We start from the raw sequence: 72,089 nt of genomic DNA, 5'->3' as shown, positions 1-72,089 counted from the left end.
AGAGAGAATGAAATTATTGAAACAGATAATATTGATGAAAGTGATGATGAAGATTCTCCCCCTAGATATGAATTGCCTGATGTGCCTGAGGGCTATGTTATGGATGAAGAAATTGCTAGAGACCTTTTTGCTTGCAAAGATAGATATGATCTTAAGAAACTGTTAGCTAAGGTAAAATAAAAGTCTTTGAATGCTAGAATGAAATATCACCCTACTTTTGCTACTTCACCTATATGTATTCCTGATAAGGATTATGATTTCTCTGTCGACCCTGAGTTAATTACTTTGGTTGAATCTGATCCTTTTTATGGCTATGAATCCGAAACTGTTGTGGCACATCTTACTAAATTGAATGATATAGCCACCCTATTCACTCATGAGGAAAAAATTCGTTACTACTATATCCTTAAGTTATTTCCGTTCTCATTAAAGGGTGATGCTAAAACATGGTTTAATTCTCTCGCTCCTGGTTGTGTGCGTAGTTCCCAGAATATGATTTATTACTTCTTTGCTAAATATTTCCCCGCTCATAAGAAAGAAGTTGCCTTAAGGGGAATATATAATTTTGTGCAAATTGAAGAAGAGAGTCTCCTACAAGCTTGGGGGAGGCTTCTCCGATTACTTAATGCTTTGCCTGATCATCCTCTCAAGAAAAATGAAATACTTGATATCTTTTATAATGGACTAAACGATGCTTCCAGAGACCACCTGGATAGTTGTGCTGGTTGTGTTTTCGGGGAAAGAACTGTTGAGCAAGCTGAATTGCTATTGAATAATATATTGAGTAATGATAATGATTGGACACTTTCTGAACCAACTCCTTAGCCAACTCTGAAGAAAATGGGTATTCTATTTCTCAGTCCTGAAGATATGCAAGAGGCAAGAAATCTATAAAAGAAAAGGGTATTAAATCTGAAGATGTTAAGAATTTACCAGCTAGTGAAGAAATACATGGTCTTAATAACCCGACACAGGTAGTAAAGGTAAATTCTCTCTATAGATTTGATGAAGGTGATATTCCTCGTAATAAGTCTGCTAGCCAATGCTTGGATGAGTTTGATAATTTTATTGTTAAACAAGAAAACTTCAATGCTTATGTCGGTAGACAATTGAAACGTAATGCTTACATGGTTGAACACTTGAGTGATTATATGTCTAGAGTTAAAGGTGACCTTAAACTTATTAGTAAACATGCTTCTATGGTTACCACTCAAGTAGAACAAGTGCTTAAAGCACAAGATGATTTGCTCAATGAATTGAATAATAAGAAAAATGATAATGTTGTTAGAGTTGTGACTAGAGGGGGTAAAATGACTCAGGAACCTCTGTATCCTGAGGGCCACCCTAAGAGAGTTGAGCAAGATTCTCAGAGAACTAATCTTGATGCACCTATTTCTTCTAAGAAGAAGAAAACAAAAATGATAGGACTTTGCATGCTCCTAGTGAACCTGTTGTTGAAACACCTGAGAATCCTAATGATATTTCTATTTCTGATGCTGAAACACAATCTTGTAATGGACATGAACCTATTGATAATGTTAATGATGATGTTCATGTGGATGCTCAACCTAGCAATAACAATGATGTAGAGATTGAACCTGTTGTTGATCTTGATAGCCCACAATCAAAGGATCAACGTTATGATAAGAGAGACTTTGTTGCTACGAAGCATGGTAAAGAAAGAGAAGCATGGGTTGAGAAACCCATGCCTTTTCCTCCTAAACCATCCAAGAAAAAGGATGATGAGGATTTTGAGCGCTTTGCTGAAATGATTAGACCTATCTTTTTGCGTATGCGTTTGACTGATATGCTTAAAATGAATCCTTATGCTAAGTATATGAAAGATAATGTTACAAATAAAAGAAAGATATTGGAAGCTGAAATTTCCACCATGCTTGCCAATTATACTTTTAAAGGTGGAATACCTAAGAAACTAGGAGATCTAGGAGTACCAACTATACCATGCTCCATTAAAAGAAACTATGTTAAAACTGCTCTATGTGATCTTGGAGCCGGTGTTAGTGTTATGCCTCTCTTTTTATATCGTAGACTTGATTTGAATAAGTTGACACCTACTGAAATATCTTTGCAAATGGCCGATTAATCAACTGTTATACCTGTCGGTATTTTTGAGGATGTGCCTGTTATGGTTGCAAACGTTACTATTTTAATGGACTTTGTTATTCTTGATATTCCTGAGGACGATAGTATGTCTATTATCCTTGGTAGACCCTTTTTGAATACTACAGGGGCTGTTATTGATTGCAACAAAGGCAATGTCACTTTTCATGTTAATGGTAATGAGCATACGGTACACTTTCCGAGGAAACAACCTCAAGTCCACAGTATCAATTCTATTGGAAAATTTTCAACAATTACTATTGGAGGTTTTGAATTCCCTCTCCCTACTATCAAGAAGAAATATGATATTCTTATTGTTGGGGACATGCATATCCCCATTGAGGTAACCTAGAGTTATTTGAAAATTCTCCGGTTTCATGTTATTCGGAAAGAGTTTGTTAACAAGACTTGATCAACCTTGTTAGTGGATTCCTTTTGATGAGCATGAGATGGATGAATTTAGAAAGCACAACTCTCTGTACCCTCCTTTTACTTTCTGTAATTTAGATTAAATAAATAAAAAATAATAATATTTGTCTGTTTTCTGAATTATCCTTGCAATAAAAAAAGACCCCAAAAATAAAGTTCTCCAAATGTCCTGAAAATGAAATATGATTTTTTGTAGAATATTTAAGAATTACTGGCACTGAGAACACCAGGGGGTCCCACCATTTGGCCACGAGGGTGTAGGGTGCCCCCCTGGGGCGCACCCCCCTACCTCGTGGACCCCACGTGGACCCCCTCCACTTATTCCAGCACCCACTCACTTCGTCTTCCTCTAGAAAAAATCATCCCGTAGCTCAAACCCGTGTTCTAGCTCATCTTGCTGCCATTTTCGATCTCCTTGCTCAAACCTCCATTCACAAAACTGTTTGGGGAGATTGTTCTTCCATATGTGACTCCTCTAATGGTCCAATTAGTTTTTTGTTCTAGTGCTTTATTTATTGCAAATTTTTGCTGCTAAGGTGACCCTGTTCTTGAGCTTACATGTCAAATTTATATGGTCCAAAGTGGTTTTAATGCATGATATAGCCTCTAGGCACTTGTGGGAGTAGTTGCTATCAATCTTGTTGAGTTTGGTTCACTTTTATTTTGAGTCATTAAAATTTCAGAAATTTTTCGTAGAAAGAAAATGTTTAGGAAAATGTACCAAGGTGGTTCCTCAAGGAAGCAAGGACCAAGGCTCGCGATACGTGAGCCGGACGATGAACCAGCGAGGGAAGCTCAAGTGCAGCCTTGTGAATGGTCATCAGAGGAGTTTATGGTCCAGGCAGGCTTCAAGGATGAATTTGACGCGTATATGTGTAATGATGATCTTGAGGACTTCGTGTCAGATAAGTGCCCGCAGTACCACTACCTAACTGATTCCTTTCTGAGGAGGTTTAAATCATCCTCGTGCAATTCTCACACTGTTTTATTTGATCTTTATGATAAATCATATACCATGGACCTAGAAGATTTTCATACTACTTGTAAACTCCCGCAGTGGGGCAATGTCAGTGAACCTCGCAAATCTGAATATAAAGACTTTCTTGATAGTATCACTGTGGGGGAATCTAGGGAAATCACACAAGCCACCATAGGGAGCATTCATTTCCCTTCCATACATTATTTTGCTCTCTTTATTGGTAGATGCATTAATGGTAAAGATGAGGCTTGTCACATGTGCGTTCCAGATCTTTGTGTCCTCAAAAGTGCGGTATTAGGAGATAAACAATATAACTTGGGGGCCATTGTGGCACAAAGGTTGCATCTTAATGGTATAAGTGGAGATTTTTTTGGTGGAATTTATGCAACTCGTGTAGCTAATTATCTTAATGTACCCATACATGGAAATGATATAGAGCTACCTCCTGCTCACCTAGATTATAATGCTATGGTTCGCCATCAGTTTCTTGAGAGGAACGAACAATTCCTCCAGTATCGACTATTCTTTAACAGACAGCGCATTGTCCATGTTGCCCTCCCTGCTCCTACTTTCTTTAACTTTCAGGCAAAAAGGAGATATGTTATAACCAGGGAGGAGGTGAACGAGTACTAGAGGAGGACGAAGGCAGCTCGCCTCCAAGCTGCAGCTCTTCAGGCAATAGCTGCTGCATCTCAATATGACCCCAACTACAACTTTGGATATCCACCAGGCCATCAGTGGCCATAGACCAACTTAGGCCAAAAGACTAAGCTTGGGGGAGTACGTATTTCTCACCGACATTACATTCATGTTCACACACTCATTCTAGTTGTCGGTGCTCATACTTTTTCATTGTACCATCCATGCTAGTTTCTAAGACTTTTTCTTGTGTGTTTGAAAAATCTTAAGAAAAACAAAAAAATTAGTTGTAGCTTTCAGCTAGTTTACTTTCCATGCCTGTAGTAGTAATAATTAAAAGAAAACACAAAAAGATTTCTCATGTATATAGTTTTATTTCCTTTCTTATTCTTTGGGGTCGAGAGGAGAAGACCATGATGAAAATGTTGAGTGGCTCTCATATGCATTATTGTTGATTTAGCCACGAGCCCATATTACCTTGTCTTCTCCTTTGTATTAAATGCTTGCAGATTCCAGCTTAGTCCAATGCACGTGCACTATTATTATTATCCACACCGTTCGGTCATGCGAGTGAAAGGCAATAATGACGATATATGATGGACTGATTGAGGTGAGAGAAGCTGGTATGAACTCAACCTATCTTGTTTTTGTAAATATGATTAGTTCATCGTTCCTGATTCAGCCTATTATGAATGAGACATGTTTGCAATGACAATTAGAGATTATAGTTGCTCATCCCATGCTTAATTTGCTAGGAGTTTATAATAGTTTACCTTGCGTGCCAACATGCTATTAAAATGGTTGTAATGTGGTATGATAGGGTGGTATCCTCCTTTGAACGATTCGAGTGGCCTGACTTGGCACATGTTCATGCATGTACTTGAAACAAAATCAACATAGCCTCCATGATATTTATGTTCATGGTGATTTATATTTAATCATGCTTGTACTCATTGTTGATTAGTCTTAATGCATGTTCATGACTATTGTCGCTCTCTAGTTGGTCGCTTCCCAGTCTCTTTCTAATCTTCACTTGTACTAAGCGGGAATACTGCTTGTGCATCCACTTCCATAAACCCCAAAGTTCTTCCACATGAGTCCACCATACCTTCCTATAAGCGGTATCTACCTGCCGTTCCAAGTAAATTTGTATGTGCCAAACTCTAAACCTTCAAATGAAATTTTGTTTTGTATGCTCGAATAGCTCATGTATCAACTAGGGTTGTCTATATCTTACATGTTGGTGGGTTATTCTCACGATGAGTTGACTCCGCTCATCACTCACGAGAAAATGGCTGGTAACCAGGATGCCCAGTCCCATGCTCAAATCAAAATAATTGCAAACAAAACTCCCCCAGGATTGTTGTTAGTTGGCGGCATCCGTTGTTTCGGACACGCCATGGATTGATGTTTGTTGGTGGTGGGGGAGTATAAAATTTACCATTCTATTTGGGAACCGCCTACAATGCGTGTAGCATGGAAGATATCGAGATCTCTTGGTTGTTATGTTGACAATGAAAGTATACCACTCAAAATATTATTTATCTCTGTTTCGAAACTCGAGTTCTAGCACCTCCGCAAATCCCTACTTCCCTCTACGAAGGGCCTATCTATTTACTTTTATGTTGATTCATCATCCTCTTATTAAAAAGCACCAGTTGGAGAGCACCGCTGTCATTCGCATGCATTGCTATTAATTTACATTGAGTATGACTGTGACTGGATCTCTTTTACCATGAATTACAATGTCTAGTCGGTCCTTGGTCTTCAGGGGTGCTTTGCATTTATGTTTTGCGGTCTCAAAAAGGGCTAGCGAGATACCATCTTGTTATATCATGTTATGATTGTTTTGAGAAAGTGTTGTCATCCAAGATTTATTATTATTGCTCGCTAGCTGATTATGCCATTGATATGAGTAAACATGAAACCTAAATGTTATGGCTAGTTCATAATCTTTGCTGAAAACTTGAATGCTGGCTTTACATATTTACAACAACAAGATCAAACAGAGTTTGTAAAAGTTTTTCTTTATCACTTCCAGCTTGTCAACTCAATTGCTTGAGGACAAGCAAAGGTTTAAGCTTCGGGGAGTTGATATGTCTCCAACGTATCTACTTTTCCAAACACTTTTGCCCTTGTTTTGGACTCTAACTTGCATGATTTGAATGGAACTAACCCGGACTGACGATGTTGTCAGCAGAATTGCCATGGTGTTATTTTTGTGCAGAAATAAAAGTTCTCGGAATGACCTGAAAATCCACGGAGACACGTTTTGGAATTAATAAAAAATACTGGCGAAAGAATCAGCATCAAGGGGGGCCACACCCTGTCCACGAGGGTGCAGAGCGCCCCCCTAGGGCGCGCCTCCTACCTCATGAGGCCCCTGAGACTCCACCGACGTCAACTCCAACTCTATATATTCACTTTCGGGGAGAAAAAAATAGAAGAGAAGGACTCATCACGTTTTATGATATGGAGCCGCCACCAAGCCCTAATCTTCATCGGGAGGGTTGATCTGGAGTCCGTTCGGGGCTCCGGAGAGGGGAATCCGTCGCCATTGTCATCATCAACCTTCCTCCATCACCAATTTCATGATGCTCTCCGCCGTGCGTGAGTAATCCCATTGTAGGCTTGCTCGACGGTGATGGGTTGGATGAGATTTACCATGTAATCGAGTTAGTTTTGTTAGGGTTTGATCCCTAGTATCCATTATGTTCTAAGATTGATGTTGCTATGACTTTGCTATGTTTAATGCTTGTCACTAGGTCTCGAGTGCCATGATTTCAGATCTGAACCTATTATGTTTTCATGAATATATGTGAGTTCTTGATCCTATCTTGGAAGTCAATAGTCACCTACTATGTGTTACGATCCGGCAACCCCGAAGTGACAATAATCGGGACCACTTCCGATGATGACCGTAGTTTGAGGAGTTCATGTATTCACTAAGTGTTAATGCTTTGTTCCGGTACTCTTTTAAAAGGAGGCTATAATATCCCTTAGTTTCCAATAGGACCCCGCTACCACAGGAGTGTAGGACAAAAGATGTCTTGCAAGTTCTTTTCCATAAGCACGTATGACTATATTCGGAATACATGCCTACATTACATTGATGAACTGGAGCTAGTTCTGTGTCACCCTATGTTATAACTGTTGCATGAGAAATCGCATCCGACATAATTATCCATCATTGATCCATTGCCTATGAGCTTTTCACATATTGATCTTTGCTTAGTTACTTTTCCGTTGCCACTGTTACGATTGCTACAAAAAATGCTACTGTTACTTTTGCCACCGTTACCGTTTCTTCCATACTACTTTGCTACTGAATACTTTGTTGCAGATATTAAGTCTTTCAGGTGTGGTTGAATTGACAACTCAACTGCTAATACTTGAGAATATTCTTTGGCTCCCCTTGTGTCGAATCAATAAATTTGGGTTGAATACTCTACCCTCGAAAACTGTTGCGATCCCCTATACTTGTGGGTTATCATAGCAATACTAGTATACATCGGTCAAATTATTCATCATGTCCTCACATTGAATTGACGTGACAACACGCTACGTGTGAGGTGACATGCTACCTCTTGAGCACTGCGTTGGTTTTTCCCCGAAGAGGAAGGGATGATGAAGCAGAGTAGCATAAGTATTTCCCTCAGGTTTTGAGAACCAAGGTATCAATCTAGTAGGAGGCTATGCGTGAGTCCCTCGTACCTGCACAAAACAAATAAATCCTCGCAACCAACGCAATAAGGGGTTGTCAATCCCTACACGGCCACTTACGAGAGTGAGATCTGATAGATATGATAAGATAATATTTTTGATATTTTTATGATAAAGATGCAAAGTAAAATAAAAGCAAAGTAAATAGCAAAGTATTGGAAGATTAATATGATGAAGATAGACCCGGGGGCCATAGGTTTCACTAGTGGCTTCTCTCAATAGCATAAGTATTCTACGGTGGGTGAACGAATTACTGTTGAGCAATTGACAGAATTGAGCATAGTTATGAGAATATCTAGGTATGATCATGTATATAGGCATCACGTCCGAGACAAGTAGACCGACTCCTACCTACATCTACTACTATTACTCCACTCATCGACCGCTATCCAGCATGCATCTAGAGTATTAAGTTCATGAAAACAGAGTAATGCCTTAAGCAAGATGACATGATGTAGAGGGATAAACTCATGCAATATGATGAAAACCCCATCTTGTTATCCTCGATAGCAACAATACAATATGTGCCTTGCTGCCCCTACTGTCACTGGGAAAGGACACCGCAAGATTGAACCCAAAGCTAAGCACTTCTCCCATTGCAAGAAAGATCAATCTAGTAGGCCAAACCAAACCGATAATTCGAAGAGACTTGCAAAGATAACCAATCATACATAAAAGAATTCAGAGAAGAATCAAATATTGTTCATAGATAGACTTGATCATAAACCCACAATTCATTGGTCTCAACAAATACACCGCAAAAAGAAGATTACATCGAATAGTTCTCCACAAGAGAGGGGGATAACATTGTATTGAGATCCAAAAAGAGAGAAGAAGCCATCTAGTTAATAACTATGGACCCGTAGGTCTAAGGTAAACTACTCACACTTCATCGGAGGGGCTATGGTGATGATGTAGAAGCCCTCCGTGATCGATGCCCCCTCCGGCGGAGCTCCGAAACAGGCCCCAAGATGGGGTCTCGTGGATACAGACAGTTGCGGCGATGGAATTAGGGTTTTTGCTCCGTATCTGATCGTTTGGGGGTACATAGGTATATATAGGAGGAAGGAGTACGTCAATGGAGCAACAGGGGGCCCACGAGGGTGGAGGGCGTGCCTGGGGGGTAGGCGCGCCCCCTACCTCGTGGCATCCTCCCTTGTTTCTTGACGTAGGGTCCAAGTCCCCTAGATCATGTTCGGTGAGAAAATCACGTTCCCAAAGGTTTCATTCTGTTTGGAATCTGTTTGATATTCCTTTTCTTTGAAACCCTAAAATAGGCAAAAAAAACAATTCTGGGCTGGGCCTCCGGTTAGTAGGTTAGTCCCAAAAATAATATAAAAGTGGATAATAAAGCCCAATAATGTCCAAAACAGTAGATAATATCGCATGGAGCAATCAAAAATTATAGATACGTTGGAGACGTATCATGACACAAGAATCCCGGCGGCGTGTTCGGGTATTGTGGACTTCAGATTTGGAGTACGACCACTTATCTGTCGAAATCTTTCATCATTCACTTAAAATAGTCGATTGATCATACATTGAGTACCATATAACTGGAATTAACTGATGCAACTCCGAGAAGGATTGGCCGGTGCTGCCAGCTGGCGTCAAGTTCGATCCCACGGATCAGGAGCTGATCGAGCACCTTGAGGCCAAAGTGAGTGCTGACAGCGCGAGATCTCACCCTCTCATCGATTTGTTCATACCAACCATCGACAGCGAGCACGGCATATGCTACACCCATCCTGAGAAACCCCTAGGTAAGACACCGATCGACCATCTACTTGCACAAACATATTCCTTTGTTTATAGCTCTATTTTTCTTTTTATACGCAGACCTAGTGAAGAAATTACAATTTGACAGTTAATAAAAAGTGAAACAAGTGACTGCAACATGCCAAAGATGTTATGAAAATGCCAACTACATACACTAAAACCTGTATTTGACAATACTGCAGGTATCACACTGAGTGGTCTAAGCAAGCATTTCTTCCAGCGCAATTCTAGGGCGTTCAAAAGGGGCACGTGGATGTGTTACAAGATACAATCGGAGTGCGGCATGCACGCGATGTGGCACAAGACCGGAAATACCTTGCTGCTGATGGTCAATGGTCGGCAGACGGGTAGCAAAAAACTTCTGGTGCTGCACACCACCAAGAACTTCGACCATTCCCACAAAAAAAGGAACTTTGAACAGCAGAGGACCAATTGGGTGATGCACCAATACCACCTCGTGGACCTGGAGCAAGAGAAGGAGCGGGAGCTGGTCCTTTGCAAGATTTTCTACCAGGCGAACACTAGGGCCAGGACTAAAAAGATTATAAGTTAGTTTGGTATTAGTATTTGTACTACCTTATCGTCCGCAAGTTGGTATTGCTGTTAACAATCTTTCGGTATGAACTTGGCATTTGCTTCCAACCATCATGTCGAGGGTCGACGTGGATATAAAGATGAATCATTTGTTTCGAAACGAATTTCCAGGAACCTGATTTTTATTTAATGGGTAGCATAAGCACATGTCGTTCGAATTCCCAGTTCTCCAAATTTTTCGAAAAAAGTGCATGCATTTATTATCACGATGAAAAAACAATATACCTGTTGCATCCCAGATGTCGTGGAATTGTCATGACAGATGTCCTCGTAGAAGGACTTAGTTGTGGAGCCATTGCGACGAGGTTAGCTTAAAGGGGTTAAACGGGACAAAGTACACAGAGAGTTTATACTGGTTCGGCCCCTTGCGGTGAAGGTAAAAGCCTACTCCAGTTTGAGGTGGTATTGCTAGGGTTTCGATTACCAGGGAGCGAATATGCTTTGCCTGGCTTTCGATTTGTTGTTTCTTGCCCTAAGCCGTTGTTGGGTCGTCCCCGTATATACATGGGTTGACGCCCTGCGGCCTACAGAGTCCTGGCCAGCTCATACAAATGTGTCCGGCTCGGTGACTTATCTTACAAGCCTTATAACACAAGTTACATATACATGGCGGTATATACTCACGGGCCTTAAGCCGCCTCTCGGTTTGGGCCCCTTAACAAGCCTACTTCATGAACCGCCATCTTCACATACTCATGGGCTTCGTCTAGATGAACCTCCATTGGGATAACCCGGCCCCTCCTGGGCGAGTCATACCCAATAGTTATATCCCCAACACTGTACGTGGAGAAGCTGATAGCTGGGTCCACGGCCGCAGCAAGGAAGTGAAGGAAATATGCCCTAGAGGCAATAATAAAGTTATTATTTATTTCCTTATATCATGATAAATGTTTATTATTCATGCTAGAATTGTATTAACCGGAAACATAATACATGTGTGAATACATAGACAAACAGAGTGTCACTAGTATGCCTCTACTTGACTAGCTCGTTAATCAAAGATGGTTATGTTTCCTAACCATGGACAAAGAGTTGTTATTTGATTAACTGGATCACATCATTAGATGAATGATCTGATTGACATGATCCATTCCATTAGCTTAGCACCCGATCGTTTAGTATGTTGCTATTGCTTTCTTCATGACTTATACATGTTCCTATGACTATGAGATTATGCAACTCCCGTTTGCCGGAGGAACACTTTGTGTGCTACCAAACGTCACAACGTAACTGGGTGATTATAAAGGAGCTCTACAGGTGTCTCCAAAGGTACATGTTGGGTTGGCGTATTTCGAGATTAGGATTTGTCACTCCGATTGTCGGAGAGGGATCTTTGGGCCCTCTCGGTAATGCACATCACATAAGCCTTGCAAGCATTACAACTAATATGTGAGTTGTGAGATGATGTATTACGGAACGAGTAAACAGACTTGCCGGTAACGAGATAAGTAATGGCATTAAGTACATCTGGCTCATGTAATCTAGATAGTGGTGCATCAGCTGAACTAGGTACTGGATACCGACGATCGAATCTCGGGCAAGTAACATACCGATGACAAAGGGAACAACGTATGTTGTTATGCGGTCTGACCGATAAAGATCTTCATAGAATATGTAGGAGCCAATATGGTCATCCAGGTCCCGCTATTGGTTATTGACCGGAGACGTGTCTCGGTCATGTCTACATTGTTCTCGAACCGTAGGGTCCGCACGCTTAAAGTTACGGTGACAGTTATTATGAGTTTTATGCATTTTGATGTACCGAAGTTTGTTCGGAGTCCCGGATGTGATCACGGACATGACGAGGAGTCTCGAAATGGTCGAGACATAAAGATCGATATATTGGAAGCCTATATTTGGACATCGGAATCGTTCCGGGTGAAATCGGCATTTTTCCGGAGTACCGGGGGGTTACCGGAACCCCCCCCCCCCGGGGGGGTTTATTGGGCCTACATGGGCCTTGAGGGAGAAGAGAGAAGGAGGCAGGAGGTGGCCGCACGCCCCTCCCCTTCCTAGTCCGAACAGGACAAGGGAAGGGGGGCGGCGCCCCCCCCCCCTTTCCTTCCTCTCTTCCTCCTCTTTCCCCCCCCCCTCTCTCCTTGTCCAACTAGGAAAGAATGGAGTCCTACTCCCGGTGGGAGTAGGACTCCCCCTTGGCGCGCCACACCTGGCCGGCCGCCCCCTCCCCTTGGCTCCTTTATATACGGGGGCAGGGGGGCACCCCTAGACACATAAGTTGATCCCGGTGATCGCTCCTTAGCCGTGTGCGGTGCCCCCTGCCACCATATTCCACCTCGATCATATCGTTGTAGTGCTTAGGCGAAGCCCTGCGTCGGTAGAACATCATCATTGTCACCATGCCGTCGTGCTGACGGAACTCATCCCTGAAGCTTTGCTGGATCGGAGCCCGGGGAGCGTCATCGAGCTGTACGTGTGCTAAGAACTCGGAGGTGCCGGAGTAACGGTGCTTGGATCGGTCGGATCGGGAAGACGTACGACTACTTCCTCTACGTTGTGTCAATGCTTCTGTTTCGGTCTACGAGGGTACGTAGACAACACTCTCCCCTCTCGTTGCTATGCATCACCATGATCTTGCGTGTGCGTAGGAAATTTTTTGAAATTACTACGTTCCCCAGCAGTGGCATCCAAGCCTAGGTTTTATATGTTGATGTTATATGCACGAGTAGAACACAAGTGAGTTGTGGGCGATATAAGTCATACTGCTTACCAGCATGTCATACTTTGGTTCAGCGGTATTGTTGGACGAAGCGGCCCGGACCAACATTACGCGTACGCTTACGCGAGACCGGTTCTCCCGACGTGCTTTGCACAGAGGTGGCTTGCGGGTGACAGTTTCTCCAACTTTAGTTGAACCGAGTGTGGCTACTCCCGGTCCTTGCGAAGGTTAAAACAGCACCAACTTGACAAACTATCGTTGTGGTTTTGATGCGTAGGTAAGATTGGTTCTTGCTTAAGCCCGTAGCAGCCACGTAAAACTTGCAACAACAAAGTAGAGGACGTCTAACTTGTTTTTGCAGGGCATGTTGTGATGTGATATGGTCAAGACATGATGCTAAATTTTATTGTATGAGATGATCATGTTTTGTAACCGAGTTATCGGCAACTGGCAGGAGCCATATGGTTGTCGCTTTATTGTATGCAATGCAATCGCCCTGTAATGCTTTACTTTATCACTAAGCGGTAGCGATAGTCGTAGAAGTATAAGATTGGCGAGACGACAACGATGCTACGATGGAGATCAAGGTGTCGCGCCGGTGACGATGGTGATCATGACGGTGCTTCGGAGATGGAGATCACAGGCACAAGATGATGATGGCCATATCATATCACTTATATTGATTGCATGTGATGTTTATCTTTTATGCATCTTATCTTGCTTTGATTGACGGTAGCATTATAAGATGATCTCTCACTAAAATTATCAAGAAGTGCTCTCCCTGAGTATGCACCGTTGCAAAAGTTCTTCGTGCTGAGACACCACGTGATGATCGGGTGTGATAGGCTCTACGTTCAAATACAACGGGTGCAAAATAGTTGCACACGCGGAATACTCAGGTTATACTTGACGAGCCAAGCATATACAGATATGGCCTCAGAACACGGAGACCGAAAGGTCGAGCGTGAATCATATAGTAGATATGATCAACATAGTGATGTTCACCAATGAAACTACTCCATCTCACGTGATGATCGGACATGGTTTAGTTGATTTGGATCACATAATCACTTAGAAGATTAGAGGGATGTCTATCTAAGTGGGAGTTCTTAAGTAATATGATTAAATTGAACTTAAATTTATCATGAACTTAGTCCTGGTAGTATTTTGCAAATTAAGTTGTAGATCAATAGCTCGCATTGTTGCTTCCCTGTGTTTATTTTGATATGTTCCTAGAGAAAATTGTGTTGAAATATGTTAGTAGCAATGATGCGGATTGGATCCGTGATCTGAGGTTTATCCTCATTGCTGCACAGAAAAATTATGTCCTTGATGCAACGCTAGGTGACAAACCTATTGCAGGAGCAGATGCAGACGTTATGAACGTTTGGCTAGCTCAATATGATGACTACTTGATAGTTTAGTGCACCATGCTTAATGGCTTAGAATCGGGACTTCAAAGACGTTTTGAACGTCATGGACCATATGAGATGTTCCAGGAGTTGAAGTTAATATTTCAAGCAAATACCCGAGTTGAGAGATATGAAGTGTCTAACAAGTTCTATAGCTAAAAGATGGAGGAGAATCGCTCAACTAGTGCGCATGTGCTTAGATTGTCTGGGTACTACAATCGCTTGAATCAAGTGGGAGTTAATCTTCCAGATAAGATAGTGATTGACAGAATTCTCTAGTTACCATCACCAAGTTAGTAGAACTTCGTGATGAACTATAATATGCAAGGGATAATGGAAACAACTCCCAAGCTCTTCGTGATGCTGAAATCAATGAAGGTAGAAATAAAGAAAAACATCAAGTGTTGATGGTTGACAAGACCACTAGTTTCAAGAAAAGGGCAGAGGGAAGAAGGGGAACTTCAAGAAGAACAGCAAGCAAGTTGCTGCTCGAGTGAAGAAGCCCAAGTCTGGTCCTAAGCCTGAGACTAAGTGCTTCTACTGCAAAGGGACTGGTCACTGGAAGCGGAACTACCCCAAGTGATTGGCGGATAAGAAGGATGGCAAAGTGAACATAAGTATATTTGATATACATGTTATTGATGTGTACTTTACTAGTGTTTATAGCAAACCCTCAGTATTTGATACTAGTTCAGTATCTAAGATTAGTAACTCGAAACGGGAGTTGCAGTATAAACAGAGACTAGTTAAGGGTGAAGTGACGATGTGTGTTGGAAGTGGTTCCAAGATTGATATGATCATCATCGCACACTCCCTATAATTTCGGGATTAGTGTTGAACCTAAATAAGTGTTATTTGGTGTTTGCGTTGAGCATGAATATGATTTTATCATGTTTATTGTAATACGGTTATTCATTTAAGTAAGAGAATAAATTGTTGTTCTGTTTATATGAATAAAACCTTATATGGTTACACACCCAATGGAAATAGTTCATTGGATCTCGATCGTAGTGATACACATAATCATAATATTGAAACCAAAAGATGCAAAGTTAATAATGATAGTGCAACTTATTTGTAGCACTGCCGTTTAGGTCATATTGGTGTAAAGCGCATGAAGAAACTCCATGCTAATGGGCTTTTGGAATCACTTGATTATGAATCAGTTGATGCTTGCGAACCATGCCTCATGGGCAAGATGACTAAGACTCTGTTCTTCGGAACAATGGAGCGAGCAACAGATTTGTTGGAAATCATACATACTGATGTATGTGGTCCGATGAATATTGAGGCTCGCGACAGGTATCATTATTTTCTGATCTTCACAGATGATTTGAGCAGATATGAGTATATCTACTTGATGAAACATAATTCTGAAACATTTGAAAAGTTCAAAGAATTTCAGAGTGAAGTGAAAAATCATCGTAACAAGAAAATAAAGTTTCTACGATCTGATCGTAGAGAAGAGTATTTGAGTTATGAGTTTGGCCTTCAGTTAAAAACAATGTGAAATAGTTTCACTACTCATGCCACCTGGAACACCACAATGTAATGGTGTGTCCGAACGTCATAACCGTACTTTATTAGATATGGTGCGATCTATGATGTCTCTTACCGATCTACCACTATCGTTTTGGGGTTATGCATTAGAGACATCTGCATTCATGTTAAATAGGGCACCATCTAAATCCGTTGAGACGACACCACATGAACTATGGTTTGGCAAAGAAACCTAAGTTGTCATTTCTTAAAGCTTGAGGTTGCAATGCTTATGTGAAAAAGTTTCAACCTGATAAGCTCAAACCCAAATTGGAGAAGTGCGTCTTCATAGGATACCCAAAAGAAAATGTTGGGTACACCTTCTATCACAGATCCAAAGGCAAAACATTCGTTGCAAAGAATGGATCCTTTCTAGAAAAGGAGTTTCTCTCGAAAGAAGTGAGTGGGAGGAAAGTAGAACTTGATGAGGTAACTGTACCTACTCCCTTATTGGAAAGTAGTTCATCACAGAAATCTGTTCTTGTGACTACTACACCAATTAGTGAGGAAGCTAATGATGATGATCATGTAACTTCATATCAAGTTACTACCGAATCTCATAGGTAAACCAGAGTGAGATCTGCACCAGAGTGGTACGGTAATCCTATTCTGGAAGTCATGTTACTAGACCATGACAAACTTGCGTACTATGAGGAAGCGATGATGAGCCCAGATTCCGCGAAATGGTTTGAAGCCATGAAATCTGAGATATGATCCATGTATGAGAACAAAGTATGGACTTTGATGGATTTGCCCGATGATCGGCAAGCCATAGAAAATAAATGGATCTTCAAGAGGAAGACAGACGCTGATAGTAGTGTTACTATCTATAAAGCTAGACTTGTCGAAAAAGGTTTTTGACAAAGTTCAAGGTGTTGACTACGATGAAATTTTCTCACTCGTAGCGATGCTTAAGTCTGTCCAAATCATGTTAGCAATTGCCGCATTTTTATGAAATCTGGCAAATGGATAAACAAAACTACATTCCTTAATGGATTTAAAGAAGAGTTGTATATGATGCAACCAGAAGGTTTTGTCAATCCTAAAGATGCTAACAAAATATGCAAGCTCCAGCGATCCATCTATGGACTGGTGCAAGCATCTCGGAGTCGGGATATACACTTTGATAAGTTGATCAAAGGATATAGTTTTATACAGACTTGCGGTGAAGCCTGTATTTACAAGAAAGTGAGTGGGAGCACTACAGCATTTCTGATAAGTATATGTGAATGACATATTGTTGATCGGAAATAATGTAGAATTATTCTACAAAGCATAAAGGAGTGTTTGAAAGGAGTTTTTCAAAGAAAGACCTCGAAGAAGCTGCTTACATATTGAGCTTCAAGATCTATAGAGATAGATCAAGACGCTTGATAAGTTTTTTCAATGAGTACATACCTTGACAAGATTTTGAAGTAGTTCAAAATGGAGCAGTCAAAGAAAGAGTTCTTGCCTGTATTACAAGGTGTGAAGTTGATTAAGACTCAAAGCCCGACCATGGCAGAAGATAGAAAGAGAATGAAAGTCATTCCCTATGCCTTGGCCATAGGTTCTATAAAGTATGTCATGCTGTATACCAGATCTATTGTATACCCTGCACTGATTTGGCAAGGGAGTACAATAGTGATCTAGGAGTAGATCACTGGACAGCGGTCAGAATTATCCTTAGTGAAATAAGGATATGTTTCTCGATTATGGACGTGATAAAAAGGTTCGTCGTAAAGGGTTACGTCGATGCAAGTTTTTGACACTGATTCAAATGATTCGAAGTCTCAATCTGGATACATATTGAAAGTGGGAGCAATTAGCTAGAGTAGCTCCGTGCAGAGCATTATAGACATAGAATTTTGCAAAATACATACGGATCTGAATTTGGCAGGCCCGTTGACTAAATTTCTCTCACAAGCAAAACATGATCACCCTTTGGGTGTTAATCACATAGCGATGTGAACTAGATTATTGAATCTAGTAAACCCTTTGGGTGTTAGTCACATGGAGATGTGAACCAATCACATAAAGATGTGAACTATTGGTGTTAATCACATAGCGATGTGAACTAGATTATTGACTCTAGTGCAAGTGGGAGACTGAAGGAAATATGCCCTAGAGGCAATAATAAAGTTATTATTTATTTCCTTATTTCATGATAAATGTTTATTATTCATGCTAGAATTGTATTAACCGGAAACATAATACATGTGTGAATACATAGACAAACAGAGTGTCACTAGTATGCCTCCACTTGACTAGCTCGTTAAAAAAAGATGGTTATGTTTCCTAACCATGGACAAAGAGTTGTTATTTGATTAACGGGATCACATCATTAGATGAATGATCTGATTGACATGATCCATTCCATTAGCTTAGCACCCGATCGTTTAGTATGTTGCTATTGCTTTCTTCATGACTTATACATGTTCCTGTGACTATGAGATTATGCAACTCCCCGTTTGCCGGAGGAACACTTTGTGTGCTACCAAACGTCACAACATAACTGGGTGATTATAAAGGAGCTCTACAGGTGTCTCCAAAGGTACATGTTGGGTTGGCGTAGTTCGAGATTAGGATTTGTCACTCTGATTGTCGGAGAGGTATCTCTGGGCCCTCTCGGTAATGCACATCACATAAGACTTGCAAGCATTACAACTAATATGTTAGTTGTGAGATGATGTATTACGGAACGAGTAAAGAGACTTGCCGGTAACGAGATTGAACTAGCTATTGGATACCGACGATCGAATCTCGGGCAAGTAACATACCGATGACAAAGGGAACAACGTATGTTGTTATGCGGTCTGACCGATAAAGATATTCGTAGAATATGTAGGAGCCAATATGGGCATCCAGGTCCCGCTATTGGTTATTGACCGGAGACATGTCTCGGCCATGTCTACATTGTTCTCGAACCGTAGGGTCCGCACGCTTAAAGTTACGATGATAGTTATTATGAGTTTTATGCATTTTGATGTACCGAAGTTTGTTCGGAGTCCCGGATGTGATCACGGACATGACGAGGAGTCTTGAAATGGTCGAGACATAAAGATCGATATATTGGAAGCCTATATTTGGACATCGGAATCGTTCCGGGTGAAATCGGCATTTTTCCGGAGTACCGGGGGGTTACCGGAAACCCCCCCCCCCCCGGGGGTTTATTGGGCCTACATGGGCCTTGAGGGAGAAGAGAGAAGGAGGCTGGAGGTGGCCGTGCGCCCCTCCCCTTCCTAGTCCGAATAGGACAAGGGAAAGGGGGCGGCGCCCCCCCCCCTTTCCTTCCTCTCTTCCTCCTCTTTCCCCCCCTCTCTCCTTGTCCAACTAGGAAAGAAGGGAGTCCTACTCCCGATGGGAGTAGGACTCCCCGTTGGCGCGCCACACCTGGCCGGCCGCCCCCTCCCCTTGGCTCCTTTATATACGGGGGCAGGGGGCACCCCTAGACACACAAGTTGATCCCGGTGATCGCTCCTTAGCCGTGTGCGGTGCCCCCTGCCACCATATTCCACCTCGATCATATCGTTGTAGTGCTTAGGCGAAGCCCTGCGTCGGTAGAACATCATCATCATCACCACGCCGTCGTGCTGACGGAACTCATCCCCGAAGCTTTGCTGGATCGGAGCCCGGGGAGCATCATCGAGCTGTACGTGTGCTAAGAACTCGGAGGTGCCGGAGTAACGGTGCTTGGATCGGTCGGATCGGGAAGACGTACGACTACTTCCTCTACATTGTGTCAACGCTTCCGTTTCGGTCTACGAGGGTACGTAGACAACACTCTCCCCTCTCGTTGCTATGCATCACCATGATCTTGCGTGTGCGTAGGAAATTTTTTGAAATTACTACGTTCCCCAACAGGAAGTGCCTCCTTATTATGCACAAAATAATTATTCCTCCACCTGACAGTAGGGACCCACCGGATGGGCCACCATATTTTGTGGAAAAAAAGTTTCCCCCCTGACTGCTAGGACCTACCAGCTACATCTTTGCACGCAAGGAAGTGCGTCCATATTACGCGCAAAAAAATGATTCGCCCCCTGACTACTGGGACCCACCAGCTACATCTTCGCACGCAAGGAAGTGCTTAACAGTCGGGACCCACCTGGTCGATGCGTATGTAGCGTTGTCATTCTGGTCGCGGACGTGTACGTACATACTGGTTGATGTAGAGGCGCGCACGTGTCATAGTAGAGGCGCGCATGTAGCATGTACACGTATGTACAGTGGCCAGGGTGCAAGAAAGAAAATACGGCCATGCACATACATACATGCAGGGTCTCGAACGCCTACTCGCGCATACGTACGGCTAGGACTCATGTACATGGTTGGGTCGGAACAAAGAAGCTGCGCCGTCGTCGTGATCATGGGGAGGCAACCGGCTGGGTCGGAACGGAATGCGTCGTCATGTTCATCGGGAGCCAACCAGCTTGGATGGAACAACCGATGGAAATGAGGCCTGGTGTACCGCAGAATGGAGGAAACGGCCTTGTGTTCGACCGGCCACGGTCGAAATGGGATCCTGTTCATTGGGAGGGGTCTGGCGTACCGCAAAACGGAGGAAACGGACTTCCTATGGTGGAAACGGGGTCTTGTTGATCGGGATGGGTGTGGCGTACCGCAAAATGGAGGAAACGAACTTGTGTTGGAGCACTACGGTCGAAGCGGGGGTCCTGTTCATTAGGAGGGGTGTGGCGTACCGCAAAACGGGACTCCATGGGATACTGTTCATCTCCACCATCGGCTGCCTCTATGGGCTACTGTTCATCCACCGTCGACTGCCTCCACGGGCTATTGTTCATCCACCGTCGACCTCCTCCAGCCTCCACCTGCGACTGTTCATCCACGGACTCCTGTTCATCCAGCCACCACCATGCGCTCCTCCACCGCAGCTACTGTTCAACCAGCCCTCTCCACGGGGTCCTATTCAACCACCCCTCCATGGTCTACTGTTCATCCAGCCCTCCATCGTCTACTGTTCAACCAGCCCTCCACGGCGTCGTCATGTTCATCCACCCCTCCACGGGGTCCTGTTCATCCACCCCTCCACGGGGTCATGTTCATCCACTGGCTCGATCGATCGGGGTCCTGGTCATCCAGCGGCAACGGCCTCTACTACCACGGGGTCCTGTTCATCCAACCCCCCATCGAGAACTGTTCATCCAACCCCCCCCCCCAACAACGCTCACTATTCATCAAGGGAAGGAGGCAGCAGTGTTCGATCGGCTTCAGTTAGCAGCAATAGCGAAGGAATCACTCGGGTTCAGTTAATAGCAAGGGATCAATCGATCGCTCGGGTTCAGTAACGCGTAGCCTGCAGTGCAATCGCTCGGGTTCAGTTAGAGCCCAACGCCTCGCTCAGGTTCAGTTAGAGCGCAACGCCTCGCACACACATGCGTATGTACGAGGGAAATGCGCATCGCTCGGCCCCCGACCACCCACCGTAACCTGGAACTCCCCGATATTTTCCTCGCCCTCGCTTCTACCACAATTTTTTCCATCATGGACGGCCCAAAGAATGTCATGCAGCTGCGTCTCCAGCCCGCCCAGGACGAAAAGCCCATTTTCTATCATGATTTTTTGTCATAGAAGTAGGAACCCACCACATCTATGATGATACCGGGTTTTGTCACAATTATCGTCATAGAAGTATCATAAGTATGACAGAATTTTTTTTCGTTCGGCCCAAAATGTCACGGATGTGTCTTTTTTTGTAGTGTGAGCCGCAGACGATGTGATGAAGGGGGTCCGATAGTGGCTAATGTAATCGCCCCCGTAGAACAAAGAATGGATGATGAGATGGAGGAGGGCCCTCTTCGGTTCCTCAATACAAGCGCCTATGACGGTGACTTAGATATGGTGAGTTAGCCATATGACGACTTGGGCTATCAGCATGCTGATGAGGATATGGATGATCTGCTCAGGCAGGAATGTCCTAGAAGGGATTGCAAGAAGTCTCTCTTTATGCAATCCTCACAGGACACACCTGAAGATGCCGCCTCAACACAGGCTCAACTAGCCGGGGGTCGTACAATGCTTAGCCCGACAACACTGGGGCAAGGGTTAAGGAAGGGTTTGGAAGGTCAGCCCAAGAAAAAGGAGAGGAAGAGATCGGGGAAGAGAGGCTCTGCTGCCTGCAAACAAGGCAGAGCACATAGCAGCCAGATGGCGGATTTTGAAGAGCGTGTACCTATCAAAGGTGCAGCCATATTCCATGTCACGGGTGAGCCGATGCTACTGAAACCGCTGGAGACAATATCAAGGGATCTTAGGAGACTGCACGACCATGTGTTGACGACTGAGGAAAGCCTACTAGCCTCGAAGGATCCAGGATATCCGACATACGCGGCTCGTGTGCCTGAGGGGAAGTGCTACGTCGACACACGACCCGCAAAGGTGTTCTTCCTGCAGTTTGAGCATATCTTCGAGATGTTTCTAACAAGGCGGCTCGATTGTACAATCGTCCGCCTTTTTGCGCTACATATGAGCTCTGTCATGAAGAGAGAAGAAGTCTCGCAAATCTATGTGGCGGATCCATACTACATGTACGAGTCCTTCTTGAGTCTCGGCGTCTTTGAGCGTAAAACTTCTAGGGAGTACCTTGAAAACTTCATGGTACAGAATAAGGACCAGGAAATTGTCCTCCTACCTTATCATCCAAAGTAAGTCAGTGCCGGACAACCCTTTCATACATTTCAATCATTCCTTCTCAGTCATATGGAGAATAATTTGAGGTGTTTTTTCCCCGCAGCAACGGGCGCACCGTCCTTATCGTTCTTTACCCGGGAGTCTCCCACGTCGTGTATTTCAACCCTACCAGAAACTACGAGAAGAAGGACTACACCCACATAATGAATATTATGCTCTACAAGGCTTCAGCTTGAGGGGTGGCCACCTGTAGATCAGGAAACAAAGGGACGAGAACATGGGTTTCTCGCATAAAACTAACTTTTGTTGCATCCATGTCCCAAAACCAAGCAAGAACGATGGATTCTTCCTCCTCCATCTTATGATGGAGTTCAGAACGGATCACCAAAAGCTTCACATGACAAGCAGAAACGATGATCTTATCCGCAAGTGGGTAGAATCTCATGGAGAAGCGGATTATAAACTTAGTGATGACTTCTTTCACATCCAGAGGGACAATGCGATGATCATCATGAAAGAAGTCGTCGAAGAGAAGGGGATGTTCCACCACAGCCCTATATCGCGAGCAGACGTCCTAAATCGCATAGGCATGCAACGTCAGGACCTCACGCTGTTCAAGAAGCTAGGGTCCATCCTCGATGATATGGAAGGATGGAACTTCTAGTGATTTACGATGCCGATGATGATGATATGTGTCGGTTGAACTTGTATAGTTGCTGTAGCGATGAAACTTTGTGATGTCCACGGTCCCTGCTGAACTTGCGTAAGGCCACTTTGTTAGTTTGGGTACGATGACATGCGTACCTCTAGTTAATTAGTTTGCATACAATGAAACTGCGTTGATTATTTGTACGTTTACTATATATATATTGCATCTAGTTTCTAACCCTTTCTTTTTCGTGTTGCTCAAGTGTATTTTGTTGCATATATGATTGTACAGTCTCTTGATGAAGATGCATCTCTAACAGGTACCTAGATTCTTGATGGCGTAGAAGCAGTGCTATGTCGTGTACAAAGGGAAGGTTTGGGGAGTGTACGACAAGTGGCCTGAGTGTCAGGCGCAAGTGGAGGGGGTCTCGGGCGCCAGCCATAAAGGCTTCAAAAGCAGACAAGAAGCATAAGCTAGTTACTTGAGGTTCACGCTAGCGCGAGAGAGGACTCATAACCGACGCCTCATGTACTGCATAGTTCCACTCTCACTCATAGTGATAGCTCTGCTTGAGTATATCATTGTTTAGATGGATGATGATGTAGTTGCAAGTATTCAAGACTTGTATCGTTATTTTCGAGATGATGACGAGAGACCACTTTGTGTTGGATGATGATTATGATGATGACATGATTTGATGAGAATATTTGTATGTGTATGCTATGATTACATTTGTATGTGTATGATATGCTAGAGATTATTGTATAAAGCCGTAAACAAAATTCAGCAGCACAAAATATGGAGCAGAAAATAATAATTCGGAAACTAATAATAGTAGTGTGGGGTATGGCTTTAGCAGCAGTGAGGTATTAGTAGTAGCGCTCTTTGTACTAGGGCGCTACAGCTATTAGCAGCAGCGCGTTTTGGCGACGAACGCTACTGCTATCCCTAGATAGCAGTAGTGTGGGTCAAACCACGCTACCGCTAAGCGTTAGCTGTAGCGCCGTATCAGTAGCGCGGCTACCCGCGCTACTACTAGGCTTTTCCCTAGTAGTGAAACCACAATGGTGTCTTGTCAAGTTTGCTGTTTTAACCTTCTTCAAGGATCGGCAGCAGTCAAACTCTATTCAACTAAAGTAGGAGACACAGACACCCGCCAGCCACCTTTATGCAAAACTAGTTGCATGTCAATCGGTGGAACCGGTCTCATGTGCGTGAACATGTAAGGTTGGTCCGGCCGCTTCATCCCACAATACCGCTGAATCAAAATAAGACGTTGGTGGTAAGCAGTATGACTATCACCACCCACAACTCTTTGTGTTCTACTCGTGCATATCATCTACGCATAGACCTAGCTCTGATACCACTGCTAGGAATCATTGCATGGAAAGAAAAAAATTTATAGCCACGCATGCAATGATCCATCCATGGAGATGCATGGCAACGAGGGGCAGAGTGTGTCTACGTACCCACGTAGACCGTAAGCAAAAGCATTTCACAACGTGGTTGATGTAGTCAAACTTCTCCGCGCTTCAACCGATCAAGTACCGAACGCATGACACCTTTGCGTTATACACACGTTCAGCTCGGTGATGTCCCTCGCCTTCTTGATCCAACAAGATGTAGAGGTAGTATATGAGTTTCGTTAGAACGACGGCGTGGTGACGGTGATGGTGAAGTGATCTCCACATGGCTTCTCCTAAGCACTACGAAAATATGACCGAGGGTGTAAACGGTGGAAGGGGATGCCGCACACGGCTAGGCAATTGTTTGGGGTGTGCTAGGGGCGCCCCCCACATATATATAGGTGGAGGGAGGGAGGAGCAGCCAAGGGGTGCGCCCCAAGTAGGCCGAATCCTACTTGCGGTCTTCCCCAATTCGGCCTCCCCCCTGCCATAATTGCCGGAAGGAAAAAGGGAAGAGGGAAGAAGAGAAGGAAGGGGGGCCGAACCCCCTCTTCTCCTTCTCCAATTCTACCTTCTGACATAAGGGGGACACGCCACCCCTTGTGGGCTGGTGTGCTCCCCTCCCATGGCCCATGTGGCCCATATGTTTGTTGGGGAACGTAGTAATTTCAACAAAAAAACCTACGCACACGCAAGATCATGGTGATGCATAGCAACGAGAGGGGAGAGTGTCGTCCACATACCCTCGTAGACCATAAGCGGAAGCGTTATGACAACATGGTTGATGTAGTTGTACGTCTTCAGGATCGACCGATCCTAGTACCGAACGTACGACACCTCCGCGATCTGCACACGTTCAGCTCGGTGACGTCCCATGAACTCAGGATCCAGTAGAGCTTAGAGGGAGAGTTCCGTCGGTAGGACGGCGTGATGACGGTCTTCATGAAGCTAACGACGCAGGGCTTCGCCTAAGCACCGCTACAATATGACCGAGGTGGATTATGGTGGAGGGGGCACCGCACACGGCTAAAAGATCAAAGATCAACTTGTGTGTCCATGGGGTGCCCCTGCCCCCGTATATAAAGGAGCAAGGGGGAGGCCGGCCGGCCCTAGGAGGGCGCGCCAAGAGGAGGAGTCCTCCTCCTAGTGGGAGTAGGACTCCCCTTTCCTAGTCCCACTAGGAGGGGGAGGAAGGAGTGGAAGAGGGGAAAGGCAAGGGGCCCCCCTTCCTTGTCCTATTCAGACTCAAGGGGAGGGGGCGCGCGGCCTGCCCTAGCCAGCCCCTCTCTCTCCACTAGGGCCCATCAAGGCCCATTAGCCCCCGGGGGGTTTCGGTAACCCCTCCGGCACTCCGGTTTTCTCCGAAATCACCCGAAACCCTTCTGGTGTCCGAATATAGCTGTCCAATATATCAATCTTTATGTCTCAACCATTTCGAGACTCCTCGTCATGTCCGTGATCACATTCGGGACTCCGAACTACCTTCGATACATCAAAACACATAAACTCATAATACTGATCGTCACCAAACGTTAAGCGTGCGGACCCTACGGGTTTGAGAACTGTGTAGACATGTGTCGGCATTCTGGATGGGTACCCCCTCCATGATCTCCAAGCGCGTGGAGCCGGGCCTAGAGACATGAACAACCTTGAATGGGCCCTCCCACATGGGAGAGAGCTTGTGCAGCCCCTCCCTGGAGAGAACCCGTCTGAGCACGAGATCCCCTACCTCAAGAGTTCTGGGGCGGATGTTGCGGCAGTGGTATCGTTGAAGCGCCTGTTGGTACCTTGCTGCTCGCAGCGCGGCTTCTCGACAGCGTTCCTCCCCCAGCACAAGATCCGTCCCCCGCATGGCGTCCTGCTGCGTCTCGTCGAACTCCAGGACCCGTGCGGAGCGACGCCTGACCTCGTGAGGGAGAACAGCCTCTGCTCCGTAGACGAGGAAGGACGGGGTCTCGCCGGTCGGCTTGGTCGCAGTTGTGCGGATTGACCACGGCACGGACTGGAGCTCGTCGTACCAACCCCTGCCGCAGGCCTCCAGCTTCTTCTTGAAGGTCCTGGCTTTGAGGGCCCTCAAGACCTCCGCGTTGGCCCGCTCGGCCTGGCCGTTGCTCCAGGGGTGTGCTACCGAAGCGTAGCATATCTGCGTTCCAAGGTTAGCGCAGTATGTTTTGAAGAGATTACTCGTGAATTGCAAGCCGTTGTCGGTGATGATGCGGTTGGGCACCCCAAATCGGCTCACGAGGCTCTTGATGAATTTGACTGCAGAGCCTGCCGAGATCGTGCGGACGGCTTCCACCTCAGCCCACTTGGTGAATTTTTCCACGGCGACGTAGAGGTAGCAATAGCCCCCTGGCGCTCGAGGAAACGGGCCCAGAATGTCCAGTCCCCAAACTGCGAACGGCCATGAGAGGGGTATAGTCTGTAGACCCCCCGCAGGATGATGGATCTACTTAGCGTGAAACTGGCAGGCCTCACAAGCCTTCACAAGCTCAACGGCATCGTTGAGCGCCGTGGGCCAGTAGAATCCACTGCGGAATGCCTTGCCGATGAGGGTCCGCGACGACGAGTGGTGCCCGCGGTCTCCGCTGTGTATGTCCGCCAGTAGCTCCTTCCCTTGCTCTCGGGAGATGCAACGTAGGGACGCGTCATTTGGTCGCTTCCTGTAGAGCTCTCCATCCCTGATGCAATAAGCCGTGGCCTGCCGCGCCACACGCTCCGCTTCCTCCTCATTCTCCGGCAGAGTCCCTTGCATCAGGTAGTTCTTGAGCTCCGGGATCCAACACCCTTCCTGAGGCTCTAACGCCAGGAGCAGGTGTGCCCCTGAGGCTGGGCCGCAGACCGGGGCTCCTGAGGCAGGCGGCTGAGGGAGCTCCTCCCTTGGTTGCGCCGTTCTTGACAGTGGCGGCACCGCCGAGGGTTTGAAGAGCCGCTCCTCGAAGATGCCAGGCTCCTGAGGCAGCAGTCTGGACGCCCTTTTGGCAATGTCATCGGCCTCCCGATTAGTGCCGCAAGGCACATGCTGCAACTCCAGCCCCCAAAACTGTTTCTCCATCTTGCGAACCTCAGCGAGGTAGGCTTCCATGTGCTCATCCTTTGGCCCGTATATCTTGTTGGAGAAGTTGATGAGGAGCTACGAATCGCCCTTGATGATGAGGCGCTTTACCCCTAAGGCAATAGCGGCCTTCAAGCCTGCTATTAGGCCTTCATACTCCGCTATGTTGTTGGAGACCTTTTCTCCGTGCTGGAAGCAGAGTTGTACGGCGTAATAGAGTTTGTCCTGGGTAGGGGACACAAGCACTCCGCCAGCTCCCGCACCATGTCGGGAGAACGCCCCATCGAAGTACATGACCCAGTCGTCCGGTGCTTCACTCCCCGGGGAAAGTGATCGGTCTTCGCCTGCCTTGAGACCCGGCGCTTTTGCCCATTCTGCCACGAAATCCGCAAGTGTGGCTCCCTTGATGACTCTAGTTGTACTGAATTCTAGCTGAAATGCATGTAGCTCAATGTTCCATTCAGCAACCCTTCCAGCTGAGTTGGGACTTCTGAGCACTCTTTCCAAGGGGTATGCTGAGACAACTTTGATGGGATGTCCTTGGAAGTAGTGGCGCAGCTTGCGTGAGGCCACTAGGAGCGCGAGGAGGAGTTTTTGAGGCATGGGATACCGTGCCCTTGCGTCCCGTAGCACCGTGCTGACGAAGTACATAGGATGCTCGACGAGGTTGAGGGTGCTGGCGCAACTTGCGTCCTCCGGAGGTCGAGGCGTTTCTTGAGACGACGGGGCTCCCAGTGCTTGGTCGCCCGAAGGGGCCTCTCCTGCTCCGGGTGCGTTCTCCTGCTGCGGCTGTTCCTTTCCGGCTGCGGTTGCGGCCTTCGCGAGGCCCTCCTGGCTCTGCTTTGCTTTAGTTCGGACGGTCGACGCGGCCTTGGCATAGCGCTCCTCCCTGACCGCCACCAGGGCTGCGCTAGTGGAGTAGGGGGTGGCCGCAAGGTAGAGCACCAGGGGCTCCCGAGGACGCGGAGCTACCATCACTTGTGGACTGGTAAGGTACCTCTTGAGGTCTTGGAACACCTTGTCGGCCTCTTCAGTCCATTTGAAGGGGCCCTTTTTCTTCATCAGCTTGAAGAAGGGGAGCGCTCGTTCCCCCAGCTTGGAGATGAAGCGCCCCAGTGCAGTCACACGCCCGGTGAGCTTCTGCATTTCTCTAAGGGTCCTCGGTGGGCTCATGTCTTCGACTGCCTTGACCTTCTCTGGGTTGGCCTCGATGCCCCTGTGGGATACGAGGAAACCCAAGAGCTTGCCCGAGGGGACTCCAAACACGCACTTCTCTGGGTTGAGCCGTAGGTCCACTTCGTTGAGGCTTGCAAAGGTTTCTTCCAGGTCCTGTATCAGGGTTCTTGCCTCACGAGACTTCACCACAATGTCATCGACGTAAGCTTCAGCGTTCCTCCCGAGCTGCCGGCCTAAGGCGATGTGCATCAGCCGCTGAAAGGTCGCGCCTGTGTTGCGCAGCCCAAACGGCATGCACGTATAGCAGTACACCCCACACGGGGTCAGGAAAGCCGTCTTCTCCACGTCCTCTACCGCCATCTTGATCTGGTGATAGCCCGAGAAGGCATCCAGGAAGCACAATAGGTCACACTCTATGGTGGAGTCGACTATCTGGTCGATGCGGGGGAGCGGAAATGGATCCTGCGGGCAGGCCTCGTTGAGGTCGGTGAAGTCGACGCACATGCGCTCTTTTCCTCCTTTCTTAGGCACAACGACCGGATTAGCCAGCCAATCAGGGTAGCGGACCTCGCGAATAACCCCTGTCGCCTCTAGCTTCTGGGTCTCTTGAACGATGAAAGCTTGTTTCTCAGTAGACTGCCGCCTTGCCTTCTGCTTCACGGGGCGCACATTGGGGCACACGTTGAGGTGATGCTCAATCACTTCCCTTGGGACCCCCACTAACTGATCTGGTTCCCATGCGAACACCTCCTTGTTCGCGCGCAGGAACCTGATCAGGGCCTTCTCCTGCTCGGGCTCGAGGTTGGCCCCTATGGTGAAGGTGGCGCCAGTGGACCCGTCCTCGTCGACTGGTACCTGCTTGGTTTCCGCCTTGTCTTGGGTGAACAACTGCTTATTTTTAGCCGGCACAGCCCCCTTGGGCTCAAGGGCATCGGTGCTAGTGGGTTGCGCCACCGCGGCCGCCCTGAAAACAAGTTGGAGCACCTGCAGCGCATCCCTTGTGTCTCCTGATACGGTGAGGACGCCGCTGCTCCCGGGCATCTTCATGAGGTTATACGCCGGGTGAGTTGCTGCCATGAACCGAGCCAAGGCCGGATAGCCGAGGATGGCGTTGTAGGGGATGCCAATGGGGGCGATGTCGAAGTCGATCAGCTCCGTGCGAAAGTTGTCGCAGGTGCCGAAGGTCACTGGGAGGCGGATCTGTCCCAAGGAGGCGGTGGAACCGGCTCCGACGCCTGAGAAAGGCCTGCTGGGCTAGAGCCGCTCCAGCGGCATGTGGAGGAGGCTGAAGGCCTCCACTGAGAGCACGTTGAGGTCAGCACCACCGTCGATGAGGGTCTTGGTGACGGCCACTTGGCAGATGGTGGGGGTGCACAGCATCGGGAGTGCGCCCGAACCAATGGGGTTGAAGGGGTGGTCCTCTGAGTCGAAGGTTAGATCGGCCTTGGGCGCCACCCAACCCGGGGGGGCTTCTCGGCGCTTGGAGGCGGTGCTGATCTGGCGGGCGAATGGCTTGATGTGATGAATCGAGGGTGGTGCCTGGGAGCCACCCAGGAGAGCTGCGACGATGGGTGGCACTGGTGCGGCGAAACGGGCGAGGAAGAGGTCGCGCAGCTCCTCCCAGGAGGTGACAGAGGCCATCGGCAGGTGGAGGAGCCACGCGCGCGGGATGCCGGTGAGGGCCATGGGTAACCAGTTGGCCATCACCCGATCGTCGCCCCCGGCTCCGAGGACGGCCTCCTCGTACGCCAGCAAGAAAATCATCGGGTCTGTCGTGCCGTTGTAGCGCGGCGGCATCTTGGGCCTGAACTTGCGCGGCCACTGCACCTGTCGCAAGGCGGGGGCCAAGGCCCGGAGCCCCCTGGCCCCTGCGTCGGCATCCGTTGCTGGAGCGGGCGGCGCGCTGTCCGCCATGAAGGCGGTATGCGATGTTGGGGAGAGCGGGTCGTCAGGAGGGAGGACTCCGGTGCACCCCTACCTGGCGCGCCAAATGTCAGATTTTGGGTTCCGCCAGACCCGTGAGGTTCGAACACTGGGGTGCGCGCGAAGATCTCTCCCCTACCGATCTACGTCCAATCTCCTCGCACGATTTAAGCTGGAAACAACGAACGACACAAGGGACACAAGGTTTATACTGGTTCGGGCCACCGTTGTGGTGTAATACCCTACTCTAGTGTGTGGTGTGGTGGATTGCCTCAGGGGCTGATGATGAACAGTACAAAGGAAGAACAGCCTCGCGAGAGGTGTTCTTGAACTGGTGCGATGAACTGCTAGGGTGAGTTCAGTCGCCTCTCTCTCTCTCTGCTAGGGCTCTACCAGATCTCTGGGTGTTTTCTAGATGTCTCTACTCTGTGGTGGCTAGCTCTATTTATAGAGGCCCTAGGCCTCTCCCCAAATAATGAGCGGGAAGGGCGCCAACAATTGGCCATTTCAAAGGGGAACATGTAGTACAAGTTATCCTGACCAAAGGTGGTCTTCGGCTGCCAAAAGTACTGGTGATGACGCCGTCTTGGGCTCCACGGTGACCTCCATCCTACCGCTCTGCTAGTCTTGGTCTTGTTGCACCGGAATGGTAACCTTTGCCCGATGTCTCGGCCTGCGCTTGCCCCCTTTGCTCCAAAGAGGAAACAAGGACACTGTGCAGGCCGGCGCCCGCCTGGTCTCGATCGTTATGGCTTGCGTCACGGGCTCTTCGCGAGGTACCCCTGCCTTGATCTCTCTGCCTCCTTGCGAGCTTGCCTGACAAGGCTACCTCTGAGGAAGCTTCATGTCGTTCGCCCTGCGAGGCTTGGCCCCTCGTGAGGGTCTTGAGCTTGAGCTGATGAAGATGGGCCGCGCTGGGCCCCCACTTGAGCCACGCCGCAAGCCGCAGGCAGGCAGCTATGGGGACCCCCGTTCCCAGAACACCGACAACATGACCGAGACTCATCTCCGGTAAATAACCAATAGCGGAACCTGGATTATCATATTGGTTCCTACATATTCTATGAAGATCTTTATCGGTCAAACCGCATAACAACATATGTTGTTCCCTTTGTCGTCGGTATGTTACTTGCCCGAGATTCGATTGTCGGTATCTCAATACCTAGTTCAATGTCGTTACCGGCAAGTCTCTTTACTCGTTCCGTAATACATCATCCCAGAACTAACTCATTAGTTGCATTGCTTGCAAGGCTTATAGTGATGTGCATTACCGAGAGGGCCCAGAGATACCTCTCCGACAATCGGAGTGACAAATCCTAATCTCGATCTATGCCAACTCAACAAGTACCATCGGAGACACCTGTAGAGCACCTTTATAATCACCCGGTTACGTTGTGACGTTTGGTAGCACACAAAGTGTTCCTCCGGTATTCGGGAGTTGCATAATCTCATAGTCATAGGAACATGTATAAGTCATGAAGAAAGCAATAGCAATATACTGAACAATCAAATGCTAAGCTAACGGAATGGGTCAAGTCAATCACATCATTCTCTAATGATGTGATCCCGTTAATCAAATGACAACTCATGTCTATGGTTAGGAAACTTAACCATCTTTGATTCAACGAGCTAGTCAAGTAGAGGCATACTAGTGACACTCTGTTTGTCTATGTATTCACACATGTACTAAGTTTCTGGTTAATACAATTCTAGCATGAATAATAAACATTTATCATGATATAAGGAAATATAAATAACAACTTTATTATTGCCTCTAGGGCATATTTCCTTCAGTCTCCCACTTGCACTACAGTAAATAATCTAGATTACACAGTAATGATTCTAACACCCATGGAGTCTTGGTGTTGATCATGTTTTGCTCGTGAGAGAGGCTTAGTCGACGGGTCTGCAACATTCAGATCCATATGTATCTTGCAAATCTCTATGTCTCCCTCCTTGACTAGATCGCGGATGGAATTGAAGCGTCTCTTGATGTTCTTGGTTCTCTTGTGAAATCTGGATTCTTTTGCCAAGGCAATTGCACCAGTATTATCACAAAAGATTTTCATTGGACCCGATGCACAAGGTATGACACCTAGATCGGATATGAACTCCTTCATCCAGACTCCTTCATTTGCTGCTTCTGAAGCAGCTATGTACTCCGCTTCGCATGTAGATCCTGCCACGATGCTTTGCTTAGAACTGCACCAACTGGCAACTCCACCGTTCAATATAAACACGTATCCGGTTTGTGACTTAGAGTCATCCGGATCAGTGTCAAAGCTTGCATCAATGTAACCATTTATGACGAGCTCTTTGTCACCTCCATAAATGAGAAACATATCCTTAGTCCTTTTCAGGTATTTCAGGATGTTCTTGACCGTTGTCCAGTGATCCACTCCTGGATTACTTTGGTACCTCCCTGCTAAACTAATAGCAAGGCACACATCAGGTCTGGTACACAGCATTGCATACATGATAGAGCCTATGGCTGAAGTGTAGGGAACACCTTTCATTTTCTCTCTATCTTCTGCAGTGGTCGGGCATTGAGTCTGACTCAACTTCACACCTTATAACACAGGCAAGAACCCTTTCTTTGCTTGATCCATTTTGAACTTCTTCAAAACTTTATCAAGGTATGTGCTTTGTGAAAGTCCAATTAAGCGTCTTGATCTATCTCTATAGATCTTGATGCCCAATATATAAGCAGCTTCACCGAGGTCTTTCATTGAAAAACTCTTATTCAAATATCCTTTTATGCTATCCAGAAATTCTATATCATTTCCAATCAATAATATGTCATCCACATATAATATTAGAAATGCTACAGAGCTCCCACTCACTTTCTTGTAAATACAGGCTTCTCCAAAAGTCTGTATAAAAACATATGCTTTGATCACACTATCAAAGCATATATTCCAACTCCGAGAGGCTTGCACCAATCCATAAATGGATTGCTGGAGCTTGCACACTTTGTTAGCACCTTTTGGATTGACAAAACCTTCTGGTTGCATCATATACAACTCTTCTTTAAGATATCCATTAAGGAATGCAGTTTTGACATCCATTTGCCAAATTTGGTAATCATAAAATGCGGCAATTGCTAACATGATTCGGACGGACTTAAGCATCGCTACAGGTGAGAAATTCTCATCGTAGTCAACTCCTTGAACTTGTCGAAAACCTTTTGCAACAAGTCGAGCTTTGTAGACAGTAACATTACCGTCAGCGTCAGTCTTCTTCTTGAAAATCTATTTATTCTCGATGGCTTGCTGATCATCGGGCAAGTCAACCAAAGTACACACTTTGTTCTCATACATGGATCCCATCTCAGATTTCATGGCCTCAAGCCATTTTGTGGAATCTGGGCTCATCATCGCTTCCTCATAGTTCGTAGGTTCGTCATGGTCAAGTAACATGACCTCCAGAACAGGATTACCGTACCACTCTGGTGCGGATCTTACTCTGGTTGACCTACGAGGTTTGGTAGTAACTTGATCTGAAGTTACATGATCATCATCATTAGCTTCCTCACTAAGTGGTGTATGAGTCATAGGAACAGATTTCTGTGATGAACTACTTTCCAATAAGGGAGCAGGTACAGTTACCTCATCAAGTTCTACTTTCCTCCCACTCACTTCTTTTGAGAGAAACTCCTTCTCTAGAAAGGATCCATTCTTAGCATCGAATGTCTTGCCTTCGGATCTATGATAGAAGGTGTACCCAACAGTCTCCTTTGGGTATCCTACGAAGACACATTTCTCCGATTTGGGTTCGAGCTTATCAGGTTGAAGCTTTTTCACATAAGCATCGCAGCCCCAAACTTTAAGAAATGACAACTTTGGTTTCTTGCCAAACCACAGTTCATAAGGCGTCGTTTCAGCGGATTTAGATGGTGCCCTATTTAACGTGAATGCAGTCATCTCTAAAGTATAACCCTAAAACGATAGCGGTAAATCAGTAAGAGACATCATAGATCGCACCATATCTAGTAAAGTACGATTACGACGTTCGGACACACCATTACGCTGTGGTGTTCCGAGTGGCGTGAGTTGCGAAACTATTCCGCATTGTTTCAAATGAAGTCCAAACTCATAACTCCAATATTCTCCTCCACGATTAGATCGTAGAAACTTTATTTTCTTGTTACGATGATTTTCCACTTCACTCTGAAATTCTTTGAACTTTTAAAATGTTTCAGACTTGTGTTTCATCAAGTAGATATACCCATACCTGCTTAAATCATCTGTGAAGGTGAGAAAATAACGATACCCGCCGCGGGCCTCTATATTCATCGGACCACATACATCAGTATGTATGATTTCCAACAAATTTGTTGCTCGCTCCATTGTTTCGGAGAACGGCATTTTAGTCATCTTGCCCATGAGGCATGGTTCGCAAGTACCAAGTGATTCATAATCAAGTGATTCCAAAAGTCCATCAGAATGGAGTTTCTTCATGCGCTTTACACCAATATGACCTAAACGGCAGTGCCACAAATAAGATGCACTATCATTATCAACTCTGCATCTTTTGGCTTCAATATTATGAATATGTGTATCACTACTATCGAGATTCATCAAAAATAGACCACTCTTCAAGGGTGCATGACCATAAAAGATATTACTCATATAAATAGAACAACCATTATTCTCAGATTTAAATGAATAACCGTCTCGCATCAAACAAGATCCAGATATGATATCCATGCTCAACGCTGGCACCAAATAACAATTATTCAGGTCTAAAACTAATCCCTAAGGTAGATGTAGAGGTAGCGTGCCGACCACGATCACATCGACTTTGGAACCATTTCCCACGCGCATCATCACCTCGTCCTTAGCCAATCTTTGCTTAATCCGTAGTCCCTATTTTGAGTTGCAGATATTAGCAACAGAACCAGTATCAAATACCCAGGTGCTACTGCGAGCATTAGTAAGGTATACATCAATAACATGTATATCACATATACCTTTGTTCACCTTGCCATCCTTCTTATCCGCCAAATACTTGGGGCGGTTCCGCTTCCAGTGACCAGTCCCTTTGTGGTAGAAGCACTCAGTCTCAGGCTTAGTTCCAGACTTGGGCTTCTTCGCTTGAGCAGCAACTTGCTTGTCGTTCTTCTTGAAGTTCCCCTTCTTCCCTTTACCCTTTTTCCTGAAACTGGTGGTCTTGTTGACCATCAACACTTGATGCTCCTTCTTGATTTCTACCTCCGCAGCCTTTAACATTGCGAAGAGCTTGGGAATAATCTTATCCATCCCTTGCATATTATAGTTCATCACGAAGCTCTTGTAGCTTGGTGGCAGTGATTGAAGAATTCTGTCAATGACACTATCATCAGGAAGATTAACTACCAGTTGAATCAAGTGATTGTAGTACCCAGACATTCTGAGTATATGTTCACTGATAAAACTATTCTCCTTCATTTTGCAGTTGTAGAACTTATTGGAGACCTCATATCTCTCAATCTGGGCATTTGCTTGAAATATTAACTTCAACTCCTGGAACATCTCATATGCCCCATGACGTTCAAAACATCGTTGAAGTCCCGGTTCTAAGCCGTAAAGCATGGCACACTGAACTATCGAGTAGTCACCAACACGCGACTGCCAGACATTCACAATGTCTGCAGTTGCCAGCGCGGGTGGTATACCTAGCGGTGCTTTCAGGACGTAATTCTTCTGTGCAGCAATAAGGATAATCCTCAAGTTACGGACCCAGTCCGTGTAATTGCTACCATCATCTTTCAACTTTGCTTTCTCAAGGAACGCATTAAAATTCAACGGAACAACATCGCGGGCCATCTATCTACAACAACATAGACATGCAAAATACTATCAGGTACTAAGTTCATGATAAATTAAAGTTCAATTAATCAAATTACTTAAGAACTCCCACTTAGACAGACATCCCTCTAATTATCTAGGTGATCACGTGATCCATATCAACTAAACCAAGTCCGATCATCACGTGAGATGGAGTAGTTTTCAATGGTGAACATCACTATGTTGATCATATCTACTATATGACTCACGCTCGACCTTTCGGTCTTAGTGTCCCGAGACCATATCTGCATATGCTACGCTCGTCAAGTTTAACCCGAATATTCTGCGTGTGCAAAACTGGCTTTCACCCGTTGTATGTGAACGTAGAGCTTATCACACCCGATCATCACGTGGTGTCTCGGCACGACAAACTTTCGCAACAGTGCATACTCAGGGAGAACACTTATACCTTTAAATTTAGTGAGAGATCATCTTATAATGCTACCGTCGATCTAAGCAAAATAAGATGCATAAAAGATAAACATCACATGCAATCAATATAAGTGATATGATATGGCCATCATCATCTTGTGCCTTTGATCTCCATCTCCAAAGCACCGTCATGATCACCATCGTCACCGGCGTGACACCTTGATCTCCATCGTAGCATCGTTGTTGTCTCACCAACTATTGCTTCTACGACTATCTCTATCGTTTAGTGATAAAGTAAAGCAATTACATGACGATTGCATTTCATACAATAAAGCGACAACCATATGGCTCCTACCAGTTGCCGATAACTGTGTTACAAAACATGATCATCTCATACAATAAAATTTAGCATCATGTCTTGACCATATCACATCACAACATGCCCTGCAAAAACAAGTTAGACGTCCTCTACTTTGTTGTTGCAAGTTTTACGTGGCTGCTACGGGCTGAGCAAGAACCGTTCTTACCTACGCATCAAAAACCACAATGCGGTATAGTGATTGCTTTTTGATCTTCAGAAAGAACCCTGTTCATTGAATCCGATTCAACTAAAGCTGGAGAAATAGACACCCACTAGCCACCTGTGTGCGAAGCATGTCGGTAGAACCAGTCTCGCGTAAGCGTACGCGTAATGTCGGTCTGGGCCGCTTCATCCAACAATGCCGCTGAATCAAGAATCAACTAGTGACGGCAAGCAATATGTATATATCCACACCCACAACTCCTTTGTGTTCTACTCGTGCATATAACATCTACGCATAAACCTGGCTCGGATGCCACTGTTGGGGAACATAGTAATTTCAAACAAAATCCTACGCACACGCAAGATCATGGTAATGCATAGCAACGAGAGGGGAGAGTGTCATCCACGTACCCTCGTAGACCGTAAGAGGAAGCATTATGACAACGCGGTTGATGTAGTCGTACGTCTTCACGATCGACCGATCGTAGTTCCGAACGTACGGTACCTCCGCGATCTGCACACGTTCAGCTCGGTGATGTCCCACGAACTCACGATCTAGTAGAGCTTCGAGGGAGAGTTCCGTCAGCATGACAACATGATGACGGTGTTGATGAAGCTACCGACGTAGGGCTTCTCCTAAGCACCGCTACGATATGACCGAGGTGGATTATGGTGGAGGGGGGCACCACACACGGCTAAAAGATCAAAGATCAACTTGTGTGTCCAGGGGGTGCCCCCTGCCCCCGTATATAAAGGAGCAAGGGGGAGGCTGGCCGGCCCTAGGAGGGTGTGCCAAGAGGAGGAGTCCTCCTCCTAGTGGGAGTAGGACTCCCCTTTCCTAGTCCCACTAGGAGGGGGAAGGAAGGAGTGGGAGAGGGGAAAGGCAAGGGGGGTGCCCCCCTTCCTTGTCCTATTCGGACTCAAGGGGAGGGGGGCGCGGCCTGCCCTGGCCGGCCCCTCTCTCTCCACGAGGGCCCACCAAGGCCAATTAGCCCCTGGGGGTTCCGGTAACCCCTCCGGCACTCCGGTTTTCTCCGAGATCACCCGAAACCCTTCCGGTATCTGAATATAGCCGTCCCATATATAAATCTTTATGTATCAACCATTTTGAGACTCCTCGTCATGTCTGTGATCACATTCGGGACTCCGAACTACCTTCGGTACATCAAAACACATAAACTCATAATATCGATCATCACCGAACATTAAGCGTGCGGACCCTACGGGTTCGAGAACTATGTAGACATGACCGAGACTCATCTCCGGTCAATAAACAATAGCGGAACCTGGATGCTCATATTGGTTCCTACATATTCTACGAAGATCTTTATTGGTCAAACCGCATAACAACATACGTTGTTCCCTTTGTCATCGGTATGTTACTTGCCCGAGATTCGATCGTCGGTATCTCAATACCTAGTTAAATCTCGTTACCGGCAAGTATCTTTACTCGTTCCGTAATACATCATCCCGCAACTAACTCATTAGTTGCATTTCTTGCAAGGCTTATAGTGATGTGCATTACCGAGAGGACCCAGAGATACCTCTCCGACAATCGAAGTGACAAATCCTAATCTCGATCTATGCCAACTCAACAAGTACCATCGGAGACACCTGTAGAGCACCTTTATAATCACCCAGTTACGTTGTGACGTTTGGTAGCACACAAAGTGTTCCTCCGGTATTCGGGAGTTGCATAATCTCATAGTCATAGGAACATGTATAAGTCATGAAGAAAGCAATAGCAATATACTAAACGATCAAATGCTAAGCTAACGGAATGGGTCAAGTCAATCACATCATTCTCTAATGATGTGATCCTATTAATCAAATGACAACTCATGTCTATGGTTAGGAAACTTAACCATCTTTGATTCAACGAGCTAGTCAAGTAGAGGCATACTAGTGACACTATGTTTGTCTATGTATTCACACATGTACTAAGTTTCTGGTTAATACAATTTTAGCATGAATAATAAACATTTATCATGATATAAGGAAATATAAATAACAACTTTATTATTGCCTCTAGGGCATATTTCCTTCAATGTTCCCCCGGGGGGTTCCAGTAACCCCTCCGGTACTCCGATAAATACCCGATACACTCCGGAACACTTTTGGTGTCCGAATACTATCGTCCTATATATCAATCTTTACCTATCGACCATTTCGAGACTCCTCGTCATGTCCGTGATTTCATCCGGGACTCCGAACAACATTCGGTCACCAAATCACATAACTCATATAATACAATATCGTGATCGAATGTTAAGCATGCGGACCCTACGGGTTCGAGAACTATGTAGACATGACCAAGACACCTCTCCAATCAATAACCAATAGCGGAACCTGGATGCTCATATTGGATCCTACATATTCTATGAAGATCTTTATCGGTCGAACCGTTATGGCAACATACGTTATTCCCTTTGCCTATCAGTATGTTACTTGCCCGAGATTCGATCGTCAGTATCTTCATACCTAGTTCAATCTCGTTACCGGCAAGTCTCTTTACTCATTCCGTAATACATCACCTCGTGACCAACTCCTTAGTCGTTTGCTTGCAAGCTTATGATGTGTATTACCGAGAGGGCCCAGAGATACCTCTTCGATACTCGGAGTGACAAATCCTAATCTCGATCTATGCCAACTCAACAAACACCTTCGGAGATACCTGTAGAGCATATTTATAATCACCCAGTTACGTTGTGATGTTTGATAGCACACAAGGCATTCCTCCGGTATCCAGGAGTTGCATAATCTCATAGTCGAAGGAATATGTATTTGACATGAAGAAAGCAATAGCAATAAAACAGAACGATCATTATGCTAAGCTAATGGATGGGTCTTGTCCATCACATGATTCTCCTAATGATGTGATCCCGTTATCAAATGACAACTCATGTCCATGGTTAGGAAACCTTAACCATCTTTGATCAACGAGCTAGTCAAGTAGAGGCTCACTAGGGATATAGTGTTTGTCTATGTATTCACACATGTATTAAGGTTTCCGATCAATACAATTCTAGCATGAATAATAAACATTTATCATGAATATAAGGAAATATAAAATAACAACTTTATTATTGCCTCAAGGGCATAGTTCCTTCACTAGCATGTCCCTCTAACCAAACACATCCTAGAATAAGCTAGGGGACATGCTTGATGTTATTCTCAGGCCAACTACATTTTTTATCCATGGGCCAAAATCTGGCAATAGGAAAATAATCAACACCCGCATTAATTTTGAGAACACTAGAGAGACGCTTTCAAATTTCTTTACCAACCACACAATCAAAGAAAAGATATGAGATGTCGTCATGCTATGAATAGAAAAAACACAGTCTAGTGGTTCGATGATACTCCTTTTCTATAGTTTTTGAAACGCAGTCCCTTAGGGCCCAATTCATCAAAAAAGATCAAAGGGAGTTGCCTAATTAATTAACGGAAAACCGGGCAAAAACCATCACATCACGCCTGAAAAATAAGGCAAACAGGGCGATCTGACAACCCACACAAGAATGCACACACGCCGCCGAGGAGAAAAGCGTCATCGAGGTTGCAGTCTGATGTCATCGTCCTCACTCCTCCGCAAGGGTGACTCTGACTCCAACATCGACAAGCATTGATGTAGCCCTCATCGCAAAAAAGCATAGAGGTGTGCGCCTATAAATGCCAAATGGTCAACCACACGCGTCAGTGACCAGGAAGCTCCGACTCTATCGACGAGCATTGCGGGAGAAAAGCGTTGGGCTTGTGCTGAGCTAGCGCAGGAACCGACCACCCGTCTTGTGTCATTGATGAGTGATATTTTTACACTCATCTACCTTAGCTTTAATCGAGACATTTCATTTAAAAGAGATATTCACTCTGATATTACCACTAATGGCTAATTAATGCAAAGGATTCCATAAATCCTCTCTTTGATGTGTTTCCATAGAAAATGGGCTAGAAGGGAAGAAATCACATGTGGAAATGGAAAGGAGGGGAAATGAAGAAAGAAGGAATCAATAGGAGGCGTGTCTGCGAAGATAGCACAAAAAGACTGTGTGGAAACTGAGGCAGATCGTCCACGTGAACAACTTTTATAAAGGGAACCCCATCGAAATGTCAACATGTGAGCATTGACAGAAGCCAGAACATCATCATCATCTTCTTCTTCTTCATCCACAAACCCTAGCCGCCGCCATTTCCATCTCCATAGCCACCATCACCACCATAGTGCTTCCTTATCTAGTTCATACATGTAAATCGTGCATCGCGTAAGCCATCCATTGTGAGACATATTTGCAATCAATCAATCTTTAGGATGTGCTCTTCAATGGTTTCTTCTCGCGATCTGATGTCCATATGTGAGTAGTTCTGTAAGGTATGGGTGAGGCATAGGCCTTGCAACCCTTTGTATTTTTTGTGGGGGTCAATGGAAGGGCTTTGAATTAACATCTCGTATGTGTGAAATAAAATTGTTACATAGATGTCTCTTGTCTTGTCCGCGATCTTCATCCCTGCAGGTACCCGGGATTATGGGATCGAGCCATGGTGAGGCTAGGAGGAAGGAGACGTGAAGTGTTATACAAAACACCGGTGACAGTAGGGTTTAGTAGGGTAACACGGGTCCTATCCTTGGGAATACATGAGTGTAGTCATTAAACATCCAAAGCTCTTGTCTGATTTCATTATCTTAATTATCGAGGCAACCCCGGGCGATGAATAGGGCCTGCGGTATGACAACTGATTCTTGATGTTGGACTCGTGCTGATCAAGATGTTATTTGGACACATCCCCCACTTCGGTTCGTAACAAGCACATCTCGGTGGGTGACTTCCAGCGCACAAATTAAGATAATATCTGGTCCCAACACAAATACATGGTTGTAAGCATTAAGACCTCATACACGTACCTATTTTTATTATAAGTGTTCAAATTACTGTTTTCTTAATTGATCCGGTCAAAAGCTGGAATTGATCCTTTGACAAAAGCTTGCTAGAGACCATCGCTTCAAGGGAATCTTCCTTTCATGGTTCGATAACCGAGGATCACCTCTGGGAAAAAAGGTGTGGATACACTTTTCTATTCCATTATCGAATCACTAAAAGGAGGTATTAGTCATCGTCACTGCAAGGGCCGCTCCTCAGCAACACTGACTTTAGAAAGACAAAGTGAGGCACGACGACCCCTTGAACACGCCAGAAGAGATCGACTACCCAGACCCATCTGCTAGTCATAAGCTTGTTCTGATATAATAGCCAGATGGAAACTTGAACTTTAGGGGGGAACCAAAATATACCAGACAGATGGTATGTATATGGGTTGAACACCCCTAAAGTTGATAATGCTATACAAAGAACTGTCGAATGTTCACCTTTAGATTCATGTTGCCAAATGAGAGTCACAATTTTTCCAAGGATATACAAGGATTCCATCACAGCACAAGAAAAGTTCCTTATAAAGGTGAGTTTAATTGAATGGCCCTCCCAAATGCCAGAGCATTGCTCATGACAAATGCAATACAAGGGAATTGGATAGAGGGAGGAGAAGTACCAAACGAAATGTTCCCCAAGAACCTAATTTTGGTATCATCTCCCACAACCCATCTATATCCAAACTTTTTGAACCTAAGCCATCTTGATTTTTTACCTTCAAAACATGGTCAAAGGCCGGGGGGTAGAGTACACATAGTTCCGCCTCTGAGCTTATCCATGTAGAGAGTCCCTGAGCTAGAGCATCCACATGTGGAAGGTTCACATCCTTGTGTAGGATCCTCCATTTTTCCGAGTCACTACAATAAGCCACTAGACCTGCTTGATGTCATAACATAGTGCATTGTTAAAGATATGTGTATTCCTAGTTTTTTCAAATACACCACAGAACACATGCACAAATGGAACTGAGCACTATATTATTATTATTTTTCGCAGGCCCAAATGTGGTAATAAAAAAGTAATTAGCATTTAATTTTGAGAACACCTGAGGGGTGCTTCCAAATTTCTTTACAAACCACACAATCAAAGAAAATATGTGGGATAGCTTCATGCTCTAAATTGAAAACATAGTCTAGTCGTTTGATGATATTCCTTTTCTGTAGGTTGTCTCTAGTCATAAGCTTGTTCCGTGATAACAGCTAGAGAGAAACCTGAACTTTTGGGGGAACAAAAATAAACCAGACGGACAGTATGTATATGGGTTGAACACCCCTAAAGTTGATAATGCTATACAAAGAATGGTTGAATATTCACCTTTAGATTCATGTTGTCAAATGAGAGTCACAATTATTAGAGAGGCAAATGCTTTCATCAATTTGTTCAATGATGTATCAAGATTCCATCATAGCATGTGAAAAGGTCCTTCTAAAGGTAAGTTTAATCGAATGGCCCTCCCAAATGCTAGAGCATTGCTGATGGCAAATGGAATACAAGGTCCAGAATTGGACAAAGAGAGGAGATGTACCAAACCAAATGTCCTCCCAGGACCTAGTTTTGGTACCATCTCCCACAACCCATCTATATCCAAACTTAAGAGTTTTGATGGCCCACATAACACATTAATTCCAAACCCAAAATAAATCCTAACATGTATATTGTGTAAAACTTCACAAGTCACTATATGACTTGAAATAGTAAAAAAAACATGGTACTACCACTAAGTGAGTTCCTTCTTCAAAAGGATTACTTGAATAATGATGATCGTTTATGTGTACTCATTAAGAGATCCTCAACTGGATTTTCTTACATCACCTTAGTTTATGTCGATGATCTCATCACAATGTCTATAGAAGACCTAAACATAAACAAAATCATCTTAAGACGGAAATTTGAGTTCAACCAAAATTTTCTTAAGTGTAAAACTTGAGCATTCCCTGAAGGATATATACATATCAGACTATATATATATATATATATATATATATATATATATATATATATATATATCCAAAAATTACAAAAGAAGTTCAATATAAATTTATCATTTCAGTTCAAGACATTTATGGTCTCCCTATCTTTACTTAATACGGAACCGAGACCTTGATTTCTTCTTATCAGACTAAAGAGTAGAACCTCATGACTCATGATACTGGCACTATAATATTCTTTTAAGGGGAGTGGGGTTGTTGTAAGCAGAATGATATTGTCCCTGATATGGTTATAAATCCAAACCTAGGGATGATAACAAAGTGATATAGGGACCTGAAGCTCTGCGTATCAATAACATCAAAGTACTCATATGATTGCAAACTACGTCAGGTGTGATACTACATTTGATATCAATTTATTCAGAGCGAAACCCCAAACAACAAAGGTATAGGGTTGATATAAGGAATATCCGCCGAATCACAAATATGTCCATTAGGAAAAATCAAGATATGATTAATACTGACACTGACTACTTATATGATCCCAATAGTGCTAGGGGACAAACCGAGTCCACCGAAATAGTCTTCTTTTCATGGAATTCATCTAAATAGACTACAATGGCTACTTTCACTGATCATTATGATATACTAATTACTTTATCTAAACATTGCAAAATGTGCATGAATTAGCGGAATGATTGACCACAATAAAATCGCGTGGTTGAGATTCATTAGAACTACATAACTTCAAATATCAAGATACTGCCGCTTGTGTTGCTTAATACTTACAGCTTATATGAAGAGCAATATCATGCAGCGCATTGCTCCAAATTTACTTATCCTCACAAATTATTGAAAGCTGAAGAGATAATTTGCAAATGAAGTCTTGTGAAAATCTAACCGTTTATTCATAGTGTTATTACCAACTTCTACATTCCATAAACATATCCATGGAATCGGTATGCGACGATCTTAAATTTTGCAAAGTTTAGGGGGGTAAACTCCTAAATTCATCCAATTATATATATTATACTCATTTTTCCTGGATGGTTTCTCCTAAGGGTTTTTAACGAGACAATATAAATACAAGTGTTCATATATGTCATATCGATTTCTCCTTGTATATAGATTATCCCATTGGGTTTAAAAAGTGTTTTTAATGACACACCATATTTCATTCTTTTCCATTCACAAATCTTCTCTCAAAGTTTCTCATAAATGAATCTTACAGCACCACACCCTTGAAATCAAATTGTTCAAAGTTCAACATATTGATTGACACACCTGTTACCTCACCCATCAGTTCATCAACACGGATAACATTAGTAACCACCCTCGAAACTTCAGAAGAATACACACACTGAAACGCGTTAGCACTCAGGTCTGCACCTGAAATTCATGGAGCCGGATCCCCTGACGTACGCCCCCCTGCCGTTGGGCCGCTGACGGGTGGGTCCGGGCCCACACGTCAGTGTGTGGGCCGTACGTCAGACGAGCCGCGTCCGAAATTCATACAGATGGGACACCAAGTGTCTAAAATGTCTTATATTAGTTTACAGACGAGGTAGTTCTACAAATAGATACGCTATGCTACTGCATATGCAAAACATTACCAGTCAAACGCATACTTAAAGTACTACAAATGCATACGCAAAATACGAGTTACGAGTTTACTGTCCCTTCTGCATATGCTACTAGTGATTAACCAACCGCATTAGTAACCTTGCAGTCAGGCACCACAAGTTTAAGTTTAGCAGGGTATCCCGCGCCGTACATTCAATCCTAAACCATAAACTGACAGCCACGTTTAAGCCAATTATTATGCAGAAGTAGATCGCTAGCCTCAGTGCTTACTTTTTACATAATGAGACTCTCATATGCTTCTTACGATCATTTCTGGGTGCGTACTCCAGGGCAATCCTTCACAAAGTGCCCAACCATACCACAGTGGTAACAAGTGCCGTTCTTAGGGCAGTTGATGGTCCAATGTCCTTCTTCATGGCACCGGTAGCAACTGCCTGACCGAGGAGTATTGGGGCTGATGGTACATTTAGGTGGCATGGGTGATTTAGTTGGTGTTCCCACTTGGACCATAGCAAATTGTTGGCGCAGCATAACTGGCGATCCCTGAGCGACTGCAGCAATGGGTGTAGGGTGAGGAGGCCACAAGTGGGCTGTGGGTACAACATCACCCTCAACAATTTCAAACGGCCATTCATCATATTCAGGGGGTTGATCAGGATCGAATTGTCTAGTTTCATTGTGGCCTCCCATCATGGCATGCACATTAGCTTCCTTTGCAACTGGATTGTACCCCAAATGTTCACTCTCCCTTGGATTGGTGTATCCAGTTAGTGGTGGTTCTTCAGCAGCAGCTTCGACTGGCTCGCGGTGAGAGCATGCACCTTGGCCCTGCAGAATGAACAAGTTCTGATTACTGACCTAAACCATCTGGATTGCATACAAACGTAAGTGTAAATTTGCACTGTGGATTCTAAATTATGAGTAGTAATTGATATGTTAGCGCTAGGAAGAGTAGTAATTCGTATCACACATATTAAAAGCCATAATCTATTCACACAAACTCCCAACCAAACAAATATACTAAATAGTAAAGGCATTTGGAGGTATAACTTATTCAACTGCTCGTCGTGTCTTACCTAAATGTTGTTAAACAAGAGATAGTAGGACAGCTTAATCAGATAAACTTACACTTAAGTTGATGAAAGTGGAGAAATGAACACATACAAAAGGGCCTGAAAAACAAATGGGTTTGATTCTAGTTCAGGCACTGCTGACTGCACTTCCACTCTTCCTCCTCATGTCTCCCTAGATCCGACTCCATGGGTTTTCAAGGCAATTGACAAAATTCAGAGAGCCTTCCTGTGGAAGGGAAGTGATTCGGTGGCTTGGCAGGCAATCTGCAGGCCCCAGCGTGTGGTGTGTGTGTGTGTGTGTGTGTGTGGGGGGGGGGGGGGGGGGGGGGGGTTCTCGGGATTCTGGACCTGAACATCATGCACGCGGCCTTCAGGTTGCGGTTGGCTTGGCGATTGCACATGGCTGCGGATAAACCATGGAGTTGCCTTGGGAGGAGAGAGCCTTATTCCATGCAGCTGCCAGAGTGCAAGTTGGGAATGGCAAGAACACCTACTTTTGGACGGACAGATGGATGTTTCGACTATTGCTGGACATGATCGCTCCCATGGTTGTGGAAGCTATCCCGCCGAGAATCAGAGCTAAAAGGATGGTTACCGAAGCATTAAACAACTAAGCTAAACACCTACTTTTGGACGGCCAGATGGATGTTTCGACATAGAGTTTTGCTTCAGTACACCCACCCCACCCCACCCCGCACCCCCCCTAGAACAGTTTACATATTTTGATGCAGATTAGAAGTTACCCCTTCAATCAAAAAGATTAGATTGTTCTGATCTCTTGTTTGATCCCTTGGGAGAATAGGGATTAGAATTAGTTGATCGTGGATGTACGAGTATACTTAGTCTCTTGATTTCTCAAGGCACAATTCTTGGAAGAAGTCATACTTAATCTTTTGATTTCTGAAGCCCCATATATCAATGCATGTTCTGGTGCAGATGCCAGGCACACACAACACTAGCACAGCTCACATACAGGAGCGAGAGATATTAAACAGTAGAAGAGTTGGTCTAATCGAGAATTGGGGTTTTGTTAGGAGTCATAGTCGTTACATACCAATGTTCCATCTGTTAAAAGATTAGAGCTGTATGTGTAACATACTAGGTTTGGTATTGTTGATTATAACAAACTACTCCCTTCTCTAATTCTCTACTCCTCTTCTTCATCCTTATATACCTGCGCACCCTTCTGCATTTACTTGCTGGTGAACTCTTTCTTCTATCTTCAAAATATACATATCTCCTATCCCCTTGTTTCCCGTTCAGAGCTTTTAACCACATATCATCATTAAGACACACCAAAGTGGGGGGCTAGATGTTTTTTCTTCTGTCGGAATTTCTACCGTAATTCTATGTTCCCTCAAAGCTTTGGGTCATTAACTGCACATTTTCATTAGGACCTACCGAACTGAGGTCCCAAATGCTCTTCCTTTGATGATAATTTCTAGCATACTTGATTTATCAACCACAATAATCGTTAAAACTGTTGAGTTATAATATAAGTCATGTACCCCTTTGTATTTATCCCGTTGTATAAGGGGTTTCCTGCATATGTTCCACATCTGTACATGTATATATATATCGGCCTATGGCCTCATGGATATACAAGTTGCATATTCCTAACATGGTATCAGAGCTAGGGTAATTTTGTCTGCATGTTGCAACTCGTGCTATCGATTCCCAGCCGCCTGTCTCATCTCGCTCAAAGCCCCCGTCCTCGATCTCCTGAGTCTCCCGATCGAAGCCGGCCCTCCCGATCGGATCTCCCTCCTGATCGGATCTCCCCAACCAGCCCTCCCGATCGGACTCTCCCCAGCCGGTCCCGCTCGAAGGATCCCGTCGCCAGCGTCTTCTCCAGCGGCGCGCTGCGGAGGCTTCGGTGGCTGGGACCTTCAAGTTTGCATCTCCGGCGGGTGGGGACTGCGTCGTCGGGCTCCTGGGCTGCGGTCCGGTGCCCCTGCCGGCGCGTCGGGTCGCCTGATCCTCCAGTATCTCGCGCCTGGTTCTGCTGTTCCCGACTCTGCTCTCATCGGTTCTCAAAAAAAAAAAGTCTGCTGCATCGGGCTATGTTGCTGTCCCTCGCTGTCCGGTGATCTTTGATGGTACTAACTACACCGAGTTTACTGGCTTCATGCGCATTCACATGCGTGGCATCCGTCTTTGGGGTGTTCTTTCTGGCGAGGTCTGCTGTCCGCCACGTCCAGTTCCTCCGGTGGCCCCTACTCCGCCAACTCCATCGGTTCTTCCTACGGATGCTAATCAGGCCGCTAAGGATGCGGCTAAGGTTGCTGATGAGGCTGCTGATCGTGCTTATGATGAGAGAGTTTTGGCTTATGAGGAGGCTCTTCAGACGTATCATGGTGCTCTGTCTGTTTACACCCAGTGGCTTGATGATGATGCCCGTGCTGCAGCTGTTCTCACTGCTAGTGTTCTGCCGCAGTTTGCTTCTGAATTTCTGGGTCTTTCTACTGTCTTTGAGATGTGGACCCGTCTTCGTGAGCGCTATCAGCCCTCTGGTGATGCCTTATACCTCTCTGTGATCCGTCAGGAGCATGCTCTTCAGCAGGGTGACTCTACTGTTGATGACTTCTATGCACAGAGTTCTGCTATCTGGCGCCAGCTTGATTCTCTTCGTAGTGCTGTTGCCAGGCTGTCCAGGCCAATTTGGAGTTTCATCGCGTCTATGAGTTCTTGTCTCGGCTCCGTAAGGAGTTTGAGCCCCGGCGTGCTCAGTTGTTTGCTCGTGGCCGTATTTCTCTCATGGAGGCGCTTTCTGAGATTCGTGCTGAGGAGACTCGCTTACGTGGTGCTGGTTTGCTGGAGGTTCCCTCTGTGCTTGCTACTCGTGCTCCTACGCCACTTGCTCCACCGACCCCTTCTCGCTCGAGTGCTCCGCCGCTCTTGCCCACTTCTTCTAGAGGCTCAGGTCGCCCCCGTCCACATTGCGCCTATTGCAACAATGATGGTCATCTTGAGTCTCAGTGCTACACGAAGAAGAAACACCTGCGCAAGGCTCGATCATCATCTTCCGAGACTTCGTCATCTACCTCGACAACTTCAGCCATTGCTTTGACTGAGCAGGATATTCTGAGACTTAAGCGTCTGCTCGCGGCTTCAGGTTCTTCCTCGACGGGTACTGCCGGTTCTGTGACTGATGCTTCCCGCACTGAGCAATCACCCTCTACACAGTCAGGTACATCCCCCTGGGTTCTGGACTCTGGAGCTTCTTTTCATATGTCTTCTCATTCTTCCACTTTGTCCTCTCTTCGATCACTGGATTCTCCTATTCATGTCTTCACTGCTGATGGTACTCCACTTTCTGTTGCTAGTAGAGGCAATCTTACTACTCCTTATTATGTTCCTGATGTTGCTCATGTTCCTCGACTTACCATGAATTTGTTTTCTGCTGGTCAACTTACGGATTCTGGTTGTCGCGTCATCCTTGACGTTGACTCTTGTTCTGTCCAGGACCGTCACACGCACACTCTGGTTGGGGCTGGCCCTCGCCGCCGTGATTCTCAGGGTCTTTGGGAGTTGGACTGGCTTCATGTTCCTTCTGCTGCCACCACCATCGCCAGTTCTTCCGCTTCTGTCGCCTCCGTCACTGGTTCCTTCCAGCAGTGGCATCATCGACTTGGTCATCTGTGTGGTTCTCGGTTGTCTTCTTTAGTTCGTCGAGGCCTTCTGGGGTTTGTCTCAGGAGATGTCTCTTTAGAGTGTCAGGGTTGTCATCTTGGCAAGCAGATTCAGTTACCATATTCACATAGTGAGTCAGTGTCTAAGCGTCCTTTCGATTTAGTCCATTCTGATGTATGGGGTCCGGCCCCTTTCGCTTCGAAAGGTGGTCATAAATACTATATTATTTTCATAGATGATTTCTCTCGTTACACATGGCTTTATTTCATGACTTCTCGTTCTGAGGTGTTGTCTATTTATAAGCGTTTTGCTGCCATGGTTCATACTCAGTTCTCTTCACCCATTCGTGTTTTTCGTGCTGACTCCGCTGGCGAGTATATCTCTAAGATGTTGCGTGGTGTTCTTGCTGAGCACGGGACTCTCTCTCAATTCTCTTGTCCTGGTGCTCATGCTCAGAATGGTGTGGCTGAGCGAAAGCATCGACATCTTCTTGAGACGGCTCGTGCATTGATGATTGCTGCCTCTTTCCCGCCTCATTTTTGGGCTGAGGCCGTCTCCACATCCACCTATCTTATCAATATACAGCCTTCCGCTGCTCTACAGGGTGGTGTTCCTTTTGAGCGACTTTTTGATCGTTCTCCCGATTATTCGATGCTTCGCTCGTTTGGTTGTGTTTGCTATGTCCTTCTTGCCCCTCGCGAACGCACCAAACTGACCGCTCAGTCTGTTGAGTGTGTCTTCTTAGGCTATAGTGATGAGCATAAGGGCTATCGTTGTTGGGATCCTATTGGTCGTCGGATGCGTATCTCTCGAGATGTGACTTTTGAAGAGTCTCGTCCCTTCTACCCACGCCCATCTTCCTCGACTTTTTCAGTGCAGGATATCTCTTTCCTCACTTTTCCTGACTCACCTATCACCTCCGCCGAGACTGTACCTCTCCGTTTCACTTCCTCTTCTTCTCCACATCTAGTTGATTTGCAGCCACCATCCTCCCCGGTCTCCTCGCCTCGCATGTCACCGGGTTCTCCACCTTCATCTCCGGTGACTTCCTCCCCGGTCTCCTCTCCCAGCCTGTCACCGGATTCTACACCTTCATCTCCGGTGACTTCTTCGTCGCCACCCCCTGATTCTACCTTGCCGATTCCTCCTTCTATTATTCCATCTTTTCCTCAGCATTACACTCGTCGTCCACGACCAGTCGATGCCTCTGTGGATGGGTCGTCATCTTCCTCTCAGCCTACTTATGGCTTGCATTCTCGTCCTCGTCCGCTTGTTGATCGCTTTGGATTTCCCACCGCTGGTGCTGCTGTTCTTGAGCCGACTTCTTACCGTCAGGCTGTTGTTCATCCTGAATGGCAGTTTGCGATGGCAGAGGAGATTGCTGCTCTTGAACGCACTGGTACCTGGGATCTTGTTTCTCTTCCTCCCGGAGTCCGTCCAATCACTTGTAAGTGGGTCTACAAGGTTAAGACTCGCTCCGATGGTTCTCTTGAGCGTCACAAAGCTCGTCTTGTGGCTCGTGGTTTTCAGCAGGAGCATGGTCGTGATTATGACGAGACTTTTGCTCCTGTGGCTCATATGACCACTGTTCGTACACTTCTTGCCGTTGCCTCTGCACGCCACTGGTCTATATCTCAGCTTGATGTTAAGAATGCCTTTCTTAATGGTGAGCTGCGTGAGGAGGTGTACATGCAGCCACCACCTGGGTATTCTGTTCCTGATGGCATGGTATGTCGTCTTCGTCGCTCTCTCTATGGCCTTAAGCAAGCCCCCCGCGCCTGGTTTGAGCGCTTTGCTTCTGTGATCACTGTTGCTGGTTTTTTAGCCAGTGCTCATGATCCAGCATTGTTTATTCACCTTTCTCCTCGTGGTCGGACTCTTCTTCTTTATGTTGATGACATGATCATCACGGGGGATGACCCCGAGTATATTGCCTTTGTAAAGGCCCGTCTTAGTGAGCAGTTTCTTATGTCTGATCTTGGACCTCTTCGCTACTTTCTTGGGATTGAAGTCTCTTCTACCTCTGATGGCTTTTTTATATCCCAGGAAAAGTATATCCAGGATCTTCTTGCTCGTGCTGCTCTTACTGACGAGCGCGTTGTTGAGACTCCTATGGAGCTCAATGTTCACCTCCGTGCTACTGATGGTGATGACATGATCATCACGGGGGATGACCCCGAGTATATTGCCTTTGTAAAGGCCCGTCTTAGTGAGCAGTTTCTTATGTCTGATCTTGGACCTCTTCGCTACTTTCTTGGGATTGAAGTCTCTTCTACCTCTGATGGCTTTTTTATATCCCAGGAAAAGTATATCCAGGATCTTCTTGCTCGTGCTGCTCTTACTGACGAGCGCGTTGTTGAGACTCCTATGGAGCTCAATGTTCACCTCCGTGCTACTGATGGTGATCCTCTCCCTGACCCGACGCGTTATCATCATCTTGTTGGCAGTCTTGTCTATCTAGCTGTCACTCGTCCGGACATCTCTTATCCGGTTCATATTCTGAGTCAGTTTGTCTCTGCCCCCACCTCGGTTCACTATAGTCATCTCCTTCGTGTTCTTCGATATCTTCGAGGCACGATCTCTCACCGTCTATTCTTTCCTCGCTCCAGTTCTTTACAGCTCCAGGCCTATTCGGATGCTACGTGGGCTAGTGATCCTTCCGATCGCCGTTCACTTTCTACTTACTGTGTTTTTCTTGGTGGTTCTCTCATTGCCTGGAAGACGAAGAAACAGCTTGCAGTTTCCCGTTCGAGTGCTGAGGCTGAGTTGCGAGCAATGGCTCTTTTGACGGCAGAGGTGACTTGGTTACGGTGGTTACTTCAGGATTTTGGTGTTTCTGTCACTACACCGACTCTGCTTTTATCTGACAGTACAGGTGCTATCAGCATTGCACGTGATCCTGTGAAGCATGAGCTCACCAAGCATATTGGTGTTGATGCGTTCTATGTGCGTGCTGCTGTGCAGGATCAGGTTATTGCTCTTCAGTATGTGCCTTCCGAGTTACAGTTGGCGGATTTCCTGACGAAGGCTCAGACTAGAGCACAACATGGCTTTTATCTCTCCAAACTCAGTGTTGTTCATCCACCATGAGTTTGAGGGGGGGTGTTAGAGTTATAATATAAGTCATGTATCCCTTTGTATTTATCCCGTTGTATAAGGGGTTTCCTGCATATGTTCCACATCTGTACATGTATATATATATCGGCCTATGGCCTCATGGATATACAAGTTGCATATTCCTAACAAAAACACGCCAAAGCGACAGCTAATCTCTTGTCGTTGCCATGAGAAGTTCTAGCATATCTTTTTTCATAACACTTATTCATGCATAGATCCTCATTCTCAAAAAGAAAAGAAGTATGTGTATCTTCTGTCATGACTTATTTGACTGCTTTTCGCAGGACTAGTACAATCAATAAAACAAACAGCAGCTATCAAGAGCTAAACCATCTTATACAAAACAGACCAAGACAGTATAAACTGACCATAGTCATATCAAGTATTACTAAAACATATTAAGAGGAATGAAGACAAGAGAACTATCAAACAGAAATATTACCTTTGGTATATGACACACATAGTAGACCACCCCGTTTTTTTTCTCAGTTTTGCACTTCCCAGCAGTACACTTGCAGGTTGGTACTTCACCACTGGATCTAGCTCCTTGGGGACTAAAAGTAACTGGAGTCCTAGCACCATCACGTTGGGGAGTAACATTTACAGGAGTTGTAGCACCAGCACCTTGGGGACTAACATTAACTTGAGTTGTACCATTAGTCATATGATTGTCGGGTTCATGATGACTCAAAAAGGCAGGCTGTGAACTTGGATTGACATCAGATTCCATGCAATAAGAAGAATGTCTGCACTTCTGAAAATTTTAGGTTCAACAAATAAATATTGTGTCAAGTTTACATTCAGGAGTTGGAGAAATTAGTGAAAGAATAAAAAATGCAAATAAGAAATCTAAGTAAGTTAGCTGAAAGAGAATGTAACTAAATGGCACAAAAATGGAAAAAAGGCATCTCTAACCAACTAAATGATCTTGGGCTAAATGAATTAGCCTGCAACTTCAAGAGAGGCTAATAGACAAAGGGACAGATCAATCCATACAGGATCATTAACATAGCACATCCTCTCTTGCAACAAGTTTCTAATTGTGTTTCTGTTTTCTACAAACAAGCAAGGATCAATTATGGAGACTGTGAAGGCTGGGCATAAAGGCAAACCAAATTATGGAATTACACACCATGCTGTAAATAACAGTAAGGTTTACAGATATCATGCTATAATTGATGGCAGCAAACTTACATACTGGACTTCATAAAACAACAGAGATCCCACGGAAGTCCTATAGTAAATGTATATCATTATTAACTGGAGTCAAAGTCATGTACACTGTATTAATCACATGCTGAAATAACTACACATTATTGTTGTTGCTAAATCAATAGCTATTTATTCCTTAGGGCATCTCCAACAGTCTGTATGTTAGCTTGTTGGTAAAATATGCCATGTCATCAACCAACACCTTAACATACAACAACTCCAATGGGTTGTATCTAGTTTGCTCAATAGCATGTGAGATAATAAATAAGGTGCTCTCTCATTCTACATTGGAGCTTGTATAAGGGGTGTTGGTTCATATACATACAACCTTCCTCTCTTTCCTCATTTATTGTATAACACATCATCAAAAATCCTATGTGGCAAAGTCTACCAACAACTATCTTACAACCATTGGAGATGCTCTTACACCACAGATATCTGAAGTATCCCAAGAAATAGCTATAAAGAAGTATAGACTACAGATTCTCAACCTTACAGACTGAACACTAATCATAAGCAGGCACTGTCAGTGTCATGCACAATGAATTAGCCAAGTGACTTTAAATCTGAGAGCTTGAGTAGAAAAGCCTTGGTAAAGTAGTTACAAACTCGGATCCAAATTTTGAGCTTAATCCATGAGAACATTTTGTTATGATGCCCCAAAGAGCAATGGCTTTACACACATTAACCTTTAGGTCACAGCGGGATGCATGGACGTCCAATGAGATACAAAAGATTGTGATTATGTCCTCAGCGTTAACACAAAATGCATCTACCATTTCACAAAGTTCCAATCCACATTTGATACACACGGCGAGAAATAAAAAAGAAAAATTATGTTGTGATTTCAGCAACTATTCACAATTTATCTTATTTCTCATGCCTACAACTAATCTACATAAAAAAAGACCCATGTGTCCAGTGTGTATGTATCTCTTGTAAATTATGCATTGTAATCTCGTATTTCCAAAATAGTTAGCACATGAATGGTTAATTTTTACAGGAAATTATCAAAATCAAATATGAAGCTTTTGCTTGCTGGATCTGAGCAGTTATTCCAAATTACTGCGTCAGTAGGTGAGCAGTTATCAAAAATCGCACCCAGTTTCCCCAGAAAGCGATGGCTTGTTGCCAAATCGAAGAAAAACACTTCAGGAGCTCAGATAAAAACAACCCTTTTTTAGAAATTATGATAGCCATAAAGAACACTGCAAAGACTCTAGAAGCAAAAAGAAAAAAAAATCTCCATGTCATCCTGCATCTTGCCACCCCTAATCCCAACATCGTCAATCCATCGTCTTCGCACTCCAAAACAGAAGCTTTTGCTTGCTGGATCTGAGCAGTTATTCCAAATTACTGCGTCAGTAGGTGAGCAGTTATCAAAAATCGCACCCAGTTTCCCCAGAAAGCGATGGCTTGTTGCCAAATCGAAGAAAAACACTTCAGGAGCTCAGATAAAAACAACCCTTTTTTAGAAATTATGATAGCCATAAAGAACACTGCAAAGACTCTAGAAGCAAAACAAAACAAAAAAAAAACCTCCATGTCATCCTGCATCTTGCCACCCCTAATCCCAACATCGTCAATCCATCGTCTTCGCACTCCAAAACAGAGAACTCCAAGAAATTAACCCCCCCCCCCCCCCCCCCCCCCCCCGCGCCTTCCGGGAGTACATCAGAATTTTCCCTTATACAGAAACTGGTCAAAGACGTCCAATAAACCATTCTTATACCACAAAAAAGAAGCAAAAATCATAACCAAGAGATGATCTTTGGTTGGGCAGAGGGGGGGGGGGGGGGGGGGGGGGGTTCAAAAAAAACATGGGAGGGGGAGGCTCACCAGCGGCGCCGAGCAGACGTATGCCCATCCTCCCTCCTTCCACTCAACGGCACACGGCCCGCGCCGGCAAATGCACAGCCTCTCACGGAAATTCGGGCGTGCCCGCGCTACCGTCGGCGGCGTCAAGCTCTGCGCGGCGCGGCGCGTGACCTGGTCTAGGTTTCGCTCCATCTCCTCTATCTCCTCTGCGACGAGATAGAAGAAGTCATCATCGTCATCCGTGTTGCCGTCGCCGCTGGGGAAATCGAGCTGCCGCCTCACGGGGAGGGGGGCTGCGTCGGGTACCGCCGCCGCCGTGGCTGCGAGGGATGGGGAGCGGATGGGAACTGGAGTGCGGCAGGAAGCGATGCTCTCCGCGTAGGTGGCGGCACTGCTCATTGTTGCGTCGTCTCGTCCCCCTTGCTCTCTCTCTCTCTCTCTCTCTCTCTCTCCGTCCTCCGCGATCACATCACATTCTCTCTCCCTCTCTCTGGCCTCTAGGATTCTCTTCTCTCTCTAGCCTCTGGCGTGTTGCCGTTGGAAAGAGCGAATCGTAGTTTTCCGTGCATGAACTTGCGAGAGGAGTGCATTATTGGGCATGCTTGGTTGAGAACCAAAATTTCGCTAGCAAACATTTGGTAACTTTAAGATTTTTCAAAATTGACAAGTTTTTAATTGTTTGGATTGCTTAGAGCAATTTCAATGAGGCGACCCAAACAGACGGCGATTTTGTCCGTTTTTTGTTCATTTGGATCCGCCGTCCCGTCCGGCATCTGCACTGTTTTAGATATGGGTTGGCAGTGCACCCGGCCGGCCACTATATTTTGCATTGATGAATTTGCATTTTAAACATATAGTCAAATAACATAGTATGAACCAAATAAAATAGCATGGTTTTACAAGTCAAATAAAAATAAAAATGTCTCGCATAGTTTTGTAAACGAATAAAAGAAGATACATCTATTGGTTGCCAATATGAGCCCACATATGCTCAACCAAATCATTTTGCAGCTGCACGTGAGTTTTCCAATCACACATGTCATGATGAGATTGGGTGAATTGTTCAAACGTTGCCGCTCCTCCGCACAACATTCTCATCCTGAAATTGAAATCCTTGATCGTACAGACGTTCCGAGCGCTCGTCTTCTACGGTCATATTGTGCATGATCACACAAGTAGTCATCACCTCCCACAGTTTCTGCGTGCTCTAGGTTAGCAGGATATCGAACGATGTCCCATTGAGATTACAAAACACCAAAGGCACGCTCGACATCCTTCCTAGCACTCTCTTGCTCTTGGGCAAATGTTTTCCTCTTCTCTCCGACAGGGTTGGGTATTGTTTTGACAATAGTGGTCCACTGAGGATAGATACCGTCACCCAGGTAGTATCCTTTGTCGTAGTTGTGGCCGTTGACAGTAAAGTTCACCGGTGGGTTGTTGCCTTCGACAAGCCTAGCAAACACAGGCGAGCACTGAAGCACGTTGATATCATTGTGTGATCCAGCCATACCAAAGAAAGAGTGACAGATCCAGAGATCTTGAGACGCCACGACCTCTAGTATGACAGTGCAAGCCCTGGCTGTGACGTCCCCGATTCAATCGTACACTGATTATACACGCAGATATGTACGATCGAAATCAAGGACTCATGGGAAGATATCACAACACAACTCTAGACATAAATTAAAATAATACAGGCCTTATATTACAAGCCAGGAGCCTCGAGAGCTCGAATACACAAGAGTCAGTGAAAGCAACAATATCTGAGTACATACATAAGTTTAACAAGTTTGCCTTAAGAAGGCTAGCACAAAAGCAGCAACAATCGAAAAGGCAAGGCCTCCTGCCTCAGAGCCTCCTAACTACTCCTGGTCGGCGGCGGCCTCCATGTAGCAGTAGGCACCCGCGATGTAGTAGTAGTCGTCGTCGGAGGTGGCGTCTGGATCATGGGCTCCACCATCTGGTTGCAGCATCCGAGAAGAATGGAAAGAGATGAAAAAGGGGGAGCAAAGCAACCGTGAGTACTCATCCAAAGTACTCGCAAGCAAGGATCTACACTACATATGCATCGGTATCAATGAAATGGGTAGTATCTATGAACTGAACTGCAGAATGCCACAAGAGAAGGGGAAAGCCTAGCCTATCGAAGACTGGCATCTTCAAGCAGTTTCAAGCATCTTGCAGCATCAGAAGAGATAAGAGTAGCATAAAGTAAAATAGTAGTAGTGTCATCAACCTCGCCCAGAGATCCTCCATCGACTCCTTGCGAGAAAGCAATCCCAGAGCCATACTATCCATTTCTCATATCCATTTCTCATCTCAAGTATCCGGTTCTAGTTGTATCGATCGAAATACAACTCCAAGTGTCCGTTACCATAGGACATGCTATCGATAGATGTTTTGTTCCCTGCAGGGGTGCACCAACTTACCCACCATACTCGATTAACTCCGGCCGGACACAGTTTCCTGGGTCATGCCCGGCCTCGGTCAAATGATACGCCGCAACCCGACCTGGGCTTAATAGAGAGGTCAGCACGCCGGACTAAACCTATGCCCCCAGGGGTCTTGGGCCATCGCCCCGGGAACTCCTACACGTTGCGTGGGCGGCCGGTGAGCAGACCTAGCTACCTCCTTTAACAAGGCAGGTGCTTACGCGGTCCAACCCGGCGCGCGCCGCTCAGTCGCTGACGTCTATTAAGCTTCGGCTGATGCATACGAGGCATAACGCCCATACTATGCCCACGTGATGGTTAGTGCTATCAGGCCAGAGGCCCCTCGGATCAAATATCCAAACCGTTAGTGTGTTGGTAGTGCGGTCACGAGCAGAGACTCACGAAAGATGTGACCCCGTCGTCCCATCTCGAGTACTTGCGGCAAGGGCTAAGAATGTTGGGGAACGCAGTAATTTCAAAAAAAATCCTACGCACACGCAAGATCCATCTAGGAGATGCATAGCAACGAGAGGGGAGAGTGTTGTCTATGTACCCTCGTAGACCGTAAGCGGAAGCGTTATGACAGCGCGGTTGATGTAGTCGTACGTCTTCATGATCCGACCGATCCTAGCACCGAATGTACGGCACCTCCGCGATCTGCACACGTTCAGCTCGGTTACGTCCCACAAACTCTAGATCCAGCTGAGTGTCGGGGGAGAGTTTTTTCAGCACGACGGCGTGATGACGGTGATGATGAAGTTACCGACGCAGGGCTTCGCCTAAGCACTACAACGATATGACCGAGGTGGAAATCTGTGGAGGGAGTGATACGTCTCCAACGTATCTATAATTTTTGGTTTCTTGCCAAACCATAATTCATACGGTGTCATCTCAACGGATTTAGATGGTGCCCTATATAACGTGGATGCAGCTGTCTCTAATGCATAACCCCAAAACAATAGTGGTAAATCGGTAAGAGACATCATAGATCGCACCATATCTAATAAAGTACGGTCATGATGTTCGGACACACCATTACACTGTGGTGTTCTAGGTGGCGTGAGTTGCGAAACTATTCCACATTGTTTCAAATGAAGACCAAACTCATAACTCAAATATTCACCTCCACGATTAGATCGTAGAAACTTAATTTTCTTGTTACGATGATTTTCCACTTCACTCTGAAATTCTTTAAACTTTTCAAATGTTTCAGACTTATGTTTCATTAAGTACATATACCCATATCTGCTCAAATCATCTATGAAGGTAAGAAAATAACGATACCCGTCGCGAGCATCAACACTCATCGGACCGCATACATCAGTATGTATTATTTCCAACAAGTCTGTTTCTCGCTCTATTGTTCCGGAGAACGGAGTCTTAGTCATCTTGCCCATGAGGCATGGTTCACAAGCATGAAATGATTCATAATTAAGTGATTTCAAAAGTCCATCAACATGGAGTTTCTTCATGCGCTTTACACCAATATGACCTAAACGGCAATGCCACATATAAGTTGCACTATCATTATTAATTTTGCATCTTTTGGCTTCAATATTATGAATATGTGTATCACTACGATCGAGATTCAATAAACCATTTATATTGAGTGTATGACCATAAAAGGCTTTATTCATGTAAATAGAACAACAATTATTCTTTGACTTAAATGAATAACCGTATTGCAATAAACATGATCCAATCATATTTATGCTCAACACAAACACCAAATAACATTTATTTTAGGTTCAACACTAATCCCAAAGGTAAAGGGAGTGTGCGATGGTGATCTTATCAACCTTGGAATCACTTCCAACACACATCGTCACCTTGCCCTTAACTAGTCTCAGTTCATTTTGCAACTCTTGTTTCAAGTTACTAATCTAAGTAACTGAACGGGTATCAAATACCCTGGGGTTACTATGAACACTAGTAAAGTACACATCAATAACATGTATATCAAATATACTTTTGTTCACTTTGTCATCCTTCTTATCCGTCAAGTATTTGGGGTAGTTCTGCTTCCAGTGACCATTCCCTTTGCAGTAGAAGCACTCAGTTTCAGGCTTAGGTCTAGCTTTGGGCTTCTTCACGGGAGTGGCAACTTGCTTTCCATTCTTCTTGAAGTTCCTAATTCCTACTCGTCCTCGAGTAGGTAAATGATAAAAAAAAATATTTTTTGATGTGGAATGCTAGTTGGCATAATTTCAATGTAATTCTTCTTAGTTGTGGCATGAATATTCAGATCCATAAGATTCAAGACAAAAGTTTAATATTGACATAGAAACAATAATACTTCAAGCATACCAACTAAGCAATCATGTCTTCTCAAAATAACATGGCCAAAGAAAGTTATCCCTACAAAATCATATAGTCTGGCTATGCTCCATCTTCACCACACAAAATATTTAAATCATGCACAACCCCGGTGACAAGCCAAGCAATTGTTTCATACTTTTGATGTTCTCAAACTTTTTCAATCTTCACGCAATACATGAGCGTGAGCCATGGACATAGCACTATAGGTGGAATAGAATGGTGGTTGTGGAGAAGACAAAAAGGGAGAAGATAGTCTCACATCGACTAGGCGTATCAACGGGCTATGGAGATGCCCATCAATAGATATCAATGTGAGTGAGTAGGGATTGCCATGCAACGGATGCACTAGAGCTATAAATGTATGAAAGCTCAACAAAAGAAACTAATGGGTGTGCATCCAACTCGCTTGCTCACGAAGACCTAGGGCACTTGAGGAGGCCCATCATTGGAATATACAAGCCAAGTTCTATAATGTAAAATTTCCACTAGTATATGAAAGTGACAACATATGAGACTCTCTATATGAAGAACATGGTGCTACTTTGAAGCACAAGTGTGGAGAAAGGATAGTAGCATTGCCCCCCTTTTTTTGGCCTTTCCCTTTTTTTTGGACTTTATTTTTTTATTTGGCCTTTCTCTTTTTTTGGGACAATGCTCTATTGAATGATGATCATCGCACTTCTATTTATTTACAACTCGATGATACAACTCGATACTAGAACAAAGATGACTCTATATGAATGCCTCCAGCGGTGTACCGGGATATGCAATGAATCAAGAGTGACAAGTATGAAAGAATTATGAACGGTGGCTTTGCCATAAATACTATGTCAACTACATGATCATGCTAAGCAATATGACAATGATGAATGTGTCATGATGAACTAGGTGGTGGAAAGTTGCATGGCAATATATCTCGGAATGGCTATGGAAATGCCATAATAGGTAGGTATGGTGGCTGTTTTGAGGAAGGTGTATGGTGGGTTTATGGTACCGGCGAAAGTTGCGCGGTACTAGAGAGGCTAGCAAAGGTGGAAGGGTGAGAGTGCGTATAATCCATGGACTCAACATTAGTCATAAAGAACTCACATAATTATTGAAAAAATCTATTAGTCATCAAAACAAAGTACTACGCGCATGCTCCTAGGGGGATAGATTGGTAGGAAAAGACCATCGCTCGTCCCCGACCGCCACTCATAAGGAAGACAATCAATAAACACCTCATGCTCCGACTTCGTTACATAACGGTTCACCATACGTGCATGCTATGGGAATCACAAACTTCAACACAAGTATCTCTCAAATTCACAACTACTCAACTAGCATGACTAATATCACCATCTCCATATCTCAAAACAATTATCAAGTATCAGACTTCTCATAGTATTCAACACACTCATAAGAGAATTTTATTATTAATCTTGTATACCTAGCAAATTAGGATTTTAAGCAAATTACCATGCTATTTAAGGCTCTCAAAATAATCTAAGTGAAGCATGAGAGTTCATCCATTTTGTTCAAAATAAAACTACCACCATGCTCTAAAGGATATAAGTGAAGCATTATGGCAAATGACAAACTACTCCGAAAGATATAAGTGAAGATCAATGAGTAGTCGAATAATTATGCAACTATGTGAAGACTCTCTAACATCTAATAATTTAAGATCTTGGTACTCTATTCAAACAGCAAGCAAAGCAAAATAAGATGACATCTAAGAATAGCAAACATCATGTGAAGAAGCAAAAACTTAGGATCAACCAAAACTAACCGATAATTGTTGAAGAAGAAAGGTGGGATGCCACCGGGGCATCCCCAAGCTTAGATGCTTGAGACTTCTTGAAATATTATCTTGGGGTGCCTTGGGCATCCCCAAGCTTGAGATTTTGTGTCTCCTTAATTCCTCTCATATCACGGTCTCCCTAAATCTCAAAAGCTTCATCCACACAAAACTCAACAAGGACTCGTGAGATCAGTTAGTATAAACCATTGCAAAAACCTTATCATCCTCTACTGTAGCAAATAACTAAAATTATTATTCAACATTGCATACTAAATTCCTCTGCATATTTAATAGTCATATCCTCAAATAGAATCATTAAAGAAGCAAACATATGCAAACAATGCAAACATAACAGCAATCTGCCTAAACATGATAGTCTGTAAAGAATGCTGCAACATCCATACTTCCCTAACTCCAAAAATTATGAAAGAAAATTCCCACTGTAGTAAATTTATCAGATCTTAATATGCAAAAGGTTTCAACATTTTATCAAATTCTGACTTTTCTAGGGAATTATTGCAACAGCGGTAAACTTTCAGTTTCCAAACAGCAACATGTATACTTGTAACATAGGCATAGTAAAGGCTATCAATGCCACTTTTATTGAAATAAAAGATGCAAAACATTGTTATAAATAACAGCAAGCAAATCCTAACAAAATAAATTGATGCTCCAAGCAAAACACATATCATGTGGTGAATAAAATATAGCTCCAAGTAAAGTTACCGATGAACGAAGACGAAAGAGGGGATGCCTTCCGAGGCATCCCCAAGCTTAGGCTCTTGGCTATCCTTGAATATTACCTTGGGGTGCCTTGGGCATCCCCAATCTTAGGCTCTTGCCACTCCTTATTCCATAGTCCATTGAATCCTTACCCAAAACTTGAAAACTTCAAAACACAAAACTTAACAGAAAACTCGTAAGCTCCGTTAGCGAAAGAAAACAAAACACCACTTCAAGGTACTGTAATTAACTCATTCTTTATTTATATTGGTGTTAAACCTACTGTATTCCAACTTCTCTATGGTTTATAAACTATTTTACTAGCCATAGATTCATCAAAATAAGTAAACAACACATGAAAAACAGAATCTGTCAAAAACAGAACAGTCTGTAGTAATCTGGATCAAACGTATACTTATGGAACTCATAAAATTCTCAAATAAATTGATGGACCTGAGGAATTTATATATTAATCATCTGCAAAAATAATTAACTAAATATCACTCTCCAAATAAAAATGGCAGCAATTCTCGTGAGCGCTAAAGTTTCTTTTTTTTACAGCATGATCGCAAAGACTTTCCCCAAGTCTTCCCAACGGTTCTACTTGGCACAAACACTAATTAAACACATAAAACCACATCTAAACAGAGTCTAGATGGATTATTTATTACTAAACAGGAACAATAAGCAAGGAACTAAAATAAAATTGGGTTTCCTCCCAACAAGCGCTATCGTTTAATGCCCCTAGCTAGGCATGATGATTTCAATGATGCTCACAGAAAGGATAAGAATTGAAACTTAAAGAGAGCATCATGAAGAATATGACTAGCACATTTAAGTCTAACCCACTTCCTATGCATAGGGATTTTGTGAGCAAACAACTTATGGGAACAATAATCAACTAGCATAGGAGGGTAAAACAAGCATAACTTCAAGATTTTAAGCACATAGAGAGGAAACTTGGTATTATTGCAATTCCTATAAGCATATGTTCCTCCCTCATAATAATTTTCAGTAGCATCATGAATGAATTCAACAATATAACCAGCACCTAAAGCATTATTTTCATGATCTACAAGCATAGCAATTTTATTACTCTCCACATAAGCAAGATTCTTCTCATGAATAGTAGTGGGAGCAAACTCAACAAAATAACTATCATGTGAGGCATAATCCAATTGAAAACTAAAATCATGATGACAAGTTTCATGGATATCATTATTCTTTATAGAATACAAGTCATCACAATAATCATCATAGATAGCAACTTTGTTCTTATAATCAATTGGAACCTCTTCCGGAATAGTGGATTCATCACAAAATAAAGTCATGACCTCTCCAAATCCACTTTCATCAATATAATTATCATAAATAGGAGGCATGCTTTCATCATAATAAATTTTCTCATCAAAACTTGGGGGACAAAAAATATCATCTTCATCAAACATAGCTTCCCCAAGCTTGTGGCTTTGCATATCATTAGCATCATGGATATTCAAGGAATTCATACTAACAACATTGCAATCATGTTCATCATTCAAATATTTAGTGCCAAATTTTTTATAGATTTCTTCTTCTAGCACTTGAGCACAATTATCCTTTCCATCATACCCACGAAAGATATTAAAAAGATGAAGCATATGAGACAAACTCAATTCCATTTTTTATAGTTTTCTTTTATAAACTAAACTAGTGATAAAACAAGAAACTAAAAGACTTGATTGCAAGATCTAAAGATATACCTTCAAGCACTCACCTCCCCGGCAACGACGCTAGAAAAGAGCTTGATGTCTGCTACACAACCTTTTTCTTGTAGACGTTGTTGGGCCTCCAAGTGCAGAGGTTTTTAGGATAGTAGCAAATTTCCCTCAAGTGGATGACCTAAGGTTTATCAATCCGTAGGAGACGTAGGATGAAGATGGTCTCTCTCAAGCAACCCGGCAACCAAATAATAAAGAGTCTCTTATGTCCCCAACACACCCAATACAATGGTAAATTGTATAGGTGCACTAGTTCGGCGAAGAGATGGTGAAACAAGTGGTATATGGATAGTAGATAAAGGTATTTGTAATCTGAAATTATAAAAACAGCAAGGTAACAAGTGATAAAAGTGAGCGTAAATGGTATTGCAATGTGTTGAAACAAGGCCTAGGGTTCATACTTTCGCTAGTGCAAGTTCCCTCAACAATACTAACATAATTGGATCATAAAACTATCCCTCAACATGCAACAAAGAGTCACTCCAAAGTCACTAATAGCGGAGAACGAACGAAGAGATTATGGTAGGGTACGAAACCACCTCAAAGTTATTCTTTCCAATCAATCCATTGGGCTATTCCTATAAGTGTCACAAAAAGCCCTAGAGTTCGTACTAGAATAACACCTTAAGACACAGATCAACCAAAACCCTAATGTCACCTAGATACTCCAATGTCACCTCAAGTATCAGTGGGTATGATTATACGATATGCATCACACAATCTCAATTCATCTATTCAACCAACACAAAGGACCTCAAAGAGTGCCCCAAAGTTCTACCGGAGAATCACGATGAAAACATGTGCCAACCCCTATGCATAGGTTCCCAATGTCACAAACCCGCAAGTTGGTCACCAAAACATACATCAAGTGGCACGTGGTATCCCATTGTCACCACAGATATCCACGGCAAGACATACATCAAGTGTTCTCAAGTCTTTAAAGACTCAATCCGATAAGATTACTTCAAAGGGGAAACTCGATTCATTACAAGAGAGAAGAGGGGGGAAGAAACATCATAGGATCCAAATATAATAGCAAGGCTCGCGATACATCAAGATCGTATCATCTCAAGAACACGAGAGAGAGATCAAACGCATAGCTACTGGTACATACCCTCAGCCCCGAGGGAGAACTACTCCCTCCTCGTCATGGAGAGCACCGGGATGATGAAGATGGCCACCGGAGAAGGATTCCCCCCTCCGGCAGGGTGCCGGAACGGGTCTAGATTGGTTTTCGGTGGCTACGGAGGCTTCTAGCGGCGGGACTCCCGATCTATTGTGCGTTTTGGAAGTTTTAGGGTACGTGGAGTTATATAGGCGGAAGAAGTACGTCAGGGGAGCCATGAGGGTCCCACGAGACAGGGGGCGCGCCCTAGGGGGGTGGGCACGCCCCCCACCCTCGTGAGCACCTCGTTCCTTCCTTGATGTGGGGTCCAAGTCCATCAGGTGTGTTTCCTTCCAAAAATAACTTCTCTAGTTGATTTAGTTCCGTTTCGACTCCGTCTGTATTCCTTTTCTTCAAAACACTGAAATAGGCATAAAACAACAAATCTGGCCTGGGCCTCCAGTTAATAGGTTAGTCCCAAAAATAATATAAAAGTGGATAATAAAGCCCAATATTGCCCAAAATAGTAGATAATATAGCATGGAGCAATCAAAAATTATAGATACGTTGGAGACATATCAGTTCCCTTTCTTTCCCTTGCCCTTTTACTTGAAACTAGTGGTCTTGTCAACCATCAACACTTGATGCTTTTTCTTGATTTCTACCTTCGCCAATTTCAGCATCGCGAAGAGCTTGGGAATCGTTTCCATTATCCCTTGCATATTATAGTTCATCACGAAGTTCTAGCAACTTGGTGATAGTGACTAGAGAACTCTGTCAATCACTATCTCATCTGGAAGATTAAATCCCACTTGATTCAAGTGATTGTAGTACTCAGACATTCTGAGCACATGCTCACTAGCTGAGCTATTCTCCTCCATCTTGTAGGCAAAATACTTGTCAGAGGTCTCATACCTCTCGACTCGGGCATAAGTCTGAAATACAAATTTCAGCTATTGGAACATCTTATATGCTCCGTGGCGTTCAAAACATTTTTTAAGTCCCGGTTCTAATCCGTAAAGCATGGTGCACTAAACTATCAAGTAGTCATCATACCGAGCTTTGCCAAACGTTCATAATCTGTGCATCTGCTCCTGTAATAGGTGTGTCACCTAGCGGTGCATCAAGGACATAATTCTTCTGTGCAGCAATGAGGATAATCCTCAGATTACGGAACCGGTCTGCATCATTGCTACTATCATCGTTCAACTTAGTTTTCTCTAGGAACATATCAAAAATAAAACGGGGAGGCTATACGTGAGCAATTGATCTACAACATAGATATGCAAATACTATCAGGACTAAGTTCATGATAAATTTAAGTTCAATTAATCATATTACTTAAGAACTCCCACTTAGATAGACATCCCTCTAATCTTCTAAGTGATCACATGATCCATATCAACTAAACCATGTACGATCATCTCGTGAGATGGAGTAGTTTTCAATGGTGAACATCACTATGTTGATCTTATCTACTATATGATTCACACTCGACCTTTCAGTCTCAGTGTTCCGAGGCCATATCTGCATATTCTAGGCTCGTCAAGTTTAACCCGAGTATTCTGCGTGCGCAAAACTGGCTTGCACTCGTTGTATGTGAACGTAGAGCTTATCACACCCGATCATCACGTGGTGTCTCGGCACGACGAACTGTCGCAAGGGTGCATACTCAGGGAGAACACTTGTGCCTTGAAATTTAGTGAGAGATCATCTTATAATGCTACCGCCGTAGTAAGCAAAATAAGATGCATAAAAGATAAACATCACATGCAATCAAAATATGTGACATGATATGACCATCATCATTTTGTGCCTTTGATCTCCATCTCCAAAGTACCGCCATGATCTCCATCGTCACCGGCATGACACCATGATCTCCATCAGCTTGATCTCTATCAACGTGCCATCACATGGTCGTCTCGCCAACTATTGCTTTTGCAACTATTGCTATCGCATAGCGATAAAGTAAAGCAATTACATGCCGCTTGCATCTTATGCAATAATGAGACAACCATAAGGCTCCTTTCAGTTGCCGATAACTTCAATAAAACATGATCATCTCATACAACAATTTATATCTCATCACGTCTTGACCATATCACATCGCAACATGCCCTGCAAAAACAAGTTAGACGCTCTCTACTTTGTTGTTGCAAGTTTTACGTGGCTGCTATGGGCCGAGCAAGAACCGTTCTTACCTACGCATCAAAAACCATAACACGGTATAGTGATTGCTTTTTGATCTTCAGAAAGAACCCTGTTCATTGAATGCAATTCAACTAAAGTTGGAGAAACTGACACCCACCAGCCACCTGTGTGCGAAGCACGTCGGTAGAACCAGTCTCGCGTAAGTGTACGCGTAATGTCGGTCTGAGCCGCTTCATCCAACAATATCGTTGAATCAAGAACCAACTAGTGACGGCAAGCAATATGTATATATCCACGCCCACAACTTCTTTGTGTTCTACTCGTGCATATAACATCTACGCATAGACCTGGCTCGGATGCCATTGTTGGGGAACGCAATAATTTCAAAGAAAATCCTATGCACACGCAAGATCCATCTAGGAGATGCATAGCAATGAGAGGGGAGAGTGTTGTCTACGTGCGCTCGTAGACCTTAAGCAGAAGCGTTATGACAACACGGTTCATGTAGTCATACGTCTTCACGATCCGACCGATCCTAGCACCGAAGGTACGGCACCTCCGCGATCTGCACACGTTCAGCTCGGTGACATCCCATGAACTCTAGATCCAGCTGAGTGTCGGGGGAGAGTTTCGTCAGCACGACGACGTGATGACACTGATGATGAAGTTACCATTGCACGGCTTCGCCTAAGCACTACAACAATATGACCGAGGTGGAAATCTATGGAGGGGAGTGATACCTCTCCAACGTATCTATAATTTTTTATTGTTCCATGCTATTATATTATCCATCTAGGATGTTTTATATGCATTTATATGCTATTTTATATGATTTTTGGGACTAACCTATTAACCTATAGCCCAGTGCCAGTTTTTGTTTTTTCCTTGTTTTTGAGTATCGCGGAAAAGGAAAACCAAACGGAGTCCAATTTACCTGAAAATTCACGCAGATTGTTTTTGGACCAGAAGAAGCCCACAGAGTACCGGAGATGGACCAGAGGAGTCTCGAGGCCACCACGAGGGTGGGGGGCGCGCCCTACCCCCCTGGGCGCGCCCCCTATCTCGTGGCCGCCTCGGGGACCCCTTGACTTGTTCCCGACTCCAACACCTCTTATATATACCCAAACTTCCAGAAAGAAACCTAGATCGGGAGTTCCGCCGCCGCAAGCCTCTGTAGCCACCAAAAACCAATCTAAACCCGTTCTGGCACCCTGCCGGAGGGGGGTGTAACATCCCAAATTTTCAATTTGGAATGTTATACACTAGATCATCATGCATACCATATTTTCTTGCATTTTGGTTGATCCTAGAAATTTCACGCAACTCAAGGACCTCCGGAGAGAGTTGGAGATTTCGTTATTTTCGTATTTGGGAGTTTCTCAAATTTTGAAAAGAGGATCATTTGATTTATTTGTTTTATCTTCAATAAATTTTCCGGTGTCAAAATATGAGAGAGGGAATAATATGACTTTCCCAAAATTTAGGAAAATGAAGATTTAATAAATAGATCAATTTTTGTTTGCCGAAGTTTATTCGCATTTTATTTGGATAGGGAAAAATGCGTGTTTTCAAAAATTGCATTTTAGGTCCGTAGAAAAGTTCATTTTGTTCGGCTCATTTTTAGGAGTCGGAGAAAATTTACTTTTAGATTTTTGGAGCCCGTTTCGTTTAGTTTTCTTTTGTTTTTCTGCGCGCGAAATCTGTAAAAAAAAATATAAAAAAAAATTGAGCAGCGCCTTGGGCCAAAGGCCCAAGCCAAGCCACCTACCGCTGCGCTCCCAGGCGCCAGGCGCCGAGCCAGGAGCCGGCCGCCGCCGCCTCTTGCTAGGACCGAATCCTTTTAGGATTCTAGGGCGCCTCCTTGTCCCCTTTTCCTTATTTCGTTTTCTTTAGTCCTATTTCATTTCTTTTTTTTCTTTCCTACTCCTATTCTAATTCCTTGTCCCCTACCCCAAATTTTGTCTCCCCTCACCCATATAAATACCCAAGCACCCCCCCTCTAATCACATCAAACCCAAAGCCTAGAGCTCCACCACACCCGCGCCGCGCCGCCACCGCACCTTGCCGCCGCCCCACACCCGCGCCGCCGCCACACCTTGCCTACACCGCCGCCCCACACCCGCGCCGCCGCCGCACCTTGCCGCCGCCCCACACCCGCGCCGCCGCCACACCTTGCCTACACCGCCGCCCCACACCCGCGCCGCCGCCGCACCTTGCCGCCGCCCTACGCCGACGCCGCCGGAGCCCCTCGCCAGAGACCTCGCCGGAGGTAGCCCCGCGCTACATCTAATCTTTTTCTCGGATCGTTTTCTTCTAATCGTTCTGATTCTTTTCTTCCCTAAACCGTTCCGGTTTTTTTGTCGGTTTTTCGTTCGGTTTTTCTTCTCCGAAACCCTAGATCGGATTCGTTTTCTTCTCCGATTTAGTTGTCTTTGGACCGTTCGCCGGACCGTTCGTCCTAACGAACGTGATCACCGGATTTTTCTAGGTTAACGACGTCCGTTCGTTTAACCATTCTTCTTTTTCTTTTCGTCGGATTTATTCCGCGATCGCGATCTTAGATCCGATCTTCTTTCTAGTTTTTTCTTTTCGCTCGTTTATCGGAATCAGGTGATTCAAGCGCCTGGAGTTTTGTCTCGAAACCGCCGTTCCGTCTAATCAACTTGAACAAGCTTTTGCTACAGTAAAATTTTGACCTAGATTCAACTTGCTAGAACCGAGTCGTTTTCTTCCGCCGTTTGTTTTCCGTTTCTTTGTTCGGTTCGTTCTTTCTTTGCAACCGGAGTTCTTAAATTGAACTTTCTGGTTCGTTCTCTTGTTCGAGTTTTACCTGTGCATTAGATGAGTACTTATTGTATGCTTGTTGTTTGTCTGCGATAGATTACCCGGATTGCGCCGCTTGTTACTTCGAAACCCTAGGACTCGCGGATCATCAGCAAGGCAAGTAACACTTTGATCATACCTTTTCTACAACCCATGTTTTATTGCATTAGATCAATCCTCACACATTGCATGATTAGGATCTAATTAAATTGTGGGATGGGAAGTAGATGAGGTAGTACCTATTACCTGTAT

At 44.6% G+C, this 72,089-nt stretch overlaps 1 protein-coding gene across 1 annotated transcript; it reads right to left on the bottom strand.

The window, feature by feature from the left end:
* Positions 1-45,834: 45,834 nt before the first annotated feature.
* Positions 45,835-57,305, bottom strand: LOC125551140 (uncharacterized). The gene is made up of 3 exons (XM_048714296.2): positions 56,763-57,305; positions 54,154-54,465; positions 45,835-46,716 (listed from the first exon to the last, which is right to left on the bottom strand). Exons 1-3 carry the CDS (start codon positions 57,138-57,140, stop codon positions 46,195-46,197), a joined length of 1,212 nt encoding a protein of 403 aa, XP_048570253.1. The 5' UTR covers positions 57,141-57,305; the 3' UTR covers positions 45,835-46,194.
* Positions 57,306-72,089: the final 14,784 nt, after the last annotated feature.

Source organism: Triticum urartu, chromosome 4A (assembly GCF_056163025.1).
Source record: "Triticum urartu cultivar PI428250 chromosome 4A, HENAU_Tu73, whole genome shotgun sequence".
In the NCBI taxonomy this organism is placed as follows: Eukaryota; Viridiplantae; Streptophyta; class Magnoliopsida; order Poales; family Poaceae; genus Triticum; species Triticum urartu.
This window is presented reverse-complemented; position numbering and strand designations above follow the sequence as displayed.

Bases quoted from the DNA above. Each gene is read 5' to 3' on its own strand.
- LOC125551140 (XM_048714296.2), bottom strand. From the start codon at position 57,140: ATGAGCAGTGCCGCCACCTACGCGGAGAGCATCGCTTCCTGCCGCACT. The intron at 54,466-56,762 runs GTGAGCCTCCCC...TAAAATTTTCAG, and splicing joins ACGTCTGCTCGGCGCCGCTG to AAGTGCAGACATTCTTCTTA. The intron at 46,717-54,153 runs GTAATATTTCTG...TTCATTCTGCAG, and splicing joins ATGTGTGTCATATACCAAAG to GGCCAAGGTGCATGCTCTCA.